At 43.5% G+C, this 72,089-nt stretch overlaps 2 protein-coding genes across 2 annotated transcripts; both read right to left on the bottom strand.

The window, feature by feature from the left end:
• Positions 1 to 13,147: 13,147 nt before the first annotated feature.
• Positions 13,148 to 32,825, bottom strand: LOC308165170 (ATP-binding cassette sub-family C member 12-like). Its single transcript, XM_080539291.1, has 31 exons — positions 32,782 to 32,825; positions 32,035 to 32,112; positions 31,738 to 31,880; positions 30,938 to 31,084; positions 30,568 to 30,715; positions 30,187 to 30,423; positions 29,876 to 30,049; positions 29,311 to 29,458; positions 28,927 to 29,075; positions 28,488 to 28,595; positions 27,701 to 27,946; positions 27,536 to 27,607; positions 27,217 to 27,341; positions 26,574 to 26,646; positions 26,170 to 26,373; positions 24,648 to 24,782; positions 24,052 to 24,142; positions 23,548 to 23,613; positions 22,552 to 22,644; positions 22,145 to 22,248; positions 21,776 to 21,964; positions 21,224 to 21,450; positions 17,259 to 17,396; positions 16,833 to 17,022; positions 16,062 to 16,148; positions 15,693 to 15,882; positions 15,286 to 15,445; positions 14,490 to 14,568; positions 14,295 to 14,408; positions 13,764 to 13,928; positions 13,148 to 13,566 (listed from the first exon to the last, which is right to left on the bottom strand). Exons 2-31 carry the CDS (start codon positions 32,098 to 32,100, stop codon positions 13,474 to 13,476), a joined length of 4,161 nt encoding a protein of 1,386 aa, XP_080395417.1. The 5' UTR covers positions 32,101 to 32,112; positions 32,782 to 32,825; the 3' UTR covers positions 13,148 to 13,473.
• Positions 32,826 to 39,040: 6,215 nt separating this feature from the next.
• Positions 39,041 to 64,463, bottom strand: LOC308165528 (ATP-binding cassette sub-family C member 12-like; the record flags this gene model as incomplete). The annotated part of the gene is made up of 28 exons (XM_080539679.1): positions 39,041 to 39,252; positions 39,505 to 39,669; positions 40,398 to 40,511; positions 41,062 to 41,140; positions 41,459 to 41,618; positions 41,866 to 42,055; positions 43,112 to 43,198; positions 44,277 to 44,466; positions 44,699 to 44,836; positions 45,094 to 45,320; positions 45,989 to 46,171; positions 46,352 to 46,455; positions 46,800 to 46,892; positions 53,514 to 53,579; positions 53,795 to 53,885; positions 55,591 to 55,725; positions 57,587 to 57,790; positions 58,006 to 58,078; positions 59,114 to 59,238; positions 59,419 to 59,490; positions 59,598 to 59,843; positions 60,537 to 60,644; positions 61,099 to 61,247; positions 61,720 to 61,867; positions 62,161 to 62,334; positions 63,036 to 63,272; positions 63,463 to 63,559; positions 64,309 to 64,463. The coding sequence occupies 28 exons, from the start codon at positions 64,461 to 64,463 to the stop codon at positions 39,160 to 39,162; spliced, it is 3,903 nt and encodes a 1,300-aa protein (XP_080395805.1). The 3' UTR covers positions 39,041 to 39,159.
• Positions 64,464 to 72,089: the final 7,626 nt, after the last annotated feature.

Below are 72,089 nucleotides of genomic sequence, written 5' to 3'. Positions count from 1 at the left end.
CTGTTGCGTGACCTACTACAGCCTAACAAGCCAGGGACCAAGACCTATCAAGACATAGTGGATGTCCTGACACAACACTATTCACCCAAACCATTACTAATCGCAGAAAGGTTCAGATTTCACCGACGTGATCAAGAGGAAGGTGAATCTGTTACGATGTTTGTTGCAGCACTGAGAAAATTGTCTGAACATTGTGAATTTGGGCAAGTGCTAATGTAACAGAGTTGGGAATGTATGTTTAGTTGTGGTGAATATAGATGAGTTTCGCCGTGCTTGAGCAGCCCTGGTTGTTGTTGGAGCCCCCCATTGGAGTTTGGGTGTACTGCAGGTCTGCGTGTTCTTTTGTCCTTCTCTTGTTGCCGTACTTACGGTGGAACTAGAACATGGCCGCCATCTCAATGGGTATGTGCGCTATGTAAAATGCTCCTCGTGTTTTGTTGTTTGTATGGAGAATCTTGTAATGTAGGGTGAAGGTGTTGGTGTAGTACTGTGCTGTTTGTTTTTACATGTATTGTGATGATGTGATGTATTGTGATGATGTGAAACAGAACATTTATTGTATGTTGTTTTGAACGTGCAGATTCACAAGCAGACCAGAGAAGAATTGTGTTCTATATGTCTTCTCTGCAGGTATGTCGCTCCACATGTTGTTTGTAATTGTTATTTGTAATGTTTGAGGGAAGTTTGTGTTCTTTCTGTGAACAAATTGTCCTGATGTGAAATGTACATAGACGGTGGAACGAGAACATGGCCGCCATCTCAATGGATTCACAAGCAGACCAGAGAAGAATTGTGTTCTATATGTCTTCTCTGCAGGTCAAATAAAAGGATTGATTGAAAGAAGTTTGGCTGTTTGACTATCGTTACACTGGTGCCGTGACACGTCGATCTCAAGATCAGCTGAACGCCGATCTCCGTGGATGCCAGGTCTTAGCGTGATAGATCAAGTGTGGTCAGAGTATTATAGTAAATGGTCATTCAGTCTGAGGTCTGTGATTATATCAGTTTAAAAAGTGCTTTGATTGTTTTGGTTTTTATGTCCTGCTGTAACTTTATATTTTTTTTTAAACATTATTATTATTATTTTTTTTTTCATTCAGTAATATTACACAACGCAAGTCTGTACCACTATGGCTCAGAGGCCAGGTTTTAATGATGAGATTTTTGCCAGTCCAGTGTTGCCTATGGGGAGGGGTGCATGGGGGGCATGTCAGAGCAGAGCAGACAGTGCTGTCATAGACATTGACATTGACAGTGCTGTCAATAGTAGGGAGGTGGGGTGTTCCCAGTTGTTTACTGACAGTGGTAGAGGCACAGGGTCAGGTCAGGACCCAGGTTGTGCTGCTGTCGGACAGTTTACAGGGGAGGCTCCTCCCACATCCACACCCAGTGTTAATGACACTGAAGCTCTTCATCACCTTTCAGACATGATGGGTCAGCTAGGTGCTCAGATTGGCGAGTCCATTGTAACCAAGTTAATTTCAGCTGGTGTAGTTCACTCAAGTAGTATGAGCAGTGCACACCTCAACTGCACATCGCCTCCAGATCCTGTAACTGATCCTAATGTTGTTAGACAGGAGGTTCCGTGCGTTACTGTGAATGTAACATCAGACAGGGAACCACCAATGTTCCGAGGTGATAGTTCTGATAAGTGTTCAATCCAGGACTGGATTGACATGTCTAAAGCTTATCTGAGAAAGCAGAAATGTCCAATGCATGAACAGGCTGAGGAGATACTGGCAAGGCTGATGGGTAAGGCAAAGGATGTTGTGAGGGTTGGTTTGCGAAGCGATCAGACACTTGATGTGAAGCAGAACCCTGATCTCATCTATGATATCCTTCTCAAGTACTTCAGTGATGTGTCATCATGCCTCCCGTTGTCAGATTTCTATGCCACCCTACCCAGACCCAATGAGAACCCTGTAGACTACTGGTTGAGGATCAACAAAGCAGCTGATGTAGCTGGTGAGGGCCTTCGCAGACAAGGTAGGAGGATGGAGAACGTGGGTGAAGAGGTAGCACGGATGTTTGTCAGGCATTGCCCGGACTCTGGACTATCCCGTATTCTGGAATGCAAGGCTATTGAGGAGTGGAGCTCACGAGACATACAGTTGAAGATTGATAATTATCAGAGAGAGCTGAGAGCCTCTGGCAGGACCGGTAGTTCTGTGCCATTGAAGAGCCATGCCACCGCCCTCCACACTGTGCAGTCTCATCCAGAGCCTTCGATTCAGTCTGTGTCTGAGCAGTGTTCCACCCAGTACCCCCCTGCTCCTGCCCATAGTCCAGTGTAGGGCTGGGTATCGCCACTGATTTCCCAAAACGATTCGATTCCGATTCACAGCTCGATTCACAGCCCGATTCGATTCGATTCACGATTCGATTCGATTCGATTCGATCTAGTTACAATATACATTTTTTGCTTGAATATGAAAGAGATTCTCTGAACTAATGCTATAAATGGTTCAAGGAACCCTATAACATGTAGCATTGTTAAACATATCAATGAATTGACTCCAAAGCAGTTACATGAATGTACTTTTTATTTACATATGACTTTGCTTTTGTCCAGCTCATCTCTATCGTCACATTTTTAAAATCCAAAATGCACCCAGACATCTGACTTTAAGCCTGGTGGTGACTTGAGTGTCCCTGCCATCGCCATGTTTTTAGATTTTAGTGTTGAGACCTCACGTTGCGTGAGATATGATAAATTATTGTAGCGCGAGATCTGGCCACGAGATCTCGTTGCGGGTTGAAGCTGCAAGCAAAAAAAAAAAAAAAAAATCGATCTCGGGATTTATGAATCGATAATCGCTCATTTTAATGAAGATCGATTCAGAATCGGGAAATCGATTTTTTGAACCCAGCCCTAGTCCAGTGTACCACACACAGTGTCTGCCTTCTACCCTCATTCCTTCCCAGGACCATGCTTTAGGCCAGCTTCCGTGCCCCTCCTCCGCGACTGCTGTGGCCCAGAACACTCAGCAATCTGAAGACAGGATTCTTGCTCGCATTATGGAGAGGCTGGAGCAGATGATGGGGAAAGTGCAGCAGCGTGACAGTGCTCCTCGTGGCGGAAGATACCAGGGTGGCGCCCGTGAGAAGGCCTGCCGAGTCTGTGATGACAGTAGACACACTACCATCTCACACTGCATGTCAGAGAGGCTGTGCTTTGTCTGTTTAGCCCCAGGTCACACAAAAGTTGAGTGTCCCACCAGGTCGTCCCGAGCACCTCAGCCTCAGGGAAACTAGGTGGCCTGTATTCAGAGGGAGAAAGTATAGGTCGCCAAGTAAACTCCCATTGTGAGGACGAATCTAGTGCTGAGACAGTGTATATAGCTCTCAAAAGCTCAAGTGATAACTCTGAAGATATTGTTTATCAGAATACGCATACAATTAGTGGTAGTGACAGCCTTTTCTACACACCTGTGACAGTTGGTAATACAGTGACTCTAAATGCTATGCTAGACAGTGGGTCTATGGCTTGTACAATGAGTAAGACGGCAGAGGGAAAGCTTAGAGAGGTTGGAGTTGCTACAGAGCATAACCAGTTCAGTTCAAATGTGGTGCTTGTTGGCTGTGGTGGTCGCCGTGTCAAGCCTGAGTCAGCTTTCAACGTGGAAATGGAGGTGTATGGCTGTAGGATTATGGTTCCCACTCTGGTAGTTGAAGGCCAGCATGATGAGTTGATACTAGGCACCAATGTTATTAAATATATCCTCCGGCAGTATAAGCAATGTGATGGCTACTGGAAGGCTGTGTCTACGCCCTGTCCTGCTGGCGATCCAGAATCTGAACAGTTTCTCTCGATGCTCGCTGGTCTGAACCGTTGGCGAGGTGACGTCATACCTGACAAGATAGGCACAGTCAGGTGCAACTCAGCCGTGTGTCTTGAGCCTGGTCGGGAGTACCTGATGTGGGGCAAGCTACCCAAGTCCACTATTGTGTCTCCTGGTAGCGCTGTGATGACAGAGCCCACATCGTGTCGCTCAGCTCCAAGAGGGGTTCTGGTGGCCAGAGTTGTTACTCCTTTGTGGGGAGACGGATGGGTTCCATTGAAGCTGATCAACTCGTCCGACAGGCCCGTCTTGGTAAGACGCAATGCTAAATTGGCCGACGTCTTCTCCTGCATTGCGCTCGAGGACATGGATGAGACCGGACCTGCTGAGGTCCCACTACTCAGTTGCTGTCAAGTAACCCCGTCCAGTGAAAATGCGGCCCGCACTGTTGATGAGGAACTGAAGTACATGGGATTGAGTGGGCTCGACATACACTCCTGTGACGTGTCTGAACAGTGTAGAAGCAAGATGGCTGACCTGGTTGTGCGCTACAAGGACATCTTCTCACGCCATCACCTGGATTGTGGAGAGGCAAAGGGCTTCATACATCGCATTCACCTCTCAGATCACAGGCCATTCCGGCTCCCATTCAGACGAGTGCCCCCCAGTCAGTATCAGAAGTTGCGCCAAGTACTGAGTGAGATGGAGGAGAAAGATATAATCAGGAAGTCAACCAGTGAATATGCATCTCCGTTGGTTCTTGTATGGAAAAAGAACGGAGATCTCCGTATCTGTACAGACTTTCGCTGGCTGAACAAGAGGACCCTGAAGGATGCTCACCCTCTCCCTCACCAGGCCGACTGCTTAGCTGCACTTGGAGGTAACTCCTTGTTTAGTACTATGGATCTAACCTCAGGGTTTTATAACATGCCACTACACGAGGATGACAGAAAGTACTCTGCCTTTACAACACCTATGGGCTTGTATGAGTATAATCGCCTCCCGCAGGGCCTCTGTAATACTCCTGGGAGCTTCATGCGTATGATGACTAGCATTTTCGGAGACCAGAACTATCTGAGCTTACTGGTTTATCTGGATGATTTATTGGTGTACGCCCCTGATGAGAGGACAGCTCTGGAACGCTTGGAGATGGTGTTCAGTAGACTGCGTGGTCATAACCTGAAATTGGCCCCCAAGAAGTGTTTTTTTCTCCGGAAATCCGTCAAATTCCTCGGCCACATAATTAATGACAACGGTGTGTTGACTGATCCCAGCAAAGTTGAGAGCATCGCAAAGATGACAAGTGCTGACCTGATGGAAGCGGACGGTGTAACCCCCTCACAGAAACGAATCAGATCTTTCTTGGGGATGATCAATTATTACCAGCACTTTGTGCCTAGCTTCTCCGCTATTGCAAAGCCTCTCTTCTCTCTGTTGACGGGCCAGAAGAGAAAAGGGAAGGTGAAACAGTCCAAACAAAGGTCACAAAGCAGGAAGTTGAAGGTTACTGACTGGACCCCCGAAACGGAGCAGGCTTTCCAGAAGCTGAAAACGACGCTGGTTGAGACGGCTGTCCTGGCTCACCCTGATTTCAGCCGTCCCTTCATGCTGTCGACGGACGCGTCCCTTGATGGCATCGGTGCTGTCCTGTCGCAGATCCAAGAGGGTGAAGACCGAGCGAGGCCAATCGCATTCGCCAGCAAGTCCCTCTCTCAGTCTCAGAGAAACTACCCAGCCCATCGGTTGGAATTCCTAGCCTTGAAGTGGAGTGTCTGTGACAAGTTTAGCCATTGGTTGAAGGGGCATGATTTCACTGTTTGGACGGACAATAATCCATTGACTCATATCATGACGAAGCCCAAGCTGGACTGCTGCGAGCAACGATGGGTGGCTAAGTTAGCGAGCTATAACTTCGACATCAAGTACGTGCCAGGCCCACAGAATGTTGTCGCTGATGCCTTGAGTCATGTGCCTTTCGTCAAGCAGAGAGTCAGTCACAGATTACTTGAAGAGCCCTACAAGAATCTCCTCTCCGAAGTCCAGGATGTGTCGAGTGCTTCTGTACAGGACGCCTTCCGGTCGTCCAATGATAGTGGTGACACTCCACGCCAGGCAGAGAGTTACGCTCAAAGTGTCCCATCACCTCTGCATGTCCACGCTCAGTCTATGGAGATGGATGAAGTGTCTGTTGTTCTACAGTCATATGACGATCTGTGGGAGGTCGGAGCAAGAACGCGTGCTGTAGCAGTCTTGCACCATTTGCCTCAGTTAGTCCCAGGTGGTCAGGACTCACTTCCTGCTTACAGTGAGAAGGAACTCCGGGATGAACAGCTCAGAGACAGAACTCTCTCTCGAGTCTTGTACTATGTGGAGAGACATCGGAGACCCTCCAGGAGAGAGAGAGATAAGGAATCAGTCACAGTCATGAGGTACCTGAAGCACTGGGAGAAACTTGTTGTGAGCAATGGGATACTCTACAGAGTCTCGAGGGATCAAGTCGTGAAGTCAAAACGCCGCCAGTATGTGGTTCCTGAGTCTAAGAAAGTTGAAGTTCTGAGAGGTGTTCATGACCATGCCGGCCATCAAGGTCAGTTCAGGAGTCTTGGCTTGGCCAGACAGAGGTTCTTCTGGCTCAACCTCGACAGAGACGTAAGAGACTACGTCCGTAACTGCCAGCGGTGTATTGTCAGTAAGACTGTTGAACCTGCTGCGAGGGCGCCTTTGCAGAGTATCACATCAACCAGGCCACTTCAGCTGGTTTGCATTGATTTCTGGTCAGCGGAGGACTCAAGGAACAAGTCAGTTGATGTGTTAGTTGTTACTGACCACTTTACAAGAATGGCCCAGGCATTCCCCTGCAAAGATCAGTCAGCCAAACAGGTGGCGAGAGTTCTATGGGACAAGTTCTTCTGCGTCTTTGGGTTCCCAGAACGTATCCACAGCGACCAGGGAGCTAGCTTCGAGAGTCAACTAGTGAGTGAGCTGCTCAGAGTCTCCGGTGTCAGAAAGTCGCACACAACCCCGTATCACCCGATGGGTAACGGTAGTGTGGAACGTTTCAATAGAACTCTCGGTAACATGATCCGAGCGCTTGAACCAGAGGCAAAAATCAACTGGCCGAGGCGTTTGCAAACTCTGACGTTCATGTACAATAGCACAGCGCATGAGTCAACTGGCTATGCACCTTTCTATCTGATGTTTGGGCGTACTCCTCGTCTCCCTGTCGATATACTCTTCCGGACAGTCCTGAATGATCCAGCTGTGGTCAGCTACGACAAGTATGTGATGTCTCTCACGAAGGATCTGAGAGAAGCTATGGTCATAGCCCAGGAACATGTCATAAAAGAACAGCACCGTCACACAGAGCTCTACAACAGACGAGTGAAAGGGCCCACCATTGACGTCGGAGACCGTGTGCTGTTGGCGAACAAGAGAGAGAGAGGAAAGAGAAAGGTGGCTGACCGTTGGGAGTCTACTGTATATACTGTGGTGGATAGGAACTCTGAGACTCACACATATAGGATACAAGACACTGTCACTGGACGAGAGAAGGTAGTCCACCGTAATCTATTGTTGTTGGTGAACTTTCTGCCGGTGTATGATACGAGTGTGATCTCTGACCCAGTTTCATCCCTGTCTGCTGTTCATACATCAAATGAGCCAAGTGACATGTCCGTGTCGGAAGTGGAACAGGATTCCTTGCCTGGGGAAGTGAGTAGAGGAACCGCGTTCGAGTCGGAGAGAGTGGATTCCTGTCCTGGGAGTGAGGGAGGGGAGGTTGAAGACATGGAGTATGGGGGTAGAGCTGTTCGGGAGAGGGATGTTCCCTTGACTGTTCCAGAGCCCAAGGATCCCAAGGGAAGAACCCTGGAGTGGGTCACCCAGTTACCATTCCCTGACCACTCACGGACAGAGGCTACTAACACTGTAGTGTCTTCAGTCTCGTTTGCCCCTCAGAGGGTCCCCGAGCAGATGGCTGAGGAGCAAATGGTAGATCAGTCCATTAACTCTGATTCTAGATTTGTGGTTAGCGCTGATGATTGTACTGATGTTTCTGGTAACACGAATCAGACAGATGATGCTAGTGACACACAGCGTACTGACACTCTAGCTTCTGTTACACAGTGTGAACATCCTAGTACAGTCACACAGGTCAAGTCCAAGTTTGGTCGCCTTATCAAACCAGTTGACAGATTGATTTATACTATGTCAGGACAAGACATTATCCAAGACACTAAGTCAAACATTCGAGCTGTTTGTAGGTCAGTGTTCCAGGCTTTCCACAGTTAGATAAGCCGAAGCTCAGTTCAGTGCATGTATACACTGTGCACACTGACATCCTATGACATATAGGTTTGTTCGTTATTCTGATTGTTTCATAAGAGGTTGTGGCCTCTTGAAGGCTAGTAATACACAGTGAAAAAAGGGTCTTGTGGGGTGTAGAACGCATCCTACCGCCAGTAGTTGGTTGGAGAGATAGTTTACCTCTCTTTCACTTCATCCTTATAGGATACTTTTCAAGTTGGCTGTCCTGTCCTTTGGCGGCCCTATGTAATAGTGTAAAAAGTAAAAAGTAGTTTTTAAATGTATAGTTGCTGCTCAAGGTTGGCGAAATTCAGGGGAGGTGGGTGTAACAGAGTTGGGAATGTATGTTTAGTTATGGTGAATGTACTGTAGATGAGTTTCGCCGTGCTTGAGCAGCCCTGGTTGTTGTTGGAGCCCCCCTTTGGAGTTTGGGTGTACTGCAGGTCTGCGCGTTCTTTTGTCCTTCTCTTGTTGCCGTACTTACGGTGGTACCAGAACATGGCCGCCATCTTAATGGGTATGTGCGTGATGTAAAATGCTCCTCGTGTTTTGTTGTTTGTGTGGAGAATCTTGTAATGAAGGGTGAAAATGTTGGTGTAGTACTGTGCTGTTTGTTTTTAGATGTATTGTGATGATGTGAAACAGAACATTTATTGTATGTTATTTTGAACGCGCAGATTCACAAGAGTTGCAGACCAGGGCCCTATTCCACGAAGCTCGATAAAGTTCTAAGCCTCGATAAAGTTCTAAGCCTCGAAAATGTTAGCTTGCGTTTGGTGCCATCAATGTGGCTCAAATAATTCGCTGCTTGGTTGATCTCCTTCTGAGTCAGATATAATTAGCCTGGTCCCGACCAGGCTAAAACACAGGCTATAGTCATCCGTGCGTCAAAAAAGGCTCACAGGCGGAAACTAAACCCCGAACGATAGTTCCTCATTGTGTCTTTTAGGAAGTATTAGTTCCCACTTCACACGAGATAGATAGATTAGATAGTTTGACTGTGTGATAGATAGATAATTTGATATTTTGAAAGTGTGATCGATCGATAGATAGTTTGATTGTGTGATAGATAACTTGATATTTTGAAAGTGTGATAGATAGATCGATAGATCAATAAAGAAAAGAGTGTAAAAAAAAAAAGTAATTGTCTCAACTTGCATTGCTGTCATCACAGCGGTCTGGCTGGTGTAGTGGTTAAGGCAGCCGACTCGAGTTCCAAAGGTTGCGAGTTCGAGACTTGACTAAGTCATTCTTTTTTCTTTTTTTTTTACATTTAACCGAAGATTTCATGCAAAGGCTTCAAACACCATAGTAATCGTGTCAATTCTTGTAAATTAGCCTGCACCATAATTTTATAGCCTACCGGTACATACTTTTTTAAATGAGATTTTAGATTAGATTCAGACAACGAAATGCAGTAAAAAGTGCGTCTGCAGCGGGATTCGAACCACGTCTAAAAATGACGAATAAATCCTGTGGCAGCGGTCGGTACCACTAGGCCATTGTGGCGATATGACAGATTGTAGCCTGCTGCTGATATTACCACAGTAGTAATATTCATTTATTAAAATATGAACATATAACAATAACTGGGGCTAGTATGACCTACGCATTTAATCGGTCAGCAATTTCTTGCCAAACCATTTCCCTCGCCTTGTTAATTGCGGCAGTATTGCACTATTTTACATCTTATTTCTCCGTCTTCATAAAAATCAATAATTCGGAATGCTGCGCAAATGTAGTACCCCTGCAGAGTGGAGTATCTTCATTTCGACAGATCGACTCTTCTGGGCTGCGTATGTCTGCGTGCACGCGCCCATATCGAAGATTTGTAAGCCTGTCTTCTGTGAACACTGATGACACAAGGCTGATCCTCATTCGAGGAATCACCTGAGGCTTGAATTCCAATCTCGAGTTCCCTGAGCGCCGCATTTATTTATAGCGCAGCTAAACTGATCCACCTTTAGTGGAATGACCCCCAGAGAAGAATTGTGTTGTATATGTCTTCTCTGCAGGTATGTTGCTCCACATGTTGTTTGTAATTGTTATTTGTAATGTTTGAGGGAAATTTGTGTTCTTTCTGTAAACAAATTATCCTGATGTGAAATGTACATACACGGTGGGACGACCAGAACATGGCCGCCATCTTAATGGATTCACAAGAGTTGCAGACCAGAGAAGAATTGTGTTGTATATGTCTTCTCTGCAGGTCAAATAAAAGAATTGATGGAAAGAAGGTTGCCTGTTTGACCATCGTTACACTGGCTCAGGACAAGGTGACAAAAAGGGAGACGACACATGGAGAACAATAATAGGAGATTTATTAAAGAATAATATGTTAAATGGAAATAATGATAAAGTAAATAGTAACAACAAACAAAAAGGCTGCTGGTCGACAAGGAAGAGACCGAGTCCATCAATTTGACCCCCTCTTAAAGTTCCTGGGACAATCAGGATGATCACCTTCACCTGTGCCCATCAGGAACCAAGAGAGAGGGTCAACAAGACAACAGATGATTGGCGACCACTGGTGGTACCAGTGTGGATCGTCACACACATTAAACTTAATATTTGGCACTTCACATAACATTTTAATAAATATACTTTACATATACATCTGAGAGGAATGAAGTCCTATAACAGACATGTCTCACCACTTGTAATCAATACTTCAGAAATCTGCATCAATACATGACAAGTTAGGTTTCATTGTGACATGACTGTAGCACAGAATTCAATAGTGTGCAAAAATTATAATATGTCAGGATGTGCACAAATCGTATATACATTTACATTACATATGGCATTTAGCAGACGCCTTATTCCAAAGCGACTTACAATCATCTATCCATCAGTCAGAGCAGGAGAAAGTAATCTAGGCTCAGGCCTGGGGCCATTGGTAGTCGTCGTGCTAGATAGAAGAATGACGCAGAAGAAACAGTACATAAGGGTAGTAGATGTCTCAGGAGGGACAGTTAAGGTGTAGCCTGAAGAGATGGGTCTTCAGTCTCCGACGGAATGGACAGAGTGATAAAATAAAATAAATTAAATGTTGTGATAATACAGTATGCTCAGGATTCACCTGGGATTATCATGATATATATATTCAGTGCTGTCAGAAGTTACATTACAGTGAATCTTCTTCATTCAATACTACTAAAGAGGAGACACACATGTAATGTGTATAGTGCCACATCATGTATCTGCAATCCATGCTACGCAGTTATCTACCTGGCTCCATTGCGTGTGTGTGTGTGTGTGTGTGTGTTTATTAGGGCTGTACAGATTAACAGATTTATTACAACAGATTAATCAACTAATGCTGAATACACACAGCACACAAAGTTAAAGTTTAGCTAGGTAGCTCAGTTCAAGTGATTAGCACCCATTTGTCTCTATCAATGGGAATGGAAATGGTTATTCACACCTTTGATTTGGATGAACTAATAGGGAAAAAAACTATTGCAACATATTTCTTTAATCGGCTGACAGCCCTGGCATAATGCTGTATAGTGAGGAGGGGTAGGGTGGTCCAGCAGTGGAAGACTGGTATCTGCAGGCTGATGGGGGCAGGATCAGACCTGGGAGTGGGGTCAGACCTGGGGGTGGGGTCAGACCTGGGGGTGGGGTTAGGCCTGGGGGTTGGGTCAGACCTGGGGTGGAGTCAGACCTGGGGGTGGGGTTAGGCCTGAGGGTGGAGTCAGACCTGGGGTGGAGTCAGACCTGGGGGTGGGGTCAGACCTGGGGGTGGGGTTAGGCCTGGGGGTTGGGTCAGACCTGGGGTGGGGTCAGACCTGGGGGTGGGGTTAGGCCTGAGGGTGGAGTCAGACCTGGGGTGGAGTCAGACCTGGGAGTGGGGTCAGACCTGGGGGTGGGGTTAGGCCTGAGGGTGGAGTCAGACCTGGGGTGGAGTCAGACCTGGGGGTGGGGTTAGACCTGGGGGTGGGGTCAGACCTGGGGGTGGGGTCAGACCTGGGGGTGGGGTCAGACCTGGGGGTGGGGTCAGACCTGGGGGTGGGGTTAGGCCTGAGGGTGGAGTCAGACCTGGGGTGGAGTCAGACCTGGGGGTGGGGTCAGACCTGGGGGTGGGGTTAGGCCTGAGGGTGGAGTCAGACCTGGGGGTGGGGTTAGGCCTGAGGGTGGAGTCAGACCTGGGGTGGAGTCAGACCTGGGGGTGGGGTCAGACCTGGGGGTGGGGTTAGGCCTGGGGGTTGGGTCAGACCTGGGGTGGGGTCAGACCTGGGGGTGGGGTTAGGCCTGAGGGTGGAGTCAGACCTGGGGTGGAGTCAGACCTGGCGGTGGGGTCAGACCTGGGGGTGGGGTTAGGCCTGGGGGTTGGGTCAGACCTGGGGTGGAGTCAGACCTGGGGGTGGGGTTAGGCCTGAGGGTGGAGTCAGACCTGGGGTGGAGTCAGACCTGGGGGTGGGGTCAGACCTGGGGGTGGGGTTAGGCCTGGGGGTTGGGTCAGACCTGGGGTGGGGTCAGACCTGGGGGTGGGGTTAGGCCTGAGGGTGGAGTCAGACCTGGGGGTGGGGTCAGACCTGGGGGTGGGGTTAGGCCTGAGGGTGGAGTCAGACCTGGGGTGGAGTCAGACCTGGGGTGGAGTCAGACCTGGGGGTGGGGTCAGACCTGGGGGTGGGGTCAGACCTGGGGGTGGGGTCAGACCTGGGGGTGGGGTTAGGCCTGAGGGTGGAGTCAGACCTGGGGTGGAGTCAGACCTGAGGGCACGGTCAGACCTGGTGGTGGGGTCAGACCTGGGGGTGGGGTCAGGCCTGGGGGTGGGGTTAGGCCTGGGGGTGGGGTCAGGCCTGGGGGTGGGGTTAGGCCTGGGGGGTGGGGTCAGGCCTGGGGGTGGGGTCAGGCCTGGGGGTGGGGTTAGGCCTGGGGGTGGGGTTAGGCCTGGGGGTGGGGTTAGGCCTGGGGGTGGGGTCAGGCCTGGGGGTGGGGTCAGAGCTGGGGGTGGGGTCAGACCTGGGGGTGGGGTCAGGCCTGGGGGTGGGGTCAGGCCTGGGGGTGGGGTTAGGCCTGGGGGTGGGGTTAGGCCTGGGGGTGGGGTCAGGCCTGGGGGTGGGGTTAGGCCTGGGGGTGGGGTCAGGCCTTGGGGTGGGGTTAGGCCTGGGGGTGGAGTCAGACCTGGGGGTGGGGTCAGACCTGGGGGTGGAGTCAGACCCGGGAGTGGAGTCAGACCTGGGGGTGGAGTCAGACCCGGGGGTGGAGTCAGACCTAGGGGGGGGGATCAGACCTGGGGGTGGGGTCAGACCTGGGGTGGAGTCAGACCTGAGGGCACGGTCAGACCTGGTGGTGGGGTCAGACCTGGGGGTGGGGTCAGACCTGGTGGTGGGGTCAGACCTGGGGGGGGGGGGATCAGACCTGGTACAGTACTTCTTCACGTGTTGACGCTATTGGCTGAAGCCAGAAGAGCTGCAAACAGAGAGTCTGGTCTCTGCATCAGAACCTCTGGATGGTCAAACTCCACCGCCTGAGGTGAAAGTAACAATCAATAAATAATTGTAATAATACATACATCCTTATTATCCTGTGTGTCAGTGCTGGGCTGGATCAAAAGCCTGCGGACCAGGGTTGGCTAAACACTACTTTATTGTGTCTGAGATCTACTTGAACTTGAATGTGTGTGTGTGTCTCTGTGTGTGTGTGTGTGTGTGTTTGTGTGTTTACCTTGCCGTTGTCCATGACAAGGATGCGGTCTGACTCGAGCACGGTGTTGATGCGGTGGGCGATGGTGAGCATGGTGCAGTCCTGGAAGGCTTCTCTGATGGTGTGCTGGATCAGAGCGTCCGTCTCGGAGTCGATGGAGGCCGTGGCTTCATCCAACAGGATGATCTGACGTGGACAGGAGTGGGTAAATGAAGACGCAGAGAGGTTATCGACACTTCCATGTCTCTATCAACTGTCATGTCTGTTTATTACTGTGTTCTGAATACTGTATTACATGTTTGTGTGGGGTAGTGGTGGTCTAGTGGAAAGTGAGCTGGACTGGTGATCAGAAGGTCATGAGTCCAAATCCCACCTAGGAACACCACCACTAGTGTGTCCTTGAGCAATGCAATTAGCATTGTGTGTCCCTGAAATCTCTAATTGTAAATCGCTTTGGATAAAAGTGTCATTGATTTTAACTTTCATAAACAGCATGACAGAGGCATTCATGTGATGTTTTATTGTGCTGTAAGACTATATTTTTGTTTTCACCTTGGAGTTCCGTAGCAGGGCTCTGGCCATACATATGAGCTGCCTTTCTCCTACAGAGAAGTTCTCTCCATTCTCCACCACCGCAGACTGAAGCTTCTCAGGAAGACTGGAGATCTGATACAAAGAGCATTTCATCATCATCATAATTATGTTAATCACTAACATTAGTTACAGAAACATGGCGGATGAACATACTGTGTCTTTCATGTAGGTCTTCTCCAGAGCTCCCCAGATCTCCTCATCAGTGTAGTTGTTGAAGGGATCCAAGTTATACCTTAAATTAGGAAAGAAAGATATGTTTATACAACACTATCTATAGCAGCGTAGGTTAGTACATGGTGCTTCCATATTGAATGTGTTCTATTGAGCTCCATGCCTGAGTGACTATAGGATATGCATGCAGTTACCTGACAGTGTCTGAGTGACTACAGGATATGCATGCAGTTACCTGACAGCGTTTGAGTGACTATAGAATATGCATGCAGTTACCTGACAGTGTCTTGAGTGACTTTAGGATATAAACATGCAGTTACCTGACAGTGTCTGAGTGACTATAGGATATGCATGCAGTTACCTGACAGTGTCTGAGTGACTATAGGATATGCATGCAGTTACCTGACAGTGTCTGAGTGACTTTAGGATATAAACATGCAGTTACCTGACAGTGTCTGAGTGACTATAGGATATACTGTATATGCAGTTACCTGACAGTGTCTGAGTGACTATAGGATATATATGCAGTTACCTGACAGTGTCTGAGTGACTATAGGATATGTATGCAGTTACCTGACAGTGTCTGAGTGACTATAGGATATGCATGCAGTTACCTGACAGTGTCTGAGTGACTATAGGATATGTATGCAGTTACCTGACAGTGTCTGAGTGACTATAGGATATGCATGCAGTTACCTGACAGTGTCTGAGTGACTATAGGATATGTATGCAGTTACCTGACAGTGTCTGAGTGACTATAGGATATGCATGCAGTTACCTGACAGTGCCGATGAAGAGGACCGGGTCCTGGGGGATAACTGACAGTTTACTGCGTAGGTCCTCCAGACCGATCAAACTGGTGTCCACACCGTCTATGAAGATGGTCCCAGCAGCAGGCTCAACCAGTCTGAACAGAGCTACTCCCAGAGACGACTTCCCTATAGAAACATACAGGTCACACTAGGCCCTACGCTAGGGACACAGCTGCCGGACAATGACAACTGTTCCATCAAGAGTTGAGTTGGGTATCCTGGATACTTTACTGAACCAGTCATTCAGGAACTGTAGCAAGCTCACAAGTTCAATACTTTATAATGACCTTCTGCTCTGATTGATGGCTTACAAATCCCTTTCTTAACTGTGTTGTCTAATGCCAGAACTGCAACTGTTAGGATAAGGTCTCACCAGAGCCTGTTCTTCCTACGATGCCCAGCTTCTCCCTGGGTTGGATGTTGAGTTGTAATCCGTTGAGCACGATGGGAGTGTTCTCTCTATACCTCATCTTGTAGTCCTTAAAGGTGATGGCGCCTCTATCAGGCCAGCCCTCTGGGATGTGGACATCTTTCACCTTCCTGGGAGCCTCAGACACACAGTCCTGGACAGACACATGGACATGGTGAAACATACAGTAGGACTAATACGTGCATTTGCTTTGCAAATGGTTTACACACCATGTGAAATCTGCATCTCCCATAGTTGCTGTCATTGCTATTGCCTCTAACTGGCAATACAAGGTAATACGGTATCACTGTGGTGTCATTGTGAGTATCTTACCGTGTACTCCTGCAGTCTCTCTACAGAGGTGAACCTTGCCTCCACCTCTGTAGACAGTCTTACCACATACTGCAGCAAGCCTGTCAACTGAAGATGAGAAACAAACAGTCAGCTTTCAACATCCCTGTCAAAACAGCATAACAGGATGACTATAGCAACACTGACCACCTCCCTGTATGTTTCACTTGTCAACACTAGAGGGCGGTATTAATTCAGTAATTGGTAGATTCCTTTGACAGTACATTGACGGAAGGAGAGGATGGAAGAACCATAGATTCTTCCATTATTATCTATGGTATTTTTTCTCCAAATGCAACACTACAAGAGTGTACTTGGTGTGGCCGCAAGATGTCATCACTTGCCTACGATTCTGTTTGTTTATTTATTTTTCTTAGCCCACCTTGGACCTGTCCTCAGAGATAAAAACACAAAAGTCTGCTACTTTTGGACATGCACCTGGTGTTGGTGCATTCAAGTGCTCTTTGGAAAAAAAACCTGAGCTTCCTACCAAGATTTTTGCTTAGGGCTACCGGGTTTCCTGGTACCGAGGACCACTTAACACCAGAAGACCCGTGAGGGGTCACGGTGACCCGTGTATGTGCGTTCTACCACCCAGTATCCTTACATTTTAAAAATCACTTCAGGATAAGCTGTTTTGCAGTTTTTCTGTGTAGGCGGCAGGCTAAAAAAAGAAGAGCCCTCTAGTGATCTCTGTGTGTAACTAACAGATTTAAGACACATGGAATTAGGAACAGACGTTTAGAGACGTACCTGTACAGTGTAGGAGAGGGCCATGCCCTTCATGGCTGGGCTAATGGTCTCAGAGGGACTGAGGACCACAAACAGAGACACCGACAGAGTCACTAACACAGTCAGGAAGTCCAGCCAGTAGGACAGCCAGCGTGACCCACAGTTATACAACAGGAAGTGATTGGCGTTGGTGTCGCTTATCCTCTTGAACCTGGAAATGACATCCAAGTTAGTCAACACCTCTGACTGATGAATGAAACGTTGACAATTTAAGTTCTTTCTCTCTTGTTATCTAGAATATGTAGAAATAGCCCTAACCCTAACCTAACCCAAATCTCTCCTGCTACTTACTGTTCAATGTACTGGTCTCTCCTGCTACTTACTGTTCAATGTACTGGTCTCTCCTGCTACCTACTCTTCAATGTACTGGTCTCTCCTGCTACCTACTGTTCAATGTACTGGTCTCTCTTGTTGAAAGCATGGATGGTGCTGAGGCCCTGGATGGTGGAGGTGGTGAGGGAGATCCAGGGGGAACGACTCACGTTCTCCATCCGCTTCATCAGTCTGATGCTCCTCTGGAACAAACTGGTAGAAAAACACAAAGGGCCTAATGAGTGATGTGAGTGTCACGACCTTCATGGTTGCACCATAATTGAAGCTGAAAACGTCTTGTTTCTAACCCAAATCAGGCTTCAGACGTTATGCAACATTTCACATGATTTCATAAACAGGAATTTTTTTTTTTTATGTGTCGCATTTGCCCCGCAGCCGGATAGTTTGATTTAAACACCCTTGCATATAGACTTAAGCTCTACCAGAGGGCTTAAGCCCGATTTAAGTCCTACCAGTGGTCCCCAGATAATACTAATCCTGTGCGAATAGGGCTCAAGAGTGAGGAGTCATCTGTACTTTCAAACTAGTGAACAACAGAGAAAGACAGCATATGGACTTTTAGCGATCAAGCAATGAGAACTACCTTGACGATCAAATCCAACATTTGAATCTAGCATGTGTTATGATCTAGAGTCTAGACTAGTGGTCACCAACCCGTCGATCGCGATCGACTGGTCGATCTTTGAGACTTTCCCTGTAGATCTTTGATTGATAAATAAAAAAATTAAAAATAAAAAAAGTTTTTTTTTTTTTTTTTTTATAAATACACAAAGAGCCTATGTTTTGCACGCGCCTCTCTCTCTCTCTCTCTCTCTCTCTCTCTCTGACTGTTGTGTCGCAAATGCTGCATGAAAGTGACCAATCAGATAAGAGAATAGTACTGCTACGTGACTCGCAAAAAAAACATTTGTCAAAATGGTTTTCCAGGATTCTACAACAAAGGAGGATTTCTTCACTCTTTTGCACTTAAAGGAGAAAACGAGGGGTGTGGATATTTACAATGAGTTCAAAAAATATGTCGGTGAAAATGACATACCCATTCATAAACTAGTGGCGATTACTACTGACGGGGCCCCAGCAATGCGCGGTGCGCGCAATGGATTTATTGGACTGTGTCGTAATGACCCTGATTTTCCCTCCTTCGTCAATTATCACTGTGTGATCCATCAGCAGGCCTTGGCTGGTAAGGTGTTGGACTTTTCCCATGTAATGACACTGGTGGTGAAACCAGTCAACTCGATTCGAGCGAAAGCGCTTCAGCACCGCTTATTCAAAGCGTTATTGGACGAGCTCGACGCTGCTTACGGAGACCTGCTTCTCCATGCTGATGTGCGGTGGTTGAGTCGCGGCAAAGTGCTGCAGCGATTTGTCGACTTGCTGCCCGAGATCAAGACGTTCCTGTCGACAAGGCAAGTGGTAGTAAATATTTTCATAGGCAAAGGACTTAAATTGGTGTGGAAAGTCAGATCTTTACCTTTTCTTTTTACTGTTTTCCCCTGCTTTTATATTCATTCTATGCATGTATATGTTTTTATATATGTTTTTATTCACTTTATGTTCTTATTCCTGTTGTAAAGCACTTTGAGCTGCATTTCTTGTATGAAAGGTGCTGTATAAATAAAGCCTTACTTACTTAGGCCTACTTACTTACAAGAAACGAGGAGCACAAGGAACTGGCAGACGATGCGTGGCTACTGGACCTGGGGTTCCTGACAGACATAACCGCAAAACTGAACGCACTCAACTACGAGCTGCAGGGAAAAGACCGACACCTTCCCCACATGATAAGCGCAGTAAATGGGTTCAAGGCCAAGCTCTGTGTTTGGACCACGCACACCTAAAGAATGGGAGGCTGACACACTTTCCCAACCTGGAGAAAATGGCACAGGCCTTGGAAGACAATGATGCTTTTCACCCTGAGCAGTACTGTGCTCCCCTGGACAAACTGGCAACAGAGTTCAATCGGCGTTTTGGTGAGTTAGATGTCATGGGAGATATTGCTGCATTTGTCTCAAACCCATTTGTGCCCATTGATATAGAGCAGGTAGCAGCCAAATTCCAGCAAGTATTTACTTTGCCAAGTGGTTGATTTACTAAATGACATAGAGCTGAAAGCCAGGTCAAGGGACAGTGACTTTTGGGGACTTGTCAGCAGAGAGAAGTTTCCTCTTCTCACTGCATGTGCACTAAGAGTGAGTGCCTACTTTGGATCCACATATCTCTGTGAAATGTCATTTTCACAGATGAAAATAATCAAATCAAAGTACAGGAGCCGCCTTACTGACAGACACCTCACAGACTGTCTCAGACTGGCAGTCAGTAGCTATGAGCCAAACTACAAAGCACTTGTAGACAGTATCCAGTCACAACCATCACACTGACTTGAGTGAGTAACATGACTGTTTCGATGTGAAAAGTAATGCTGCATAAGATGACTGCACTTAGCACTGACTGAGACACAAGTACACATTACAGTTCTACTTTATAAAATGCTATACTTGTAAATATGTTTGTCAATGTTAATAATATGAGAAAGTACACATTAGTTTTACTTTTGTTTTGATGTGAAAAGTGATGCTGCATAAGATGACTGCACTTAGCACTGACTGAGAAAGTACACATTACAGTTCTACTTTATAAAATGCTAATTGTAAATATGCTTGTCAATGTTAATAAGTAAGAATAATAATTAAGTCAGTCAAGTGTCAAAATGTCAAGAATGTCAGCTAACGTTACTATGAACAAAATTATTTTATCATACATTCCTCCATTCCATCATTCCATGCCTTTATTTTTTTGTGTTGTAATGAAATGACATAATCAAACTTTGAATTGAATTTCAGTTATGTACAATTCTTAAAGCAAGACAGCTGCCTGATATGCTTGATACAGTCTTTTTGTTGTTGTTGCATCAATTTTAATGTTGGACCAATGCATTGCATCTAATTAAAATACAGGCAAATAAACGTCATTAAGTTTAAAGTACTATCTTGGCTGTCTTTTTCTCTCAACGCTTCAATAGGTAGATCTTGCCTTCACCAAGGCCGAGGTCAGGGATCTTGGGCTTAAAAAGGTTGGTGACCACTGGTCTAGACTATCAACCCACGTGTGGAGTACGAGGTAGTAAATCATTTTTTGTGTGATTAATGCAATGTTCTACGCCACTGGATGTCTGTATTAAGAATACATTTAAGGATGTACTGGATGTACATACTTCATAGTATGAATCTCCACTGCTGGAGAGACATGTTTAGGCGGCTAGCTACACATAGCCTACCTTGTTACATGTTATTAGTGGACTTGCTTCAGCAGAAATCCAACACTGATTAATTCTTTCATTGGTTAAGTCAAACTGTTGTACTAGTACTACATGGACATTGCCCCAAGATAATCGTTGTTTTCAAGCTAAGTCAACATGTTAGGATTGCCAGGTAAATAGTACAGATCATAACTTAACTACTGCCTTTCTGCCTCAACTGACTGGATGTTTCACCCCAGGGTTAACAGTTTTTAAGCTAAATATTTAAAGTCTGCTGCCTAATAATTTCTTTATCCTATAATAACACTACCCAGCAAATCCGTAGATCGTCCAAGGACGGACTGTTATATTTTTCTAGCAAAATAAGTCTTTGCAAGCCCACAAAGCTTCTTCTGGAACTTACTTTTATGGTTACATTTCTATCCGTTTGTAGACTTGCCAGCAGTAACTAGCAAGCAAACATTAGGCTTTTGTTTCGCTTTTGCTTTTGATATCGTTAGCAACTTCTGAGGAGATATGTTACTGGCTACAAACACTGCTTGGTGATGATAACATCTACTCGAGTAGATGTGCCAAACCGCTTTGAGAAATATTCAGTAAACTGCAAAGAAATAATGACAAGACGAGCAGCCCTTTTCAATTAAATGTCCAACTCCCTATTGTGTGTCTCATAACATAACACAGGTCAAGGGGGTGTTAGTGGGGACTGTTGTGACAATAATGATGATGACCATGATGATGATGGCTGTCAGTGACTCACAAGAGGATAAGGCTGAAGATAGCGCCCAGAATGAGGACACCTAGTAGGAGCGGTGGGAACACAGCAGCTATGGTGACGAGGGAGAACGTGACGACGAAACAGTTCTGAAGGAAGTTCTCCATGGACAAAGGCAGCGCGGAGTCAACCTCATCCTGGTCCTTAGAGAATCGGTTCACCATGCGGCCCGTGGGGGTGGTGTCAAAGAAACTCATTGGGCTGCCCAGGATCTGGAACACAGACAGGGGGACATGAAGTGACTGCTGGGACGCTTGGGTACACAAAAGCAAGATCTGACTGTCTAATGCACACCACTATAGTATATTATGACAAAATAAAGTGACAGCAGCTGGTGAAACCGGGAATGAGTCGCCAACCAATCAAAATGTTCAGACTTTTATTCAGAACAATTTAAATGAATTTCAACGTTGAAAATTAATGACACACTCGCTAGTCAAGCCAATACATTGCAATGCAATGGATTCAGTGAGTAATCCCCACTACTCTACACTAACAAGGTAGTAATTGTCACCGCTCTTGGTGTCGTGTTCTTACCCTCTTGAACATGGTGTCGTGGAGCTTGGAGGAGGCGCGGAGGGTGACCTTGGTGAAGGAGAAGCCTTTGACAACGCTCAGCACTACCATGGCAACCATAACCAGACCGTACACCAACTGGTAGAAGCTCAGCTGTGGGTTCAACGAGATGTTCCCCACGTCTGTGCTGTTTGGTGGGACGATTGCATCCTGTCGGTAAACAAGGTCAGGATCAATTAGCATTTTTTTTTATTAGCAATACTGTAAGGTCAGCAAAAGCACATACTGAAAGCACATTCACCACATTATGTTACAGTCAAAACATTGACTTCCAGTTACATTGAATGGAAACTATCTTCATAGGGCCGCAGTGTACATGTCTGTACCTACCCCTGACCCCTGGTCTAGCCAGTAGGCGAGCCACCAGCTGCTGAAGGCAGTCGTCCCCATCAGCAGGAAGAACATCAGCATGACGATAGACAGCAGGATGTACCCTAGGATCGAGTAAATGCTAAGTGGGATACTTGGGACGGCAAGGATTCTACTAAGCATCTTATGTAAGGATAGGGTGAGACAGGTTTCGACATGATCTCAAACCTTTGTCACTCCAAATCAAGACCAACACTTCTGTAGCCATTGGTCCCATATACAGTATATCTCTCTCTCTCTGTCTCTCTGTCTCTGTCTCTCTCTCTCTCTCTCTCTCTCTCTCTCTCTCTCTCTCTCTCTCTCTCTCTCTCTCTATCTCTCTCTCTCTCTCTCTCTCTCTCTCGATGTGTGAGATGGTGTGTAGTTACCTCCAGCAGCTCTGCAGTAGCTGTGGTAGGTCCTCCAGGTCACAGACCCCTCCTGAGAACCTTCCTGGACCACCAGCTGGTCCTTGGACTCTGCTGTAGAAGAGACAATAACAACCTTCAACATAGAGAAATTATCCAGAAATAGGCAGGCTACAGGCTACAACCAACAATACAGCTTACCTTAAGAAATAGGTTGTAGTACTCTTCTTTGCAACATATACAGACTTATTGCGTCGGTCATGGGACAGTGACATTATTTCGGTTTTACACACCAAAAGTTTGGATTTAAAATCAAACAATTAATATGAGGTTAAAGTACAGATATTCATTCTCTGAAATTACACCACTTTTTAGGCATAGTCTTTTTCTTTCATTGGCACCTCCTTAGTACTCATATTGACAAACACCAACAGCAGAGTCCAAAGGCAAACACAAAGCTGGGGGGTTGCCCTAGAGCGACTTGCCCTAGAGCGACTTGCCCTAGAGCGAATCCCACCTGGGAACACCACCACTACTGTGCCCTTGAGTTAGGCACTTAGCCCTAAGTTACTCCAGGGAGACTGTCCCTGTCAGTAATCTCTAATTGTATGTCGCTTTGGATAAAAGCATCTGCTAAATGGTTAAAATGTAAAATGAGAGTGTAAGGTGGTTTTATTGGGGTGAAACTGTTTTTTCAGATTAGCCTAATAATGCCTTCCTTGACTTCCATTGACATCTCGTTGGTCCTCATGTTGACAGACAGCAACAGTAAACTCCAAAGGCAAATCCACACCTGACTTACCAGAAAGACCTGTCAAGCCACTTGTCCAATTACCTTTGGGTATGAAACCTCCTATTCATTGTTTGATTTAAAATCCCCCCCCCCCCGCCGCCAAAAATAATAATCCACTGTCCAGTTACTTAAGCAGGGCACTAAGTTGCTACATAACGTACATACAGCCAGGAAACATGCAGCCACCTGTCTTGGGCATTAAGTTACAAAGGAATATACGTTACGTTTGATGTCATGAGGTTCTCTTTCCATTCCTTCTGTCCCAGTCCCCTCATCTGACATGTCAAAGGCTGTGGGAGTGACAACACATTAGACAATGAACATAACTGACCTTTCAATGCAATGCCAAGTGTCTTCAGTGTCAAATATGTGACAGCTGCTGGTGAAAGGGGTAACAAGTCGGCAGCCGATTTAATGTTCAGACTTTCATTTAGAAAAATGTAAAAATGGCACACTCGCTGGTCAACTAACACAGCTTGTTTTGTGAGCCTGCTAACAATTTAAAGTACTGTTATAGTTAACTAGGTAGCAGTGGGGATTACTCACTGAATCCATTGCATTGCAATTTTGGCTTGACTTGCGAGTGTGTGTTGTGATTTTCAACAATGTTGAAATGTATTTTCGCTTTTCAAAATAAAAGTCTGAACATTTTGATTGGTTGCCGACTTGTTCCCCCTTTCACCAGCCACTGTCACAGTTCTGGTATAATATAATGTAATATGTCAAACCTGGGTTCTGTATTCCATTGGCCTTGGGATCATTCAGATCCTCGTTCAGTTCACTGGGCTCAGGTTGTGTGTTGTCCTTCTCTTTCTGCTCCTAAACACACAGTATATATACTGTATATAAGATATAACTATCATATCAGTAATACTGATACCAAGAGAGCAGGTTTATCATCAGCTCAGCAGCACCTGTGCGTTTCATTTTGGCGCCCATGGTAACGGGTTAGAGCAGCACCATACAGCGCGTGTGAGATGCGCACGCCATCTAGAAATTCGGACTCTCGCCTATTTTCTCCACATGTCACGTGAGCAAAGGCAAAAGTCAATGTTCAAAGATAGGGCTGGCAGGAGCAGCTAGAGCCGCAGCAGAAACGCTGCCAGTTTGGAAGCCGCAAGCGAGAGCCGCAGCAGTCCCGCCACACACATGCGCTGCTGAGGTACAGCTTTCCGGTGTGAACCAAGCGTTACACCTTACACAAATTCTTGCATTGATATCAGTTGTTATTTTGATTCTGATATCAGTTGCTTTAATTTCTCAGATCATAAACAATATCATATCTGTCGGCACTGAGGGAATAGCAGAAGTAGAGATGTCTTACTTGTGATTGCTCCATCTGGAAGTTATTGATAAGATGGGCGTATCTGCCTTTAGCTTTCATCAGGGCCTTGTGTGTTCCTGCCTCCTTGATCTCCCCACTCTCTAGCAGCAGAACCTCATCACAGAACTCCAGATACTGAGGGACAGACAGAAGAATACCAATAATGATGAAATGGTAATGTGGAAGATCTGAGATCTGATAGGATTTGATCGGTATAAAGCAATCGGGTGAGATTTCCACGTTTCCCTCTAATAGGCTGCACCAGATGGGATTTCTGCCATATTGCTCACACCAATCCAATCCTTCCAGAGTTACAAATTGCATTGCAAGCACCAACCAACTGAACTACACATAATTGCTCTGTAGCACAGAGGTGAGTAAGGACAGAGTCATGGCACAACAATAACCCTATACTGTATAGGCTACAGATTGACACAAGATACTGTTAACTGTCTGCTTTTAAAGCCTAAAAGGAAGGTCCTGGTCAAACAGTAACTAGCCACAGGCAGAGGCTGTGTGTGCATGAGTAAGTGAAAAAGAAGACTGTTTGCTATGATAGTGCACATTTCTGTACTGCAATGTTGGACATAGAAGCCTGAATATTTACATAGGATGATATGGGGGATTGTTCCATTAGAATTCTCAGAAAATTCCCAATGTCTAACAGAAAGGAGAAATGGTATTCTCTTTCATTACCAGATTTACATTTTAGTGCATATACAGTAAATTGTAATATTGATCATTGTTATATTAGACCACTGTTGTCTAGGCCAACATCTAACATCTAAATCCACTTACCACTATAGTGTTAGATCTTGGTGGGATTTTCTAGAAACATATATGCTTATGTCACTCACACACACACATAACCCATACACACACACACACACACACACACACACACACACACACACACACACACACTCTCTATTCTCATGTCACTCAGACACACACATAACACATAACACATACACACACACACACACACACACACACACACTCTATTCTCATGTCACTCAGACACACACATAACACATACCCACACACATACACACACACATTCTGCTTCTTCCAGGTCAGCCTGTTCTTCACGGTTAGCAATGACGCCACAAAAATACAGATTCGGGGTTGTTATCTTAAGACCTTGGGGGGTTGTAGGCGCCAGGGATGGTGAGCTCATTACCATCTGAGATAACATGAAAAGTATTTAAACCTGTCTGTATTTCATAATGTCGTCGAATGCTGGTACTCTGCTGACGAAGCTAGTTTGCTGTTGTCTTAATAAATCTAATAGTACTCATTCCACCCGTGTTGAACATTCTATTCCTTGTCAAATCGTGTAGGCTACACACCTAATCTATCCTGAGATGACACAACGCATTTAAGATCACACATCCTCAATAGATTGATCCATTCCATCATTTTACCGACAAGAACATTCTTCAAGAGTAACAACCCTTCCCATACTGCAGTATTGTTGGGTGTTGCTGAACTAAACTGCCACCAGTACTTCTCCCCCCACCTGTAGCTGATGGGTCACCAAGACAATAGTCTTCCCCTTCAGCTCCTTCTTGATGCACTCCTCAAAGATGTGCTTCCCCACATGGGCGTCCACAGCAGACAGAGGGTCATCCAGCAGGACGATGTCCCTGTGGGAGTAAACTGCCCTGGCCAGGCTGATCCTCTGCTTCTGACCACCAGACATGTTCAGGCCCCGCTCACCGATCTACAGGACCAGGGGGAAAAGCTATTCAGAATGGTCTTCTTCTTCTTCTTCAATGTTCAGTGTACTGGATACAATATTTTTAAGGGAAGACTAGAGTGGTACTACTAGTAGTTGAATAACATAAGACATTGTTCATTGTGATTTAAGTGATCTATGACTTATAAATAATATGCCAATAAAAGACAAATTAGGATCTTTACCTCAGTTCTATCACCATAGGGAAGAATGTCCAGATCTGGTTTCAGGCAACAGGAACTGATGACTCTCTCATACCTTCATGAAGGCAAAAGAGCAACAACAGCAAACAACAAAAAGGCCACATTCAATCACAAGCTCGATTATTATCTGGAATTCTCTCAGAGACAAATCTATATACTGCCTTGCTCTGTTACATCACATTACATCACATTATCATTGTGTAATGAATCAAAACAATCTTAAAGGTTTGAGATACTAAACACCTGATAGTCAGTCTCTTTAACTTTGCTGCAAGGTGTGGGCCTCATGGCCACTGTGAGGTAACATAACAGCCATGGACTTTAATTGTAGTGAGAAGAGAACCATTACTCTCTCATAATGGGACCAAGATTAGATTAGATAAATTGAAAGAGATTCAGGACCAGATTTCATTTCAGATGTCTTCCCAAGGTTTGCCTGTGGACTGTTATGCAACAAACTAAGTTTACCATTGCCATAGGTCAGGTCTGCATAGTAAAGGATTGACAGGCTGAGACATTTACAAAATAAGGGACTCATTGTTAGAATCTCATTCAATAATGTTAGCTGGTCATATTACTAAAGAAAAACATCACATTATATACAGGGTGCCCCGCCCCCTCTGACCTGGCCTTATCAAACGCTTCTCCCATCAGGATGTTGTCCCGTACAGTTCCGTGGAATATCCAGGCCTGCTGGGAAGCGTAGGCAAACGTCCCGTCTACAGTAACAGAGCCTTGCTGCAGGTGCATCTGGAATGGATGTCATTTATAATATTTTGATTTTTGAATATTTTGAACACATGTAAACATAAATCATCATCTCATACTGTCAATCTAAAATATGTTTTCACTGTTGGCAATGCATTTTAAAATTGTAAAAAAAAAATATATCACGCACATGAAACTGACACAGTTTGCAGTAAAGCAATTTCTAATTGACCGACCTGCTCTAAAATGCTCGATATCAGTGATGTCTTCCCACTTCCCACATTGCCGCAAACTCCAAGAAGGTTGCCCTAGAGAAAGAGAAAGAGCACAACAAAAATGTATATCAAACAAACGGAACCCCCGCTAACCAATTCCATCAATTAATAACCCCTACCACCCACCTTGGGCAGAGTGAAGGAGATGTTTGTCAGGGTGTGTTTGGTCTTGGCTTTGCCTGGCATGGTAGTGCCATTCTGGGCCTTGAGCTCCTCCTTCAGGCCATTGCCTATGTCTGGTGGTGGGGATAGGGTGTCTGGCTTGGCCTCAGGTTTGGCCCAGGAGAAAGAGGCTTTCTCCATCACTAAGGCTGAGCCAGAGTCCTTTCTCTGGGTAACGTACGGCTTTGGGTTCTCAATTAGGAGGAGTTTCTATATACACAGAGAATACAAACACCATGCAGCTTATCTCACTGTGTTATTACACACTTCAGCATTAGTTTCGCCATATAAAACACTGTTTAGATATGTTTACATAGGATCTGTTAGGATATGTGACAACAGCTGGTGAAACCAGGAACAAGTCGTCAGCCGACATATCATTCACACTTTTATTCTGTAAAATGTGGATGAATTTCACGTTGTTGAGGATCAGTGACACACTCGCTGGTTGAGGCAAAATATTTCAGTCCTATGGATTTGGTGAGTAATCCCAACTACTATCCAGTTAGTGTAGAGTGGTGTGAATTGCTCACCGAATCCATTGCATTCCAGTGTTTTGGCTTGACTTGCGAGTGTGTTATTGATTTTTGGCAAAGTTGACATTTATTAGCATTTTTCAGAATAAGAGTCCAACATTTCGATTGGTTGGCGACTTGTTCCCGGTTTCATCAGCTGCCGTCACATGTGAAGTAGGCTTTAAATGTCTTTGCAGTGAGTGCAACTGTTGATAACAAAAGACGGTCAGTCTCACCTTCAGTCGAGCCAAAGACACCTTTCCTTCGGCCAGGGATTTCACCGCGAACGGCATTAAACCCAGAGAAAACCTCATGGAGTTGAAGATGGCGATGATGGTAAAGGCCTGGGAAAAACACAGTAAGGAATGACTGCACAATACTGTACAATCAACATAGCTACATATGAAATCTGGCTCCACTGTGGTCATTGAAGCTATTCTTTTAAAAACGATCACTCCACAATCACTGCAGCACAGTTTTCATGGCCATTGTGCTGTAGCTCAGTGAAAATGTCATGTGTAGCTCCTTTAATACACAACCCTCAAGACATAACACAAATCAGTACAATCAGTAAAGACATGCTAATACAATGTTATTACGTAAGTAATTATAGCATTACTACACAGCTATAGGGGCAACTTAATGTACAGAAGGTTTAACAGAGGTAGAACTCACAGCAGGAGTGCTGAGGGGCAGTCCCAGTAAGGTGTGGACTATGAAGGTGAAGATGGTAGCAAATGTTGGGATGATGGTGGTGATGGAGCAATTAGCACTCTGAACATATCCTGCCTTTTCCAGCAGCAGCTTCTCATTCTTCCTGATGTCTGAGGAGGAACACAACACCATATAAGGTGTCTATCACTGACATACAAAACACTGAAAGACGAATTAACCCTTTGCACTAAAAGTAGTGTTCTAATAATTACTGTATTCAACATGTTACATTCATAGCGCTCTTTGGCTGTACATAATCAATGACAGCATTTATCAAATAGAAACACTCATTATCCTCTACAGACATAGTGGTGGTGAACAGTCTAGTGACCCGCACTCGGATACCTTTGATTTTCTTCTCGAAGGAGGTTTCCCATGCATACATTTTGATGAGTTTGATGCAGGTGAGAACCTCGTTCATGGTTCGGACGCGAGTGTCTGTTATTGATACAGCTTTCCTCCTGACCACGTTGATCAGTCTGGCTATGCTAAACTGGAAAAACCAGCACAGAACAGCGTGTTATTGGTTCTATGTGTTCAAAACCACATAATAAGAGAAACAAACATTACAAGGGCAAGCCGTATAGGAAATATGCACCAAAAGTTTAGTCAGGCACACAGATTTGGTCAGTGTCAGCCCATTGCACACCTCAGAAATGTATTTTATTTGTATGTAAATGAATACATGAAATTTACGTTATATACCATTTAGCTGACGCTTTTATCCGAAGTGACTTACATTTCAGTTTGTGAACACATTATTCAGTATTATGGTCCCAGCGGGAATCAAACCCACAACTTAAGCATTGTTATCGCCATGCTCTACCAACTGAGCCACAGAGGACCACTTCAATATAAAGTTAAAAGTAACACTTCTGTAACACCTATGGGGAAAGGTCTGGAGACGGACCTGTATGGGGATGAAGATGAGGTAAATGAACACCCCTATGAGTGCTGTGTAGCCCAGGATATGGCAGGAATAGCCTATACAAATGGCCAGCAGCACAGGGATACACAGCATGAAGGTACCGAACACCACCGCCTCAAACATCCTGTATCCATCAGCCGTCAGCACATTGACCATCTGTACAGGGAGACACAGGGAGAAGAGACTGATGATGTCCTGGGGTTTGTTTCTGGACACAGAGCGAAGACCGGAGATGGCATTCGGACGGCGACCAGATGGACAAAAAAATGATTCTGCTGCAGTAGCTACTGTACCTCTCCAACGGAGATGCTGGTGACCACCCTGAGGGAGATGATCTTCTGATAGGCCAGCATGGAGAAGGCACTCCTCACCCTGATGCCTGTCCTCAGGTTTACTGCCCACATGAGAGAGATGAAGAATGACTTACTGAACTCAGTACTGAATAGGGCAAAGCAGAGACCCACGCCATGTCTCAGAGTAGATGACTCAGGACTTTCAGTATAAATCAGGAGCTCATTCAGCAGAACTGCCTGGAAAACACAGTAGAGCACACATCAATGACATAACAGTTTCAAGTAAAAAAATGTATCATTATAAATAATGAATATACAGTATGTATACTGTGTTAATTGAAATATACTTCATAAGAGGGATACATTAACAAAGGAACTTACAGGCCCAATAAATACAAAAAATGTGAATATGACAGAAATGGTGAAAGCGACCAGCAACCGTGTTCTTTGAAAACGCATGAAGACTCGTCCTAAAGAGGCCTTCTCAATCCCCACCCTGGCCACCTCCTCCTCCCAGAGTCTCTGGAGTCTACAGAGTAAGAAAAGGTCACAGATTACTCTGATATTTCTGTAATATCTCACAGATATCTCACTGTCTGTTTTCAGCTATTTCAACATGTGATGAGATCTTGCCTACTTTCAGAGTTAATTCCTAGGCTTTAACTCAGAGAGCTAACATTGGTCTTGCAGTTGTACAGAAGACCTAGTAGGTTCAATGCCTGTTTGGTTACACGTTCATAACAAATCACACCTTTTCACATTGACATCAGCTCCGTCATGAGGAGAGAGTATGAGAGAGCTGGGGTCCAGTCTGTTCCTGAACAGGCCCCACATCATCGGGGTCAACCAGGAAAAGGTCGAGAAGGAGAAGAAGCCAGCATCATCCCATGAGTTGGACCTGGATGTGTACAGGCAGTGAACATCAGAGGCTCTACAACACTGCTAGACATTGGGTGCGTTCGTAAATACGCTCTGGAAATCTGATCAGCACGGAAGCATGGAATGCCTCTTGTCCAATCAACTTACTTGGTCGCTCTATGACGCTGAACCCAGTGTGTGCTCTGGTGCTCTCACAGCGAATTTACGAACGCACCCACTATTCATATGAATATAAATTAGATTTCTACAACTTAATCGAGCAGTGTTATGTGGTATTCTTCCTACAGTATGGTGGAAATAAAATGCAAAATGTTACTTTGAAAGCATCTCAACTAGCCAATAGAGGTATGTATTAGGAAATATATATAATCTTCCTTCTTCTAGCACAACGCCTGCATTGGCACCAGGTCTGAGCACAGATAATTTTTTCTTGCTATGACTGGTGGATAAATTATTCACATACTTAGTCAAATGTATTTGTTGTAAGTCACTTTGGATAAAGGCGTCTGCTAAATGCCAAAATGTATAAGTAAACAATTACATTTGGGTGCCCAACCTCTAATAAAGTCAGTGTAACAACATAATCACTGCAATAACAAAAAATGATGATGCAGTATAACATTTACATTGGATGAACATCAACCTGTAACTAATGTGACTGAACTGACTCACTCTGAGGAGAAGCGGAATGGGATCATGCTCTGGAAGCTGGCGTGGTACTTGCTGTGCTTGGGCGGAGGGTCCTCTTCTCTGTGGTCCAGAGAGGGAAGACCCATGGATTCACTGTTCATGGAGAGGCTCTCCCTTCTCTGTTGCTGTTTGAGAATGTTTGTTTTAACAAACCTTTATCTTGCTATAGATATTGCACATTTTCAATATGAGAAGAACCAAAAACACACAGCAAGAAAAGGATGATTTGAAGACAGGGGGATTATAGTGTTGTAGTGGAGGGGGCTGTATTAGACTTACAAAAGACACCACTTTGACATTCTTCTTATTCTCTTTCTCTCCTGAAGTTGCATAATTGTCCTTCATTTTGTCATGTGTCTATGGGAAAGTAAAGCAATTGTAAAACATACAATGTCTGCAATGCATACTGAGTGAGTAGAAATAAAAACCAGTATTATAGTTACAGAAACTAATCCTGTTGTTTACACAGCGACACAGTCTCCATCATGTTATCATAGACACACACATGCACATGCGTGTGTAACATCTCATTCACACCAAAAACATACTCAATTTACTAAACTGCTAATTAGCCTAATGATACTGTAGTGAGGAGACACTGCAATTACCTTAATTGTCTAAGTTTAGCATGTTCCATGAGGCACTCATTTCTCTTAAATAGCCAGTCTGTTTAACTCATTCAGTGCAGAAGGTGAATAAAGTCGCCCAAATTGTCTAGGTTGATGCTTCTTTTTGTAACCAATCAAAGTATTGTTGCTAGGTAGCTACCACATAAAACAGTTGGCACTCTAAGTGGTGAGTGTTCTAGAATGATTTGGCAGTTAGTGAGTCAAACAAAAGCAATAGGTTACTACAATTTCAAAGAGAAGACAAATATCTTTCTTTCTTTCTTTTTATTTTATTTTAAATCAACTAGCCTCCCACCAGCATACTGTAAAACATAAACACCTGTGCATTTTGCTCAGATTGGCACAATCTGAAATCCTGCCGTTTGGTTTGAGAAAGAAAAGACAGAAGAAACAATACCTTTGCTTGAAAAGAGAGATGGAAGAGCTGCCTGTTGTCTTGTGACTAAATCCAAATGCTTGTATTTGGCAGCTAACCCCGTGCAGAGAGGGTTACTTACATCATGGAACTTAATAGAGCTCAAAGGTTAGCTTGTGCAGAGGTCTTTGCCATAGTTTTTTACTGTCTCACCTGGGCAGTCACTCATCTGCTGGTTATATCTGTTTGTGTATCTCTTGTAATGAGCTTATCAAGGTAATTCCTCTTAGTCGTAAACACAGATATACTAGAACTAGGTTCGCGTTGGTGGAAAGGGGGTAAGTGACAAGGCTTTTAGACCCTGACAATTATCAAATATTTTCACAAGACATATTGTAGACAAGACCTTACGTGTTAATGGAGTTAGGAAGTTATTACTGGTTAACAAAACATTTCTTACATTATATCAATATCATAGATAGTACATTTAGAATGACAGTAACACATGAGCACATTTAGACAGTAACAAGCTCCATCAGGCTACCTTCTGTGTTAAAGGAGTAACTCACTGAAACCATTACACAGGGAGTCAAACATTGACGGAGTAATAATCGATCCCAAAGAGGAAATATACAGTTGGGAAATACCAGTAGGTGAGGGGCCATCTGTGATTAGAGATTACAGGGACAGTCCCGCTTGGTGGTGTTCCCAGGTGGGATTTGAACTTGTCACCATCTGATCACCGGTGCAACTCACTGTCCCCTAGGCCAGCTACTGTAACTGTGTCCTAGGCCACCACTACCCCCATTGCTTCATAAGCTACTGTAACTGTGTACTAGGCCAACGCTACACCCATTGCTTCATAAGCTACTGTAACTGTGTCCTCTCTTGACCTCGGCATTCTTCTCCTGAGTCCTGATAGTTTTACACAGTGCAGTAAGCAGCATTAAAGTAGGCAGCATTAAAGGCCCTTTCTGTGATGTTATTGCTCATATATTTTAATCCTGTTCTTTTACCAACTGCTAAGACAACAATATAGTACGCTAGTTAGTTTAGCTAGTGTCGTGGGCAATTCCTTCAATATCTTATTTATCTTTACTCAATTACTGACTAGTAAATTATCATATCACAAATCTACCTTACTAGCTAAAGATATTGGTCCCCAAATAATTTTACAACTTATTTATATCGTGTTAATAGCAAAGCATATCTAATATTGATAATCTGACTCCATTGTAATTATCACAATGTACAAATAGAATGAATCAAATGAGGCTTTAATGTATGTATACTGTATACTCAGAGTCATACAATTATTACAAGGCAATACTTCATAGGAAAACATTACATTCTCCCCTCAATGATAAATGACAAGTAGAGAGAGAGATATAGACAGAGAGATAGAGAGATGACCACAGGTCATTCAAGACAATGCTACTTACAACTCATGACGAGGACCATGCGACAGGACAAAGAGAAGAGACCACCTGGACATCCAGCTCCCTGGAGCTCAACACCAGCAAAACTAAGGAGCTGTGCTTTGGGAACAGGGAGAAGGCAGACTGTCACCACCTCTTCCAACCCCTCAGCATCAGCTGGTTGAACAGGTACAGTCCTTCAAGTACCTGGGGACAGAGATTTACATCTCTCTGTCCTTCTCCCAGCATACTGACTCAATCTACAAAAAGGCCCAGCAGCGCCTCCACCTGCTGAGGAAGCTCAGGGCTTTTAACGTCAGCAAGGACATTTTAACCCTGGTTTACAAATCACTCATTGAATCCATTCTCACCTTCAATAACACATCCTGGTACAACTCCCTCACTGTCAAATACAAAACCAAACTCTCCCGTATAGTCAATCAGGCAAGTAAAATCATCGGCTCACCTCAAACTCCCCTGTCTGAAATCTACAACCGGTCACTAATCAGGAAAGCCACACAAATCACACAGGACCCCTCTCACCCCCTCCACCAATCATTTCAGCCACTTCCATCAGGCCGCCGTTATAGAACTCCACTGGCTCGGAAAAACACATATAAAAAATCATTCATTCCCACTGCAACCACCGCCCTGAACATTTTAAAATAGGAAGCACACTGTTTTTCTTTTAAACCACAACATTTTAGCATTTTAGCTTTTTAAATCATAATACTGTTTTTCTTACTATTATTTTTAAATGACTAGACTTTTTAAATAGGCACTACATTTTATAAACACTGTTATATCTGTCTGTTTTTATTGTATGTATGTGACCTATGTGTGTTTTTAATGTAGATACCGTATTCATGAACTGCACAAAGCCTGTCAAAGGAGAATTTCTGTCACTCTGTGACAGACAATAAAGCAATCTTGAATCTTGAATCTTGTACAACTGGCTTTAGCTCCTCCTGAAGAATACACTTATTACTATTTAAATGAGCAGGGGGTGTTCACCGCGCCAAATTCTGTTCCAAACAACATGGACATCCAACATCCTCCCTAATAATAATATAACCCCCTGAAATAGACTTGTAGTGTCAGACATTAGCTGTTATGTTCTGCATGCGTGCATGATTTTAAAAAGGCAGCCAGCGGAGACAGAAAGGTGACCAAGGTGAGTCTGTTTGAACCGATGCCGTCCAAAAGGTGTGGCCTCTTCTGGAGCCTCAAGGCCTAAACTCAGAGGCAACAGCTACTTCCCCCAGATGATCAGGCTCGTGAGCAAGCCTATTGTTGACAATTGACATCCACAAACACACCCCATTCAGCTCACAGTCACTTTACTACATTATCATTAAGTCCTGTACTATTGACACTTTTTATTGCCTTATTATTGTCTACAAACTGCAAGATACTGCTAATTGTAAATAGTCTTATTTGATTATGTCCTGTACTATTGTCACATTTTTATTATCTTGAATTATGCCTATTGCTTTATTGTCTTGTGCTGCAATGTCAGGAATCGGAGCCTAAGAATTTTACTCTCTTACACTTGTGTCATGTGACGTAACAATAAACTTGAAACCATCGGTGAGTCCACTTCTAGAACACCCCAGGGCAGAACAACTTCATAGAAACAGTGTCAAGGCCGATTTAAGCTTCTGCGTTGAATTTACGCGCGTCTACGCCGTAGCCTATGTAAGGGGTCTTGCACTTTACACTTCTACGTAGGTCGCTCTGCAATTACACCGTCACATCGCTAGGTGGCAGTGTGTTTTCTATGCCCCTGTGCTGTGCCTCTTCCGGTTAGCTATCATTCTGACAATGCCGACGGTCGGTGGACTCATAACGGCATAATAGCGATCAAAAAACTTACTTTTTGTTATGCTTGTTGTAAATAAAATGTCTATAATGCATTGAAATGACAGTAAACTAAGATAATAAGATGGTTATCATACATTTTCAAATCTTTATTAATAAGTAATTACAGAAAAAGTAAATGACATTTCTGTCATGACTTCCGCATTTACGAGAGAGTCGGAATGTGACGCTACCAAGCAGACCAATCACAGTTCTTATAGATAACTTAACATTAAATACTGTATGTCTATCATAAATATAATTTAAACCCAACGAACAGCCATGGGGCTCCCTGTAACTAATCATTTATTTCTAAATAAACAGGATTGTACATCTCGTAAATGTGAATCGCGCTCCTTATAGGGAGGCTGTGCCTGACGCTTCCATAGGGCGCTCTGTTGGAACTCAACGGTGTACTCAAAGCGGCATAATAGCGATCTTTTTGTTGTTATGCTTGTTGTAAATAAAAGTTCTATGATGCATTGAAATGACATTAAACTAAGATAATACGATGGTTATCATAATTTTTCTAATCTTTATTAATAAGTAATTACAGAAAAAGTAAATGACATTTCTGTCATGGCTTCCGCATTTTGGCCGACGAGAGAGTCGGAATCTTGTCGGAATCATGTGCTACCAAGCGGACCAATCACAGAGCTTACGGTTGCGTAGAAACTGACGCGTAGTTACATTTTTGGAGAGGTGCGCGTTAATCGACGGCGTAGGCTACGGCGTAGCTTGCGTAGGCCCGCGTAGCCTTCCGTAGCCTACGGCGTAGATTTTACGCAGAAGCATAAACTGGGCTTCAGTCAGGTAGGGCACTCGTATCTACATTATACTATCTAGAGTCCAAACCAGCTTTTAACTTGATCAACTTTAAAATAAGACCACAATGTTTCTTCAGGAAATGTATTTTCTAGTTTTAATTCAAGACCCTTGCAGAGCATAAAAATAATATAATAATTAAAAATAATAAATTATAACTTCTCTAAGGTCAGAATCATGTGACTTCAGTCCTCAGCAAGTAAACCACTATAAGAAGAAAAAAGTACCAAAGTACAAAACAGAAGAAGAAGAATATTCTGTGTAATTTGTTCAACATTGTTTCTTATATAGACATTAATATTCCTAAAACATTGAGAGAGTGTACACAATACAAAACATAATATTTTACAAATGCAAACAACTAATAAATAAAGTTATCTTCGGTGAGTCCACTTCTAGAACACTTCTAGAACAACTTCATAGAAACAGTGTCAGTCGGGTAGGACACTCGTATCTACATTATACTATCTAGAGTCCAAACCAGCTTTTAACTTTTTAACATAATATTTTACAAATGCAAACAACTAAATAAAGTTATCTAAATGTATAAAGGAATTTCAACACATTACCACAAAGTTGCTGAAGCAGACCTTTTTCTGTCGGAGTGCTTCTGTGAAAGCAACCTCACATCAAATGTCCTTCAGATACTGTTGTTTAATTGCTACACTTGTATTGATTCAGCGACTATAAATGAGTTGTGGGCACTTTCCTCTGCTAATGTTGCATAGTATTGCTACTACACCAAGGTTAATATATTACATTTAAATTTAGCAGACGCCTTCATCCAAAGCGACTTACAACAAATACATTTGAATAAATAAGTGAATCATCTATCTACCAGCAGGAAAAAGTAATCTATGCTTGGGCCAGGGGCCATTGGCAGTCATAGTGTTAGAAGATGGAAGATAGATTTATAATAATATCAGTTTCCACACAAGGGTGTGTAAAAAAGGTTTGGTAGAGACTTTTGGCTATATTTTGTTGATAGCAAAGCATATCTAATATTGATAATCTGACTCCAATGTAATTATCACTATGTGCAAAGAATTGTTGAGTCTGTGGTTATTTAGTGAACGAAAGGTCAATTAGAATGAATCAAAATACATCGTATTGCTAAATCTATCTAGACATTCCACAGAGCTCACAGCCATTGTATTCCATGGGGGGTGGCAAACTTAAGAAGATTGGGTCAGAATTGAAATTGTCCCACTTCAATGACATCACAGCTTTGACACCTCAAGACATTCCACAGAGCTCGCAGCCATGTTTTCCAGGGGAACTGAATAAATAACCAATAAAGGCCTAGTTTACTCCATTTCCACTAGTACTCTATGTAGATTTAAAGCTGTTTCTCATGTTAGTTTTTGTGGATGAAATGCATTTTTGTCTGCCTGAAGTAGAGCTTATAATATGCAAGATTTGAGTTGGTCTTTGAAGGAATTTTAGGACATTTGAAGGAATTTTACCACAGAGTTGTTGAATCAGACTTTTTCATACAACAAAAATGGAAAAGGCTTGGCAGCAAAGCCTAACATCATCATAGTGTGGAACATTTAAAAAAAAACAACAACAATATTTTCATTGGTCATTTTATTTAATGTTTTACAATTGGATGGGGAACAAAAGCATGCACAAATCACCATAGTTACACCAAGTTAGGGTGAGAGAGAGGGCACAACAAGTATGTGTGTAGGGGCACCGCCAGCAGTGCCAGGTTAGCAAACCAGTGCAGGAGAGCGAAGAGCGCGAACGTTTGAGGGTGGGCGGCAGCCCCAGGTCCAAGAACTGAACATCTGCTGCAGGCGACTCGCACCACTTGCCACCCCAGGTCCTAGCGGCACCAATTTGTCGCCCTGCGACTTGTGTGTGTTCGTGTTTGTGTGTGTGTGTGTGTGTGTGTGTGTGTAGACTGTAGAGTATGAAGGAGTAGGGTGGTCCACCTTGTGATGTTCACCAGAAGCTGAGGCTGTGAGCATTGCTGACTTTTATTTATTTTATTATTATTTTGGTCATTTGTTGATGATTTCTTTTCTCGTTTTGTGATGTTATGTATGCTGATGTTATTCTTCTTTGCTATGTGTTTTTTGTGATGATTTCTTATATGTTTGTGAACCCCAGGAAGAGTAGCTGATGCTCTGCATAAGCTAATGGGGATCCTAATAAAATAAAATAAAATCAGCTGCGGGGTCAGAGCTGGGGGTGGGGTCAGAGCTGGGGGTGGAGTCAGACCCGGGGGTGGAGTCAGACCTGGGGGTGGGGTCAGACCTGGTGGTGGGGTCAGACCTGGGGGTGGGGTCAGACCTGGTACAGTACTTCTTCACGTGTTGACGGTATTGGCTGAAGCCAGAAGAGCTGCGAACAGAGAGTCTGGTCTCTGCATCAGAACCTCTGGACGGTCCAACTCCACCGCCTGAGGGACAGAGAACACACACAGATACATACATTCTATCAATCAATAATTTAATTAGTTAATCAATGAATGCATATTTATTATCTACTGTGTCTGTGCTTGGATTGATCAAACACTGTAGCTCTCCAGAACCAGGATAACCATCACTTCTAACTAAGCTGTGTTTAAGTTCTACTTAAACTTGAACTTGAAAGCAGTGTGTGTGTGTGTGTGTGTGTGTGTGTGTGTGTGTGTGTGTGTGTGTGTGTTCACCTTGCCGTTGTCCATGACAAGGACGCGGTCTGACTCGAGCACGGTGTTGATGCGGTGGGCGATGGTGAGCATGGTGCAGTCCTGGAAGGCTTCTCTGATGGTGTGCTGGATCAGAGCGTCCGTCTCGGAGTCGATGGAGGTAGTGGCTTCATCCAACAGGATGATCTGATGTGGTGGACAACAGGGGGCTACATTAAACTTTATGAATATGCTTTTATAAATGTACTACTGTATTATACTATAATACAACACATGTATTGCTACTGTCCCATGCTGGGCCATTAGTATGAACTAATAATGGTCTGACACCAGAGGAGGCTGATGGAGGCAGAAATCAGAGGACAGGGAAATTTTCACAGACAAAATGTGACACAGTCTGGTGAAGAAGTCAACTAAATGTGTACTTTTATTTAGAAAAAAGTAAATACATTTCAGCGTTCTTGAAAATCAATGGCACGCTCGCTGGTCAACTAACACAGCTTGTTTCGTGAGCCTGCTAACAATGTAGAGTAGTGTTATAGTTAACTAGGTAGCAGTGGGGATTACTCATCGAATCCATTGCATTGCAGTATTTTGGCTTGACTAGTCAGTGTGGGTTGTGATTTTCAACAACGTTGAAATGTATTTCCGTGTTTCAAAGTAAAAGTCCTTTTAATCAACTTTTTGATTGGTTGCCGACTTGTGACTCCTTTCACCAGACCGTGTCACAAATGTGTAACACGTGTTTGATACCATTTCTCTTTCCATTTCATGCATTACAAAGAGCCTGTTCCCCGAATTCTACCTTCACCAGCCCCCCACTGTCTGACACCCAAAGTGCAAGTACAGACAGTAATATGTATTTTCATGGGATTTGAGATTTTATTCTGCTATAAAATCCATTCTGTTTTCACCTTGGAGTTCCGTAGCAGGGCTCTGGCCATACATATGAGCTGCCTTTCTCCTACAGAGAAGTGCTCTCCATTCTCCCCCACCGCAGACTGAAGCTTCTCAGGAAGACTGGAGATCTGATACAAAGGTGCACATTTCATTATCATCATCATCATCATCATCATCATCATCATCATAATTATATGTTCATCTCTAAAACACATTTAGTACAGAAACATGCAACAACACACACACCAAGAACAATTAGCCAACGAACTACGATGGAGAAAGTGGAGATGGATTGGATGAACTTGTGCCCTTGAGTAAGGCACTTAGCCCTAAATGACTCCTCCCTATAATCTAACATTTTAAGTCGCTTTGGATAAAAGCGTCTGCTAAATGGCTAAAATGTAAAAATGATCCACTAGCTTTAAGGAATACATGACAGCAGCTGGTGAACAGCTGGTGAACAAGTCGCCAAACAGCAGACCGTTCTGACTTTTATTCAGAAAAATACATTTCAGCGTTGTTGAAAATCAATGACATACTCACTAGTCAAGCCAAAAGATTGCAATGCAATAAATTCCAAACATTTTGATTGGTTGCCGACTTGTTCCCCCTTTCACCAGCTGCTGTCACGTATAAGTTAAGTAAGTCAAGTCACAGTAACATGGCGGATGAACATACTGTGTCTTTCATGTAGGTCTTCTCCAGAGCTCCCCAGATCTCCTCATCAGTGTAGTTGTTGAAGGGATCCAAGTTATACCTTAAATGAGGAAAGAAAGATATGTTTATACAACACTAGCTAGAGCAGCGTGGGTTAGTACATGGTGCTTCAGTATTGAATGTGTGCTATTGAGCCCATGTAACCAATTTTTAAAAAGCATTTACAATTTTTACATTTAGCAGACAACTTTATCCAAAGCGACTTACAACAAGCACATTGTCTAAGTAAGTTAATCATCCGCGCCATCGAATTTCTAGCTTTTCAGTTAAGTAGCTGGAGCGAGAGCCGCATGTCTATAGGATATGCATGCAGTTACCTGACAGTGTCTGAGTGACTATAGGATATGCATGCAGTTACCTGACAGTGCCGATGAAGAGGACCGGGTCCTGGGGGATAACTGACAGTCTACTGCGTAGGTCCTCCAGACCGATCAAACTGGTGTCCACACCGTCTATGAAGATGGTCCCAGCAGCAGGCTCAACCAGTCTGAACAGAGCTACTCCCAGAGACGACTTCCCTATAGAAACATACAGGTCACACTAGGCCCTACGCTAGGGACACAGCTGCCTGACAACGACAACTGTTCCATCAAGAGTTGAGTTGGGTATCCTGGATACTTTACTGAACCAGTCATTCAGGAACTGTAGCAAGCTCACAAGTTTAATATTTTATAATGACCTTCTGCTCTGATTGATGGCTTACAAATCCCTTTCTTAACTGTGTTGTCTAATGCCAGAACTGCAACTGTTAGGATAAGGTCTCACCAGAGCCTGTTCTTCCCACGATGCCCAGCTTCTCCCTGGGTTGGATGTTGAGTTGTAGTCCGTTGAGCACGATGGGAGTGTTCTTTCTGTACCTCATCTTGTAGTCCTTAAAGGTGATGGCCCCTCTATCAGGCCAGCCCTCTGGGATGTGGACATCTTTCACCTTCCTGGGAGCCTCAGACACACAGTCCTGGACAGACACATGGACATGGTGAAACATAATATATTCACCACTATGGGTTTGAATAATGTAAATGTAAAATTATTATTAAAAAAAAGAATAATTAAAAGAATGCATTTGCATTGCAAGTAATGTACATATTTCAAATCTGCATCTCCCATAGTAGTTGTCATTGCTATTGTTCTACCTGAATGTAATAAGGTATCACTGGGGTGTCACTGTGAGTAGTGTACTTCATGGTACTTCCTAATTAAGACTTGAATCCCTTCTTACCTGTAATAGTAAATATATATAGAATATATTTCCCATATGAATTCCTAGAAGAATCTTGTAATACGATTTCAGACACCCCTAAAGTGGACCATACCATTTTGTAACCTTGACATTAGTTGAACGTCTCCTCTGTCTGCCTCACTCTGCTGCAACTGCACACTGGACTGTAAAACATATTCATTCATGCAATATAAGGTTGGCGGCATACATAAATGTTGACTCTAAGGCAGTGTAATAATGTGTGGTATTCTCTGTCTGATATTGGCTAGTTCATATTTAACTAGTTTTGTGTCTAACTTCTTATTACTTTATAATGTGTTGGTGAGCTAGCTATAACCAATAGCTTTATAGTATTTTGTGTGGCTGTGGTGGTTTAGTTAATCTTTTTGCCTTTTTAATATTAGCTTTTATTAGCTTTTTGTGTCTTGACAATATAAGAATATCAACATCTTTCGGAAGGCCAAAGGAGCTGGAGATCATCCACCACCAAATGATCCACCATCGCATGATTCACATGATGATATGTGGTACGTGCCCCATGAGTTGGTGTAATGGATTTGACTTATCATCATCTACAGACTGCAGACATTACTTTAAACAAGCAAGATACTCTAAAGATTGTAAGACTTTAGTTCACTGAAGCACGCGCCTGCTCTGTACTGTGTTCCCTTTACGCCCTGGAGAAAAAGTTGACCCCCCCCCCCCCCCCCGATTGTCACTGTATAATTCACACTCTGGTGTACTTATACAGATATCTGGCTTTATTTCTTATTAGCTGGTAGTATATCTTACCGTGTACTCCTGCAGTCTCTCTACAGAGGTGAACCTTGCCTCCAGTTCTGTAGACAGTATTACCACGTACTGCAGCATGCCTGTCAACTGAAGATGAGAAACACAGTCAGCCGTACACATCCCCGTCAAAACAGCACAACAGGATGACAACTACTATAGCAACACTGACCACCTCCTGTATGTTTCACTTGTCAACACTAGAGGAGAGCATTCAATAAATTGGTAGATTCCTTGGGAAAAACACTGAGAGAAAAAAAAACGGAGGCAATGATAGGGCTTTCACACCGCCAAGGAACCATGCCCGTTCCTGTTCCCGTTCCCGTTCTGGAACCTCCGAACCTTGGTGCTGTCTGGCGAACCAGCCCGCGTTCATACCAGTGTAACCGGAACCATCAGCGTCATCAATTTTGGGTGACAAAGAGTCGGGATAAACAAAAATGTCACAACAAGATGGCAGCTACTTCATTAGAAATGAGGATAATATCTTCCACTACAGTATCCGAAATAAACACTATTTTCTATGAACAAAAACAAAAGACACTTTCTAAACACGTTCTCTAACTAGCCAGCTGTTCCGTTACTGGAAGAGAAATGCGAAATTACAAAGTTCACGTTCGCGTGTGTGTGTTTGCTGAGCATGTGAGGAAGATAGAGAGAATGACGAAACTTTTGATCATTCTTTTAATCATTAATGATTACATTTAGATTAGATTACATTTTGTCTCCTTCCTTCTTGCTAGTCTTCACAGCCTAGAATATGACACACCCACTGACGACGTCACGGTTCTAGTTTTTGGTTCGCGCTGAGAACCGCTATTTTCTGGTTCCAGCTGCAAACCAACTTTTCTCTAAACTAGGTTCGGGAACGTGAACTGGCATGGTTCCATGGCGGTGTGAAAGCCCTATGAGAGGAAGAAGTATTACTGGCTAATAATTACAGTAGCTGCAGTGTCAGGTTTTAATCTCTAGCACTTGCTAAGGTAGCCAGCTAAAGTTGGATAATTCTGACTGTTTGGAAAAACGTATAGTCTTGTAGAGTAGCAGGAACCCCCTAGCAAAACGTGTCCCTCCTACTTAGACAAATTTATTTGTTGTAAGACGATTTGGATAAAGGTGTCTGCTAAATGCCAAACATGTCAAATGTAAATGTACTTTAGTCCAGTACCTGTACAGAGGTAGAGAAGGCTAGGTCCTTCATGGCTGGGCTGATAGCCCCATCGGGAGTGAGGACCGTAAACAGAGCCACTGTCACTGTTATCCACAAGGACAGGAAGTCCAGCCAGAAGGACAGCCAGCGCCCCCCAGAGATCAACAACAGGATGTAGTTGGAGTTGTTGTCGCTTATCCTCTTGAACCTGGAAAATGACGGAACGAACACGGAATGAAGGAATCAACACTTCATCTTCTAAATAAATACAGTATCTGATGGATACCTCTGGGAGCCACTGACAAGTGTAGCTTTCTATCTCACTTGTTGTAGCCATGGACTCTTTCATGATTATTTGTGGTTTTATGTCTCACAATTCGCACTGTACTGGTCTCTCCTGCTACCTACTGTTCAATGTACTGTTCTCTACTGCTACTTACTGTTCAATGTACTGGTCTCTCTTGTCGTAAGCATGGATGGTGCTGAGGCCCTGGATGGTGGAGGTGGCGAGGGAAATCAAGGGGGAACGACTCATGTTCTCCATCCTCTTCATCTGACTGATGCCGCTCCCGAACATACTGTGGTAGAACAAAGAGCCTGATGAGGATGTAATGCTGTAGTAGAGTTTCGATCAGGCCTGAAAATTCAAGCATGACCTGACCCGGACCCGTTGAGATGCTGCTCAAGCCCAGCCGAGCCTGACAACACAGACATGTTATGAGCCAGACTTCTAGAAAATGCACAACAGCAAAATTGCAGCTCTGCGGAGTGAGGAGAGGAAAAAGCCACTCAATAATGATGATGATTGTGATGATGATGACGGTCAGTGACTCACATGACAATAAGGGTGAAGGCGCCCCCCAGGACAAGGAAAACGATGAGGAGCGGAGGGAACACAGCAGCTATGGTGCCGAGGGTGAAGGTGACGATGAGACCAAACTGGACGAAGTTCTCCATGATGAAAGGCAGCGAGGTGTCAACCTCATTCTGGTCCTCAGAGAATCGGTTCACCATGTGGCCAGTGGGGGTGGTGTCAAAGAAACTCATTGGACTGCCTAGGATCTGGAACACAGACAGGGGGACATGAAGTGACTGCTGGGACGCTTGGGTACACAAAAGCTAAATATCCTACCCACTACTTGGATAGTAACACATAATGGGCCAGTCTCACAGACAAGGCGTAAGCCTAGTCATGGACTAAATCACACAATGTAAAATCACAATTGAAGATCAAAGTCAAAGTCAGCTTTATTGTCAATCCAATATATGTAGAGACATACAGAGGGCTGAAATTGCGTTTCCCTCTCATCCATGGTGCATAGCAACCAAAAACAATAAATAACAATATAATATGACAAGATTAAAAATAACTATATATACCCAAAAAATTATAAAATATTTGAAATGTGTGGAACAATGTACAGGGGTGGAATACAATATGAACAATGACAGTGCAATAGTGGTAATTGGCTCAGTATAATAGAGTAAAGTGGCTAAAGTACGTAAATGTATGTATATACAGGTATGCATGAAGTGAGATTGTTCTTAGTCCGGAGTCAGTGGGGGCAGAGTGGGGCCGGGGGGGCGGGGGGAGAGAGTTATTTTAAGTCTAGGATTAGGTTTAATTAAGTTTAATAGGTTTATAGCATAATATGCTCTTTAACAGCCTTAATAATGTGAGAAATTAGATTTTATCCGATTTGTATTATCACATGGTGTCGTGTTCTTACCCTCTTGAACATGGTGTTGTGAATCTTGGAGGAGGCGTGGAGGGTGATCTTAGTGAAGGAGTAGCATTTGACGGTGCTCAGCATCACTATGGCAACAAGAATCAGACCATACACCTTCTGGTAAGAGCACTGCTCTGGGATCAGCCACATCTTCCCCACGTATGAGACGGAGACGTTAGCCGACTGTCATGGAACAACAAGGTCCGAATTATTGACCATTTTTTATTAGTTATGTCACAATCAAAACATAATTTTGACTTACATTCACACTGAACAGGAAACTACCTAAACATAATGGATGGAAAACCTTAACCATAGCTTCATAAGGCCGCAGTGTACATGTCTGTACATGTCTGTACCTACCCCTGACGCCTGCTCTAGCCAGAAGGTGAGCCACCAGCTGCTGAAGGCAGTCATCCCCATCAGCAGGAAGAAGAACAGCATGACGATAGACACCAGGATGTAACCTATAACACAAGGTAAAGGCTAAGTGGGATACTTGGGACGGCCCGACAAAGATCCCACTAACTAGGATAGGGAGAGACACAGGGTTCAACATGATCTCAGACCTACGCCAGTCCCTCTCTGTGATGTAGGGGTAGTGGTGTCGCCAGGGGATAGTGAGTTGGACTGGTGATAGGAAGGTCATGAAACATTACTACTAGTGTGCCCTTGAGTAAGGCACTTAGCTCTAAATGACTCTAATTGTAAATCGCTTCGGATTAAAAGTGTCTGGTAAATGATTTAATTAAATGATGTATGGCTGTAAGAAACAAACGTTCCCTTGACGTGTGAGATGGTGTGTAGTTACCTCCAGCAGCTCTGCAGTAGCTGTGGTAGGTCCTCCAGGTCACAGACCCCTCCTGAGAACCTTCCTGGACCACCAGCTGGTCCTTGGACTCTGCTGTAGAAGAGACAATAACAACCTTCAACACACTATAGATCTAATCATTTAGATAAATAATTTATTAACTCAGAAACACGCATACTGCCATTACACCATAAAGGGATAGTTCATTATTTTATAGTCAGATGGTTCCTTAGCTTAAAGGTAGTCTATGTAGGTCTATGAGGCCAGTAGAAACTGTAATCCATGGTTCAGAGGAGGGGAGGAGCAAGGCTGGCGGTGGCTATGGGCAGCGCTAAATAGATAGACATAGTATATAGACCTACAGTAAATACAAATATGAGATTAAACACGGCCCCGAAATGGGTGGGCAAGACACGTTTGAGTGGTCTCAGCCCACCCCTGCCCATAGCCACCGCTGACCTTGATGGGACAGACAAGGCTTAATCTTCGAGCAATGTAACTGCCAATGGCCCCTGGTCATAGCATAGATTACTTTTTCTTACGATGACTGATGGACAGATGATTCACTTCCTTAGACAAATGTATCTTTTGTAAGTCGCTTTGCATAAAGCCGTCTGCTAAATGCCAAAAATGTAATGCAAATGTAAGCCTCCGCAATGGAGATTTTCCATTGCAAGTGTGGTTTAACCCTGGACTAGGCTTGAGCCCTGCCTGTGAAACCGGCCTATTGAGTATGTTTTCTCCCTCGATAGTAATTTACATTTATTGCCACACAACCTACTTGTTTTTAGTATAGTAGGATGGGGAACATTAATTGACATACGCTACAATGAATAGAAGACAGACATTGCAGACGATCTGCACTGTAAATTGCACTTTGTCTGTAGGAGCTATTATTAGTTTGTGTCTATCGTTTATTATTTTATTTTTTTTTAATTGGGGGGGGGGGGGGGGGGGTTGTGTTTTTGTTGTTTTTGTGAACACTAGGGGCACTCTACCAGACATGGGTAGATTTGGGCTAGATTGACAGGTGTGTCAGTGTCAGGTTTACACCATGGGGGGGAACATCAGAGCAATGGAGAAGCTGTGGAAAATGTAACTGTAAGATAACCTTGCTACAACGGACGGATTAAATCTGGATTAAAGACCTGAATCTTGCCTGGTACTGGACTTCTTCATTGACTGAGTACAATTCAGCTTGAACCAGAAACTGAAACCTAAATTGTGATTTATGTTGAACAAATTGGAACTCTAAAAATGGCCACTACACTGTCCATGTAATACATCCTACTCTCCTTGTTCACTGGTAATGTTTTGGGTAGTCACATGCCTTTGTGACAGTATAAGGTAGAAGCTTAAGTGTTCCTGTCAGTAAACATTGTGTGTAGCAGGCACGTGCCGTGAGCTTTTAGATTGGGTAAGCATAAGATATAGAAAAATACACATAATTACACATACACGCTATCAGTGAACGCAGTTTCAAGGAAATGCAATTTTGATGCCCTAGAACCCGCTAATAAACTGTAGTGTCACTTTGTGATCAGATTACCAAAAACAAAAAAAACAGTTGCCAGTTTCGACTATATCAGGGGTGCTCATTGTTCAATCTTTTTTGAACCAAGATATTTTCAAGTAGCCAGCCTGCTGAAATCTACAAGTCCAGTTTCAACATCGCAAACACACACATGCACAACACAGACACACACCGTTTCCATCCTCCATAGTAAACTCACAACACACTTTCTTTTCACACTTTGTCACACAGGCACTTAGCTCTCGGCAATCCTCTACAACCTCTACACCCACGACTTCACCCCCGTCCACCCCAGCAACTACATCGTAAAGTTTGCAGACGACACCACCGTGGTGGGATGTATCTCGGGGGGGGACGAGGCGGCGTACAGGGATGAGGTAGAGCAACTGAGCAAGCTGTGCAAGGTTAACAACCTGCTGCTAAACAAGTCAAAGACCCAGGAATTCATCGTAGACTTCAGGAGGAAAAAGTCCGAGATCCAGCCCCTGCTCATCGACGGAGAGAGCGTGGAGAGAGTCTCAACCCTCCGATTCCTGGGACACAACATGCGGGATGACCTGGCCTGGAAGGGCAACACAAAAGGCACCATCAAGAGGGCACAACAGCGGCTATACACCCTGAGATGCCTCAGGAAAGAACACAACAAGCAGGAGATACTGGTGGCCTTCTACCACGGCGCAGTGGAGAGCATCCTCACCTACGGCATCTCCAACTGGTTCCACAGCTGCACAACAGCGGAGAGAAACGCGCTACAGAGAGTCGTGAGAACAGCACAGAAGATCACCGGCGCCCCCCTCCCCTCTCTGGAGGAGCTGTACAACACACGCTGTCTCAGGAGGGCCTCCAAGATCTCCAGGGACCCGACCCACCCTGGGCACGTACACTTTGTCAAGCTGCCCTCGAACAGGAGGTACAGGACCACGGCCGCTAAGACAAACAGACTGAAGGACTGCTTCTACCACAGGGCCGTCAAGGCCCTGAACACAGAAAAGGCCTAAGTTCTGGGCCCAGGACAGTCCGGACGGATTGTATGGCAGCTAGTGCTGAGGCACAAACATGTACATTTTCAAGCCTGCAAACTGTGACACTTTAAAATAATGTGAAAAAAATACTTTTGTGCAATATGACAACCCTAGTTGACTATCTGTGCAGTATAGTACAGTGGATTGTGTACATAGCCTTTATTGATGTAAACCAGCTCCTTACCTTCTTGTGATTTTATGCTTTTATGCTTTTTTCTAAAAAAAAAAAAAAATCCCTTTCCTAACACCAGGGGAGCCACCCCTCCTAAATTTCGTTGTTTGGTACCTGTACTGTAGCAATGACAAATAAAGTCCATTCCATTCCATTCCATTCCATTTAGCCAGTAGTTGTGTTTTTCCAGTCCAGTCCAGTCTACGAAATCCCTTTAGGTCGCTGACAGTAATGTCCATATTCACAAAATCAAGCAAGTTATCCTTATTGATTATTATTATTTAGATCGTTTGAGCTAGCTAGCATAAGCTATTCTGCCGGGCGAGAGGTGAAATGTTAAGTGAACTTGAAAGTGATGAGAGCCAATCAGTAGCTCTTATCGGAATTAAAGAACTACTGATTGGCTGTAAGCATGCTTACCCTGGCCACATTAAACAGCGGGCTGAGGCATCGGAAAAAAATAAAAAATAAATGTTCACACATTCGAATGTACGCGAGGGAAAGCAGAGAGAGAAGTGCTTATAATGTAACGCAATGCAAGCAGAGTAGGAAGTGCTTACTTCTGCAGGTGGCGCTAAAAATGCAACGTCAAAATGAATGACTCCTGCTGCCCTGGGACCTAAAATACGACTCTTTTAATGAAAACAAACAAACGGTTACATGCACTTTTATTTTAATATTTTCACAGTCCTTTTTTATTTTTTCGTTGGGTAAGCACTGCTTACTCTGCTTATATGGACGGCACGTCCCTGCTATGTGTACTGTGTGATATCAAGCTCACTATCACAAAGATTGCAGTCATTTCCCTTAGATGGTGTAAAGGTTCCCATAACCTGCTGTATCAATCACTGTGTAACAAAGAAGAAACATGGTCTGCAAATATTTCCTTAAAATACCCAAGAACTTTTTCAGATCATTGGACAGAAGATCACTTCTGTGTCAAGTAGGCTATTAATGTCTGTGTTGCCATGGTGTTTATGTGCATCTGTTTCACAATGTTACAGTTACAACATGGATAGACTTCTGGATATAGTTCTATTATGAATGAATGAATGAATGGTCTTTATTGTCATTGCTATAGTACAGGTACCAAACAACGACATTTGGGAGGGGTGGCTCCCCTGGTGCTAGGAAAGAAAAAAAAGAAAAAAAAGAAGGGAAAGGAGCTGGTTTACATAAATAAAGGCTATGTACACTATCCACTATACTATACTGTACAGATAAGACGACTAGGGTTGTCATATTGCACATAGTGTTATTGCACATTCATTTAAAGTGTTGCAGTTTGCAGGCTTGAAATGTACACATTTGTGCCTCAGCACTACACCTGATTTTTTCAATCCAGCAGCTGCCATCAATCCGTCCAGACTGTCCAGGGCCCAGAACCTAGGTCTTTGCTGTGTTCAGGGCCTGGATGGCCCTGGGGTAGAAGCTGAGCTTCAGTCTGTTTGTCCTTGCGGCCATGGTCCTGTACCGCCTTTTCGAGGGCAGCCGGGCAAATTGTTCGTACCCAGGGTGGGTTGGGTCTCTGGAGATCTTGGAGGCCTTCCTGAGACAGCGTGTGTTGTACAGCTCTTCCAGAGAGGGGAGGGGGGCGCCGGTGATCTTCTGGGCTGTTCTCACGACTCTCTGTAGCGCATTTCTCTCCGCGGTTGTGCAGCTGGAGAACCAGTTGCAGATGCCGTAGGTGAGGATGCTTTCCACTACGCCGCGGTAGAAGGCCACCAGTATCTCCTGCTTGTTGTGTTCCTTCCTGAGGACTCTCAGGAAGTAGAGCCGCTGTTGTGCCTTCTTGATGGTGGCTGCTGTGTTGTTCTTCCAGGACAGGTCATCCTGTATGTGCACCCCCAGGAATCGGAGGGTTGAGACTCTCTCCACGCTCTCTCCGTCGATGAGCAGGGGCTGGATCTCAGATTTTTTCCTCCTGAAGTCCACAATGATTTCCTGGGTCTTTGACTTGTTCAGCAGCAGGTTGTTAACCTTACACAGCTTGCTCAGCTGCTCTACCTCATCCCTGTATGCCGCCTCGTCCCCCCCCCCGAGATGCAGCCCACCACGGTGGTGTCGTCTGCAAACTTTACGATGGAGTTGCTGGGGTGGACGGGGGTGAAGTCGTAGGTGTAGAGGTTGTAGAGGATGGGGCTTAGCACGCAGCCCTGGGGGGACCCAGTGCTGAGTCTGAGGGCTGTGGAGGTGTGGGAGCCCACCCGCACCCTCTGGGGGCGGTCGGACAGGAAGTCCTTGATCCATGCACATATAGGTCCCTATTATGCACTTCTTAACTTGCCGTCTTAAGTCTTAATTAAGACGCACCGCCAGGTTAAGACCTACCGCCACCCTTATTATGCGCTTCATACGCGCTACTGCTATTATGCAGGTGTCGATAGGCGCCCACACATAAGACGTAAAACTCCCGTGCATATATTGCTCATTGTGGGAGTGTTCATATGTTAATGAAGTGCACTAGGCGCCCCTGCTATTATGCGATCTGACTTTGCTCCTAGCGCTAAGAAGTGGTTTGAAAAGTTCTTAAGTTTAGACTTCATGCACGTTTTGAAACACGAGCGCGCCTCCGCGGTTTGCGCATGCATGTGGGCACACATGAACACGCACGTGGCTCCACGGCAAGACGTCAATTACGGTCACAGTATAAATGCCACCACTGGCAAATGTTAAGCCAGAGAGAGAGAGAACAATGGAATATATCCTAGGAAGGAATTATGATAGACGAAGACGGCGCGCCGAGCGCATATACCGGCAACGACTGTGTTACCTCGGGCTGACATAGGCCAAATCTCAAATCAATCCTGGATTCGTGATCTAAGCATTTTAGCGCTTTCAATTGGTGATCCAACTGTTAATAATGCTATAATATATTGCAATTACAATTATATTATAGCCTATTATTAAAACATGTATAATATAGCCTATATATATATTATTTTATTCTGTTTACAGAGCAGCAATGCTTGTATGAGCTGCGCTTCACCCGTCAGGCAGTAACTGACATCATGCACGAGCTTGTTACTTTCTTCTGCACAGAAGCGCGCTGACCTCCTTCTTAGGACTTCCATAATAGCATAGCGCTAAAGACTCAACGCAGCCGGTTCTTAAAGGGAATGGCACCTGGCACGCTGATTGGGTTGATTGAGAAGACGCCCAAAACACACCCATGACTAATTTCTTTGCTTAGCGCCGGGTTTTAGGCGCCCACTACCGCACGCATAATAGCAAAGTGGCCTTGACCACGCCTCCACGTCTTAAGTTTAGATCTACCGCCTCGTCTTATTGATGAAGTGCATAATAGGGCCCAGAGTGTGATAGTCCCAGGTCTAGTAGTTTGGTCACTAGCCTGTCTGGAAGGATGGTGTTGAAGGCAGAGCTGAAGTCCACAAAGAGCAGTCTCGCGTGTATTACCGGTATATACGAATAAAAAAACAAGATGGCGCTGTCCATTTCTAGTTCAACAGGTTTCGGAATAGCTTCTACCCTCAGGCCACTAGGCAGGTTAGTTTGTTCTCTCAAACAGCCTAATTCAACAGCCTGAGAAGCTTTGCATTTTAAGCAAACTGCCCAGTGGTGAGCACTTGTTTGAAGTACAGTAGACCAACATACAGCACTATAGCAGGAATCGAAGCTGTGTGCTTAGTTGAAGGTATGGGTGGTGGTGCTCATTTTGAATTTCCTGTCTTTTGCGGCTTTTGACAAGCTGTCACTTCTCATTTAAAACAAGTTTTTGGTCATTCATTTCCATGTTATTTCACTGGAAGGTGATCTACTGTTAAATTAGAATAAAGGGATCCATAGAATGTAATGGTTTCTGACAATATACTGTTGGGGCTGTTTTTTGGTGGATTGGGTGATTTTTAGACTGTGGTTGGGCTGGAAATTGTTGATCCAATCTGGCAACACAGGAAACATGTAGTCACCTGTCTTGGGCATTAGGTTACAAAGGGCAATTTACAATAGGTTACAATCGGCGTTACCTTTGATGTCATGAGGTTCTCTTTCCATCCCGTCTGTCCCAGTCGCCTCATCTGACATGTCAAAGGCTGTGGGCAATAATAACTAACGTTTCAATGCAATCCTAATATAGGGATTTGCCAGATCTGTTATGTGTATGGAGGCTAGACATATCAGAGCTTAAGATCAAACAATTCATACAGTCAAAACATAACACAAACACAAACATATACGTATGAGCGAAATAACTTTTTCTTCATTGTCAAATATAAGTTCTGGTATAATATAATGTAATATGACAAACCTGGGTTCTGTATTCCATTGGCCTTGGGATCATCCAGATCCTCGTTCAGTTCACTGGGCTCAGGTTGTGTGTTGTCCTTCTCTTTCTGCTCCTAAGCCCACAGGAGTACAAGAGTATATCCATCATACAGTATACATCATAGTCTATATAAGAGTATATCCATCATGTACATACATCATAGTCTATATAAGAGTATATCCATCATACAGTATATACATCTTAGTCTATATAAGAGTATATCCATCATACAGTATATACATCTTAGTCTATATAAGAGTATATCCATCATACAGTACATACATCATAGTCTATATAAGAGTATATCCATCATACAGTATATCCATCCATCATACTCTATATAAGAGTATATCCATCATATTTACATCATACTCTATATAAGAGTATATCCATCATATATCCATCATACTCTATATAAGAGTATATCCATCATATATCCATCATACTCTATATAAGAGTATATCCATCCATCATACTCTATATAAGAGTATATCCATCATATATCCATCATACTCTATATAAGAGTATATCCATCCATCATACTCTATATAAGAGTATATCCATCATATTTACATCATACTCTATATAAGAGTATATCCATCATATATACATCATACTCTATATAAGAGTATATCCATCATATATCCATCATACTCTATATAAGAGTATATCCATCATATATCCATCATACTCTATATAAGAGTATATCCATCCATCATACTCTATATAAGAGTATATCCATCATATATCCATCATACTCTATATAAGAGTATATCCATCCATCATACTCTATATAAGAGTATATCCATCATATATCCATCATACTCTATATAAGAGTATATCCATCCATCATACTCTATATAAGAGTATATCCATCATACAGTATATCCATCATAGTCTATATAAGAGTATATCCATCATACAATATATCCATCATACTCTATATAAGAGTATATCCATCATACAGTATATCCATCATACTCTATATAAGAGTATCCATCATATTAGTGATACTGACTTGATAGAATAGAAGTGTAGGCTTACACTTGGACAAATACTTGCATTGGTATCAGTTGTTAGTTTGATTCTGATATCAGCTGCTTTCATTTCTCTCAGTAAAATCGGATCACAATAATACCTTTTGTCAAGATTATATATATACACCATTTAGCTGATGCTTTTATCCAAAACGACTTACATTGCAGTGAGTCCATAAATGTTTCAGTATGGTCCCAGCAGGAATGAACCCACAACCCATGTGTTGTTAGCACCATGCTCTACCTACCAACTGAGCCACAGAGGACCACAATGGGCCCTATTATGCACTTCTTAACTTGCCGTCTTAAGTCTTAATTAAGACGCACCGCCAGGTTAAGACCTACCGCCACCCTACCGTGTTTATTCAGAAAATAATCATGCACGAGCTTGTTACTTTCTTCTGCAGAGAAGCGCGCTGACCTCCTTCTTAGGACTTCCATAATAGCATAGCGCTAATGACTCAACGCAGCCGGTTCTTAAAGGGAATGGCACCTGGCACGCTGATTGGGTTGATTGAGAAGACGCCCAAAACACACCCATGACTAATTTCTTTGCTTAGCGCCGGGTTTTAGGCGCCCACTACCGCACGCATAATAGCAAAGTGGCCTTGACCACGCCTCCACGTCTTAAGTTTAGATCTACCGCCTCGTCTTATTGCTTAAGACTTATGAAGTGCATAATAGGGCCCATATGTCATATCTGTTGGCACTGAGGGAATAACAGATGTAGAGATATCTTACTTGTGATTGCTCCATCTGGAAGTTATTGATAAGATGGGCGTATCTGCCTTTAGCTTTCATCAGGGCCTTGTGTGTTCCTGCCTGCTCGATCTCCCCACTCTCTAGCAGCAGAACCTCATCACAGAACTCCAGATACTGAGGGACAGACAGACGAATACCAATAATGATGAAATGGTAATGTAGACGATTCTTATATCTGAAGACATTCACAGTGTGTTCAGTTCATTTGACCTGTGTGAAAGTCAAATCCACAACTCTGCACCCAATTCCAAACTGAACTATTGTATAGTCTATGGTCTTGTGTACTGTATATCTAGTAGGATTTCAGCGGTATAAAGCAATATGGCAATAGTTCCACATTGCCCTCTGATAGGCTACAATAGATGGGATTTCTGCCATATTGCTCACACCAATCCAATCCTTCCAGAGTTACAACTGAACTACACAGGCTGCACTTAAACTTACCTCCACAATGATAAATGTAACCAAATGGCTTACTGATTCCTGCCTTCACCTGAATGTCAAAAAGACAGTTTGTATGTTTTTCACAAAGAGAGCTAGCAAATCACCTGCGTCAGATGTATATGTCGCTGGTGAGAGGCTTCAGGTAGTCTCTGTATTTAAATATTTAGGAATTTTCCTTGATTCTAATCTCTAAAAAAAATGTGACAAAGATCATAAAATATAATCTGATGAATTTTAGGTATATAAGAGATAGTCTAACTATAGAGGCTGCAAAGCTGTACTTTAATGCAATGATCGTCCCTTATCTGACATACTGTTAAACTAGTTGTGAAACTAGTTGGGCACAAGCCAGCAGCATAACATTAAAATCTGTTCAAATTTGACATAAACAGCCTTTAAAAGTGCTGGATAAAAAACCCAAGAGCTACCATCACTGCAGTATACTCACCAAACGTTTGAGTTGGGACAACTGTATAACTTTTTCTGATGCATGTCTTGTTTTCAAAGTTTTTCATGGACTGGCCCCACCTTCACTTAGCAACTTTATCAAACAAAATACTCAAAGTAGCAGGCACACTAGATCTGTCTCGAGGGGTGATTGTGTTATTCCATATAGGACAAGCTCCTTTAGCCAGTCCGCATTTTCAGTGAAAGCGGCACACTTCTGGAATGCTTTGCCATTACATATACGCAATAGTAAAACGTACAACACGTTCAAGCACAATCTTAAAGACTGGCTTATTGCTAATCAGTTGTGTGAGCACTAATTACAATGTTATTCTCAATGTTCCATGTAAATCCTGGTACTGTTTAATACTTCCTGGTACTGTTCCTTTTACTCTGCACTTGTTATTTATATGCCCTGTATTTGTTATATATATGCACTGTATCTCTTAGATTTAGATGTAGTTCATTGTTGTAATGTATGTCTTACATGCTTTTACATGCTTTTTCTGAAAATTATATTGTATATAATGTCTAGTAGGCCTAGTTAGTTAATGAGAGCCTATTGCTATACTGCTCTGATAAATTTGCTTGTATACAATGTTTATTTTTTATTTTTTTAGAGAACGGCTTATGACATCTGGCCACAGGGACAACAGTTGAAAAGTAGCCATTTGGCTAACACTGACTCATTTACCAACTGGTTTATTAATGTGTACTGTCCCTGGTCAACAAATAAATAAATAAACATAATTTCTCTGTAGCACAGAGGTGAGTAATGGAAAGAACATAGTCAAGGCACAACAATAACCCTATACTGTATAGGTTACAGATTGACACAAGATACTGTTAACTGTTTGCTTTTAAAGCCTAAAAGGGAGGTCCTGGTCAAACAGTAACTAGCCACAGGCACAGGCTGTGTGTGCATGAGTAAGTGAAAAAGAAGACTGTTTGCTATGACAGTGCACTTTCTGTACTGCTATTTCCTGTCCACCCATCAAGAAACATTGGTTTGAATGGGATGGCTGTTCTACTTATTCTATGTTTACAGCTAAACCATTGCATAAGCACATGCCTCTCCCCCCACCTGTAGCTGATGGGTCACGAAGACGATAGTCTTCCCCTTCAGCTCCTTCTTGATGCACTCCTCAAAGATGTGCTTCCCCACATGGGCGTCCACAGCAGACAGAGGGTCATCCAGCAGGACGATGTCCCTGTGGGAGTAAACTGCCCTGGCCAGGCTGATCCTCTGCTTCTGACCACCAGACAGGTTCAGGCCCCGCTCACCGATCTACAGGACCAGGGGGAAAAGCTATTCAGAATGGTCTTCTTCTTCAATGTTGAGTGTATACTGCAGTGGTGTGCTTGTGTATGTTCGTTCGGTGTACTGAGCAAAATATTTTTAAGAGAAGACTAGTAGTAGATGATTAACATAAGACATTGTTCATTGTGATTTAAGCGATCTATGACTATGTTAGCAAATGAAACACAAATTAGCATCTTTACCTCAGTTCTATCACCATAGGGAAGAAATGCCAGGTCTGGTTTCAGGCAACAGGAACTGATGACTTTCTCATACCTTCAAGAAGGCAAAAGAGCAACAACAACAAAAGACCATGGGAGGTTATCAGGAATCTCTTCATGAAATCAAAATAATGTCTTGCTCTCTTACATCAAATTCTCATTCTCATTGCCATAAGTCAACCCAATCTCAACGGTGAGGAATACTTAACATCTGATAGTCAGGCCCTTTAATTTGCTGGAAGGTGTGGGCCTCATGGCCATTATGGGGTAGGTGAGGTCAGAGCTAATCTACACTTCCCATTTGGCCTGCTGAATAGTGCTCTGACGATCAGTCAGAGCAGTCGGTTACATGGACATTTATTGTCCAATACATTTATTTATTGTCGCCATGGACATTTATTGTAGTGAGAAGAGAAGAAGATACTCTCATAAACTGATGGGACCAACTCTTCCAGAGAGAGACCTCTTTGGGGAATCTTGATAAAGAGTTAGACCAAGAGATTTAGGATCTTTTCATGGAGAATAATGGACTGTCTCGCAACAATATAAATGTAGTTTGCCTGCGGACTGTTTTGGCACAAGTTTAACAACGTTTTCCCAGCAAAATATCATTTAGTTATCAGTCATTTACTTGTATTTACCATTAAATTAAAAAATGCTCCAACTCTCTGCTAGCAATCGCGATGCCAATGCGTAAAGAAAATGACCAGTGTCTACAGTTATGACTCACAATTAGTACCTCATTCAATAATGCTACAGTATCATATGTGACAGCAGCTGGTGAAAGCCAGAACAAGTCGGTAGCCACTCAAATGTTCAGACTTTTATTCAGAAAAATGTAAATAAATGTCAACGTTGTTGAAAACCAATGACACACTCACTAGTCAAGCCAAAATATTGCAATGCAATGGATTCGGTGAGTAATCCCCACTACTACCTAGTTAGTGAGTAGTGGGGATTACTCACCGAATCCATTGCATTGCAATGTTTTGGCTTGACTATCGGTTGCCAACTTGTTCCCACTTTCACCAGCTGCTGTCACATATATCATCGCATATCTTTATATACAGGGTGCCCCGCCCCCTCTGACCTGGCCTTATCAAACGCTTCTCCCATCAGGATGTTGTCTCGTACAGTTCCTTGGAATATCCAGGCCTGCTGGGAAGCGTAGGCAAATGTCCCGTCTGCAGTGACAGAGCCTTGCTGCAGGTGCATCTGGAATGGATGTCATTTATAATATTTTGATGTACACATGTAACATAAATCACCATCTAATACTGTCAATGGAAAATACTTGTATGTCTTTGGTGATATTTTCAGTGTTGGCAATACATAAAATAAAAATAAAAGAATCTCACTTGCATAAAACAGTAAAGCAATTTATAATGGACCGACCTGCTCTAAAATGCTCGATATCAGTGATGTCTTCCCACTTCCCACATTTCCGCAAATTCCAAGAAGATTTCCCTAGAGAAAGAGAAAGAGCACAACAGATAATGATATCTATCATCTCTTGACACACCTTTCTTTCACCTTCCAACCTCGCTAAGCATTCATTAACCCCTACCACCCACCTTGGGCAGAGTGAAGGAAATGTTTGTCAGGGTGTGTTTGGTCTCGGCTTTGCCTGTCATTGTAGTGTCGTTCTGGGCTTGGGGCTCCACCTTCAGGCCATTGCCTATGTCTGGTGGTGGGGATAGGGTGTCTGGCTTGGCCTCAGGTTTGGCCCAGGAGAAAGAGGCTTTCTCCATCACTAAGGCTGAGCCAGAGTCCTTTCTCTGGGTAATGTACGGCTTCGGGTTCTCAATTAGGAGGAGTTTCTATATACACAGAGAATACAAACACCATGCAGCTTATCTCACTGTGTTATTACACACTTCAGCCCTGCTCTATTAATTGGCTTATATATGCATAAGCTTCATCAAACAAAGCACTGTTTGCATTTGTTTATATATATATATATATATACAGTATATACATGTATATATGTGTGTGTGTGTGTGTGTGTGTGTGTGTGTGTGTGTGTGTGTGTGTGTGTGTGTGTGTGTGAAGGTAGCTGGTGAAAGGGGGAACAAGTCAGCAATCGACCAAACGGTCTGACTTTTATTCTGAAAAATGTAACTCACCGAATCCATTGTTGGCTTGACTAGCGAGTGTGTCAACAACGTTTCAGTAAAACAATGTGTGTTTGTGGGTGGTGACTTAATTTAGTTTTTAAATTTAATTTAAAACACATTGATTTGATTCAAAACACATTGTTTTACTGAAACGTTGTTGACAATCAATGACACACTCGCTAGTCAAGCCAACATATTGCAATGCAATGGATTCGGTGAGCTACATGTTTCTGAATTCAGAACATTTGGATTGGTTCACGACTTTTTCCCCTTTTCACCAGCTGCCGTCACATAAAGTATGTTGGAATTTTTCTTTGTTTATTTGCCATGTATGATGGCTGTAATGGCTTTGAGTGCATGCAATTGTCAATAACTATTACGGTATGCCAGTCTCACCTTTAACCGAGCCAGAGACACTATTCCTTCTGGCAGGCCTTTCACTGCGAAAGGCAACATACTCAGAAACGTCCTCATGGAGTTGAAGATGACGATGATGGTAAAAGCCTGGGAAAAACACAGTAATGAATGACTGCACTGTACTGTAAAGTTAATACAGTATTGTGGTCCTCTGTGGCTCAGTTGGTAGAGAATGCCTCTGACAACGCTTAGGTTGTGGGTTCAATTCCCGCTAGGACCATATATACTGAATAATGTATGCAGTCACTGCAATGTAAGTCGTTTTCGATAAATAGCATATATTATTATATAGTAATACACATCAATCAAGACAAAACACCAGCATTGAAGTCTGTGAAGTGGTACAGTACAGTATGACAGATTTACTAATGTAAAGACTGAATAAATAAAGATGGGCTGCTTCTTAAACCACGAGTGTGATATAACCCAAACCGCTCAACTTCTGCAATTACCATGTTATTACAATGATATTACTTAGGTAATTACAGTGTTACTACACAGGTATAGGGGCAAATTTATGTTTAACAGAGGCACAACTCACAGTAGAGGCGTTGAGGGGCAGGCCCAGTAAAGTGTGGGCCATGAAGGTGAGGACGGTAGCCAGAGTGTGGGTAAAGGTGGTGATGGAGGAATTAGCACTCTGAACATATCCTGCCTTTTCCAACAACAGCTTCTCATTCTTCCTGATGTCTGGGGAGGAACACAAAACCATAAGGTATCTATTGCTGAACAACACCATATATGGTATCTATTGCTGAACACAACACCATATACGTATATGTTATCTATCACTGACATACAAAAGAGTGTCAGACGAATTAACCTGTGCACTAAAATAGGCCTAAATGACTTTGACATCCCTGCTCTACAGGCACATGCACTGGTAAAGTTGAAGCATGTAGTCTTGCACTTTGCTGCCCTATCTGGCCACACTGAACATTTGACGATGTCCTTGTAAACAAAACAAAATATCAAAAAGGTAGGCAAAGGCACACACTTTGAAAACACGCTTTGAATGGATCAAAACAGCACTCTTCAAACAGAACGTTCTCCGTGTGGTCTCATTCCTTGATCGAATACCGATTCAGAATTGTCATTTAGCTATTAATGCTCAAATTGACATACTAGACCTCCAACATTGTAGTGACCGACACTCAAATACCTTGGATTTTGTTCTCGAAGGAGGTTTCCCATGCGTACATTTTGATGAGTTTGATGTACGTGAAAACCTCGTTCATGGTTCGGATGCGACTGTCTGTTAATGTCGAAGCTTTCCTCCTGAACACATTGATCAGTCTGGTCATGGCAACCTGGAAAAAGCAGCACAGAACTTATTAGGCCTACTATAAGTGTCTAAACCCACTGAATAATAATACACGTCAAAAGTGCTTTAAGAGGGCAAATCGTAGAGGAAATATGCACAGGTAGTGTAATTAGGCACACATGTGTAGTTAGAGTCAAGTGTCAGCCCATAGTTCGCTAATATCAGACATTTATTTTATTGGTAGCCTGTATGTACTGTAATGAAAACAACAGCATTATAAACATAAAGTTAACCCTTTAAATGTTCCTGTGTGAGGAAAAGGGAGTTTTGGAGACAGACCTGTATGGCAAGGAAGATGAGGTAGGTGAACACCCCTATGAGTGCAGTGTAGCCCAAGAGGCGGCAGGCACAGGTAATACAGATAATCATCTGCACTGGGACAAACAGTATGAAGATACCAAACACCATCGCCTCAAACATCCTGTACCCGTCAGCCGTCAGCACATTGACCATCTGTACAGGGAGACACAGGGAGAAGAGACTGATGATGTCCTGGGGTTTGTTTCTGGACACAGAGCAAAGTACACACTTTGGTTGTACGGAACAAAGGGAAAAGAAAGAAAGAAATGCTCTTTTGTTTGTATTTGCACACAGGGGGAGAAGAAAGTGTTTGCCTCAAGACATCGACTACCTCCCTGTACTGTTTCTTGTGTGTCTTAAAAAAAAAAATCTTCCTTCTTCTAGCACGACGACTGCCAATGGCCCCAGGTCCGAGCATATATTCATTTTTCCTGCTATGACTGGTGGATAGTTGACTCACTTACAAATACAATTGACTCACTTACATAAGTAAGTCTGCTAAATGCCAAAAATGTAAATGTAAATGCCCCCGTGAAATATCTGTCTGTAAATGTAAATGTAAATGTATGCTCCAGGGACAGTAAAGTCGCGGGTTGGGAATTGTGGTGCAAAACCAGATGGTAAAAAGAGAGCAACTTAAGAAGACATATTATGAGATATATAGCAGTCCATACTACATTCAGAAGGTGCAATGTTAACCAGAAATGACAGATGTGAAATGACACTGTATAGCTAATGTGCAGACCTTCCTTGCTAATATAAGGTAAGAAGAAATCTGTTTATAGACTACACTGTTGCACACACAGTACTGTTGACATCTGACAGTATTTTAGCTGCTGTATTAGCTACTGTACCTCTCCGACGGAGATGCTGTTGACCACCCTGAGGGAGATGATCTTCTGAAAAGTCAGCATGGAGAAGGCACCCTTCACCCTGATGGCTGTCCTCAGGTTCACTGCCCACATGAAAGTCATGCAGAATGCCTTACTGAACTCAGAAATGAACACGGCAAAGCAGGGGCCCACTCCATGGGTCACAAGAAATGAGTCACGACTTTCGGCATACTTCAAGACATCATTTACCAGAGCTGCCTGGAAAACACGATAGGACACACATCAACAACATACAGCATATATGGTACACCAAAATTATTAATCATAAATAATCCATGTATGTATGTGTTAATTGAGATATACTGTAGAAAAGGGGCAAATTTACAAAGGGACTTACTGGTGCAAATAATACGAAACAATTGTGTATCATGGAAAGGAAGAAAGCGACCAGCAACCGTGTTCTTTGAAAACGCATGAAGACTCGTCCTAAAGAGGCCTTCTCAATCCCCACCCTGGCCACCTCCTCCTCCCAGAGTCTCTGGAGTCTACAGAGTAAGAAAAGGTCACAGATTACTCTGATATATCTGTAATATCTCACAGCGAGGGACAGTCTATTACCAACTATTTTAGCAGGATGTGATGAAAAATCACCACTGATGTTGACCCTAGCTCAACAGAGTTTAGAGGGGTGAGTGTTATGGAGTTGAGATGGTAAACTCATTCCTCAAGTTGGAATACCCCAACCCATGTCATAAAATTGTTTGGCAGAGCTGGCAAACATTGAGTATTTTGGTGAAGGTCACTTCACCGGTGGACGGCGGTAGCCTAGTGGTTAGAGAGGACGGCTAGCAATCGGAAGGTCGTTGGTTGGATCTCTGCCTCGGGAGGGAGCTTGCATGTGCCCTTGAGCAAGGCACTTAACCCCTAATTGCTCCAGGGGCACCGACTATGGCTGACCCTGTGCCTAGAGCAAAAAATACCAAATTCCAACAATTGATTGACAAGTTGGTTGCATGGCAAATAAAACATTATTATTGTTGTTGTTGTTGTTGTTGTTATTATTATTATTATTATTATTATTGTGTTGGCCAAATAAACAGAACACGCAGGTTTTTGTGTAAGCATGAAGTGCGAGGAAGCAATACTGTTTAGCAGCGTGACGCTTGTTACACCTACTGTACTTCCAGAGTTAAGACCTCGGCTTTAGCCCAGAGAGCTAACATGGTCTTGCTGTCATGCGGAAAACCTAGTAGGTTCAATGCCTGTTTGGTTACACATTCATAACAAATCACACCTTTTCACATTGATATCAGCTCCGTCATGAGGAGGCAGTGTGAGAGAGCTGGGGTCCAGTCTGTTCCTGAACATGGCCCACATCACGGGGGTCAACCAGGCAAAGGTGGCGAAGGAGAAGAAACCAGCATCACCCATAGGGTTGGACCTGGACATGTACAGTGTACAGTGAACATCAAAGGCTCTACTACATTGTGCTCAGTGGTAAACACAGTGATAGACACTAATTTATATAGATATTCTCAGATTTCCACTAAATCAATATGTGTTATACAACAATGTGTTATACAACAATGTGGTGTACTCACTATAGTACAAATGTGAAACTTTACAAGGGGGCACATTTGATTTAACATCTAAATTGTATGTATTGATAAACCTTGATTTGAAACATTCCCAAAACGGGGAACAAGAACAGATCAAACTTTTTGTTTGTGCGTAAGTATCCATTGGTTAGGAAGTTCTCATTACATTAATGTAAGACTATGTATTTTTTGGTCATATAAATATAGAATTTTCAACTGTAAATGCTGACCATCAACTGCCAATGTTAAGACAACATTCATTTTCAACCCATATGCAGTCATGTAGCAATGTTAGATAATGAGCATCAAATGATAAACTTAAGTCAACGTTGCAAAATAACCATCAAATAACATCTATTTCTATTAATCTATCTAATCTATTACTTGTGGTGTGTGGGCGGAGGGTCCTCTTCTTTATGTTCCAGGGAGGGAAGATCCACTGGACATGACTCTTTGGTGGCATTAGATTCACTGTTTCCGAGGACGCTCTCCCTTCTCTTGCGTGTGTGTATGTGTGTGTGTGTGTGTGTAGAGAGAGAGAGATCTTTTTTTAAACTACCATTGATAATACAAAAACACATTACATGAAATTACTAAATACAACAAAGACAGCAAAGAGGAGGATGCTGTATTAGACTCACTCCAGAGATCTTTCTGATGGTCTCTCCAAAAGTTTTATAAATGCCCTTCATTTTGTCTTGTGTCTATGGACAGAAAGGAAGCAAATAAACACACATACAGTAGGCAAAACATACAATACCTGCATACTAAGTGATTATTTCTTTATTATTACTGGTATGAATTAAACAATGTATCAACTGTTTAGTGCCAGACACGTTGTAGCTTAAGTAGTAATTCTCCCAAAATCTTCTCAAAAAAGTGAGTAACAATTGTAAAATCAATGTTTGCTTGGTCTGACTGGGCCTGGCCTAACCCTAACCCTAAATAACCTAAATCTCTAAGATCAGAATCATATTATACCAAATACAAATGATAACCTAATGCATTAATTGTATTTCAATCCTCAGCATAGCAATACCAGAGTGATAAAAAAAGGTATGCAAGGTATGTATTATAGTTCTTACAACATTGAGATATTGTTCACAATATTGACATTTACCAAAACGCAAATAAACTTGAAGAAATAAAGCAAATAAGCAAGCAAATAAAGGAATTTTCAGACATTACCACAGAGTTGATGAAGCAGAAGCTGAACTGTGTAGTCCTTCTGAACAGATCCTCTCATACCGCGTCCTTTAGCTCCTGTCACATTCCTGCACTTGTTGCGTTGTTTTAATGACCGACCAATCCCTAACCAGTTGTGGGATAAAGACTTCCTTCCTTTGATGACAAAGCTTCCTGAACACTGTTGACAACATATAGCCTTAGGCTTATTTTAATGAAGAGTCAATATATATTTAGCTGGTAATATCAACCTTGGGGCAAAACTGTCCTCAGTGAACCTACCTTAAGCTTGGGGCAAAACAATCCACATCCTATTCCATCAAGCCCTAGGGATAGGTTTCGGCCCAATGTATGTAAATACATACTTCCTGGATCCTGGACTTCCTGTCGGACCGAAGCCAGGTAGTGAGAATGGTCTCAAAGACCTCTAACCATCAACACAAGAGCCCACCAAGGCTGTGTCCTGAGTCCTCTGCTCTAGTCCCTGTACACCCACGGCTGCCTGGCCACACACAGCTCCAACTCAGTGATTCAATTCACTGACGACTCAACAGTGATTGGCTTGATCACCCGCGGCGATGGAACGGCCTACAGGAGAACAACCAGGAGAACAACCTCTCTCTCAACACTGACATGGTCACAGTCCCTTAAGCTCACTGTCACTTTACTACTGTCACTTATGTCCTGTATTATTGACACTTTTTTCATTGAATTATGCCTATTAGTCCGGGAGCCATGGTGTTGAACCTTGTTTTGTCAGGTAAAGCTTTTTTCTCTGCTGTTTCTTGTTGCTTGGGGGTACCTCTTCAAAATACAGGAGGGTGCCCGGTGATATCTCTTGAAAATGTTCAGATATTAACCCCTTCATCTCCCTTTCTTAACTCATCATTGTACAATGTATGAAAGTCTCAACTGGCCCTCTCCCACCTAAAGAAGACAGAGTCATTGGCTGCAGTTAATTTTCAAATGTATACATCACCAGTACCCTCTCTATTTAAAGCAGTTGATGGTTCCCTTCTCTTCTCCTTATCAATTGAGACATTCTGTTCATCTCTTTTTTTTGTTCCTGCTGTTTCTAAATCTATGGCTAAGAACGCCTTTATGTTTAAAGCTCCATCTGTTTGGAATAATCTGCCTGCAAATATCCGATCTTTATCATCTTTCCACCTGTTTAAAAAAGCATTGTCCGCCTATTATAAGCTCAACTGTACATGTCCATTATCACCTCTATTATAAAGATACACTCATTATATATCTTATAGAATCACTGTCACCATTACTATTCTTCTATTGCTAATCATTGAAAGATCCTTCTGTAGGCTCCTAATGTTTTGTTCTAATTTAGATTTTTTTGGTTTTGTTTTGTCTGTTTTATTATTTTGTCTGTCATAGAAATTGCTTTATTAGGAATAGCCCCTTGAGATATGCTATCTCGTTTTCGAGGGGATCCTATACAACAACAATAAAATAAACAAGAGAAGACAAAATGTAATAAAAAGGAAATAAAATAAACAAAAACTACAGTAACAACAGGACCGATGAACCACACAAGACATGACAGACAAAATAACAAAACAGACAAAACTAAACCAAAAAATCTAAATTAGAACAAAACATAAGGAGCATACAGATGGAGAGAAGGTTGGGAAATAGAGAAATAGAGAGAAGGTTTGGTGATAGAGAGATAGAGAAGGTTTGGTAATAGAGAGATAGAGAGAAGGTTGGGTGATAGAGAGAAGGTTGGATGATAGAGAGAAGGTTGGGTGATAGAGAGAAGGTTGGATGATAGAGAGGAGGTTGGGTGATAGAGAGAAGGTTGGGTGATAGAGAGATAGAGAGAAGGTTGGGTGATAGAGAGAAGGTTGGGTGATAGAGAGATAGAGAGAAGGTTGGGTGATAGAGAGAAGGTTGAGACTGTGGGATGGATGACTATGAGGCTGTATAGAAAGATGCATGTCTGTCTGTCTGTCTGTCTGCATGCCTTCTTGTCTGTCTGTCTGTCTGTCTGTCTGTGTGCCTGTCTGTCTCTGTCTGTCTGTCCGTCTGCATGCCTTCCTGTATGTCTGTTTGTCTGTCTGTGTGCCTGTCTGTCTGTCTCTCTGTCTCAATTATTATTATTATTATTATTATTATTATTATTATTGTTATTATTATTAATAATAATAATAATAATAATAATAAGAGAGAGAGAGAGAGAGAGACAGAGAGCAAGACAAAGGTCACCCAGAAAGAGAGAGAGCTTACCCAGAGAAAGAGAGAGAGAGAGAGAGAGAGAGAGAGAGAGAGAGAGAGAGAGAGAGAGAGAGAGAGAGAGAGAGAGAGAGAGAGAGAGAGAGAGAGAGAGAGACAGGTTAGCCGGACAAAAAAGAGAAAGAGACAGAGAGAGGTTACCCAGAGAAAAAGAGAGGGACAGAAAGAGTTTACTCAAATAAAGATAAATAGAGAGAGAGTTCAGAGATGGGCCGTGAGAGGCTGTCTGAGTGTCCCTCCTGGTCCCAGGTGGGTATGGAGATGCCCCCCCAGGCGTGGGAGGGTCTGGAGTGAGGCCTCCTCCTGGCTGGTCCAGGATTGGTCCTGTCTGCTCTGGGTCCTGGTTGGGTACTGCCTGGTCGGGTTCTGCCTGGTCTGCTGCCTGGTCCGCTTCAGAACCAACAGGAGCCGGAGAGGGGATGAACACAACCAGGTAACTGATGGAGGAGAGGAGAGGAGGAGGGAGAGAGAGACAGAGGAGGGAGGGAGGGAGGAGGGAGAGAGAGAAGGAGGAGGGAGGGAGGGAGGGAGAGAGAGAGAGAGAGAGGAGGGATAGGGAGAGGAAGGAGGGAGAGAGAGAGAGAGAGAGAGAGGGGGGGGGGAGAGAGAGAGATAGGGAGAGAGAGAGATGAGGGTGGGAGAGAGAGAGAGAGGAGGGAGGGGTAGGGAGAGAGAGAGGAGGGAGGGATGGAGAGAGAGAGGGAGAGAGAGAGAGTAGTGAGGGAGGGAGGGATGGAGAGAGAGAGAGGAGGAAGAGAGAGAGAGAGGTCAGACCCAGCAGTAACAATTCAGTGACGACATTCAGAACGAAAACCCCCAGACGTCCAATTGACTTCTGACCTCTGACCCCCCCCTCCCCCTCCCCCAACGTCGCCCCTCCCCCCCGACCATGCACTCCATGGTCCGCCAGGGTCTGGAGGTGCAGGCAGGGATCCTCAGCAGGCTCGTCTCCATGGAGACCAGGCTGGTGGCCGTAGAGGACTTCCTGGTCGGCCCGGCGAGGCACAGTCGCTACGGCAATGACCGATTACGACGACAACGACAAGAGGCGGAGGGAGAGGAGCTACTCTGACGAGTCTCTGTGACATCACCGGTGACATCATCAACAGACAGTAGTGTGTGTGTTTACACTGGTATATTTTGAACACCGCCAGTTTATATGAAATAAAACTATTTACTTTGCTCATAATCGTCACCTGTGGGTTGGTCTTCTGCTGTGTTCTGTTGGTGCTCTGGGTTGCTAGGCACCGGTAGACAGGATGTCAGAGGTTCTCATGTGGTAAAAAAGTTCCGGAAGAAACTTGGGCTGGAAACTTGGGCTGGAGTGTTGGTAGTGTTGAACATTTACAGACAGACACACATACACACACACACACACACACACACACACACACACACACACACATAAACACTTACACACACACACACACACACACACACACACACACACACATACACGTTCCTACTCTTCCTGTAAATTGTTGTGGATTATTAATGAGACTCAAGATAGGAACTTGCTTTAAATCTAGGTATAATATTTATTAAAGAACATGATCTTTTCACAACTCGAGTTGGGACAGTCAAATTACTTCACAATGGGAAGCTTTCAAAAAGACAACTCTCACATTGTACATTTGATATTATTGTCAACACTGGCTGTCACAACATTGATAACGAGTCTGCATTCCATCACTGTCCATGAACACAATCAGGGCTCTGTGTTCATAAACAGGACAGCCAGACTCTCAACAATCCCACAGGAATACTCCACTGTTACACTATGTGTGAAAAGGGATAAACCATGCATACATACAATACATACATGTTAAAAATCCTTTACAAGATGCAGTATAGAGCATTATGAAATGTCATACATGTGAAAAATCCATGACATATCCCCCCTTATGATCATATGATTCAATAACATCCCTAGGGATACAAATTGAATGAATGAATGAATGGTCTTTATTGTCATTGATATAGTACAGGTACCAAACAACGAAATTTGGGAGGGGGGGGCTCCCCTGGTGCTAGGAAAAAAAAAACTAAAAAACAAGAAAGGAAAGGAGCTGGTTCACATAAATAAAGGCTATGTACACTATCCACTATACTATACTATACAAATAAAACACTTGGTGTACTCTATGCTATGCCTATTCTAACATTTCCTATTTTCTGAACCTTATGTACCCTAGGGTTGTCATATTGCACATAGTGTTATTGCACATTCATTTAAAGTGTCGCAGTTTGCAGGCTTGAAATGTACACATTTGTGCCTCAGCACTACACCTGATTTCAATCCAGCAGCTGCCATCAATCCGTCCAGACTGTCCAGGGCCCAGAACCTAGGTCTTTGCTGTGTTCAGGGCCTGAATGGCCCTGGGGTAGAAGCTGAGCTTCAGTCTGTTTGTCCTTGCGAACATGGTCCTGAACCGCCTGTTCGAGGGCAGCCGAGCAAAGTGTTCGTACACAGGGTGGGATGGGTCTCTGGAGATCTTGGAGGCCTTCCTGAGGCAGCGTGTGTTGTACAACTCTTCCAGAGAGGGGAGGGGGGCACCGGTGATCTTCTGGGCCAATCTCACGACTCTCTGTAGCGCATTCCTCTCTGCGGCTGTGCAGCTGGAGAACCAGTTGCAGATGCAGTAGGTGAGGATGCTCTCCACTGCGCAGCGGTAGAAGGCCATCAGCATCTCCTGTCCGATGTGGTCTTTCCTGAGGACTCTCAGGAAGAAGATAAGATATTGATATTATGTTATTGATACCAATTTCATTATTGATTCTGCTTATCAATTCGATTCTTTATCGATTCCCTTAATGATTCCTGTGTGGGAAAAAAGCAGGCATACACAGGTTTTCTGTGTCAATACAACTGTTTTATTATTTCCAGTCTCTGAACACAGTCTGAACATAGCATTTGAACATAAATAAAAATACATTTTAAATATGGAAAATAAATTAACTGGTCCTTTTCTTAAAGGGATATAACTATTGTGTTAACTTAAACAGTAAGTTAATATAACTTTAAAATGAAACTCAACTTCTGCAGAAAAATAAGCATGTCTGTTTTCTCTGGGAGGATCCTAGATCTCTCTGGTGTCTCCAGCTGTGGAGAACACCCTCTCAGATGGGGTTGAGGATGCCTGAACACACACATATGTTTGGGCAAGATCTGACAACAGGAGCAGTGTGTCTCTCCTCTGCCACCACCAGAGAGCAGGGTCAGCTGATACAGGCCTCTCTAGATCTAGACTTCCTGTTCAATTCTGTCGTGATGGACGGGGGGTGGTCTGTTGTTTGTGTGTTGCAGCTTGCAGTCCTCCACTGCAAACAGTTCCTCCAAGACTGTCTTGTATTGCTTTATGGGTGGGGTCTGAAATTAAATGGACCATACACTTACTTATTATTATAACCAAATGGTTTAGTTGAATGGTTTGATGAAAGTTTCATATTTTAATCCGTGCCATATGATCATAATGAACTGCACCATCTCTGTGTCTCTTGCTCTGTTAGCTTGATCAAGAAACTGACCATGTAAGTGCCATGAATGGAACCAGAGGAAAGATATCACAATAGAAATGTGCCACAATCAAAAGGATTGTCAGTCAAATCGAACACTTTATCCGGCTGCCTCGAAAAGGCGGTTCAGGACCATGGCCGCAAGGACAAACAGACTGAAGAACAGCTTCTACCACAGGGCCGTCCAGGCCCTGAACACAGCAAAGACTTAGGTTCTGGGCCCTGGACAGTCTGGACGGATTGATGGCAGCTGCTGGACTGAAAAAATCAGGTGTAGTGCTGAGGCACAAATATGTAAATTTCAAGCCTGCAAACTGCGACACTTTAAATAAATGTGCAATAACACTATTGTGCAATATGACAACCCTAGTCGTCTATCTGTACAGTATAGTATAGTGGATAGTGTACATAGCCTTTATTTATGTAAACCAGCTCCTTCCCTTCTTGTGTTTTTTTTAAGTGTTTTTTAAGTGTTTTTTTTTCCCCTAACACCAGGGGAGCCACCCCTCCTAAATTTCGTTGTTTG

Source organism: Nansenia antarctica (assembly GCF_963989245.1).
Source record: "Nansenia antarctica genome assembly, chromosome: 9".
NCBI classification, from domain to species: domain Eukaryota; kingdom Metazoa; phylum Chordata; class Actinopteri; order Argentiniformes; family Microstomatidae; genus Nansenia; species Nansenia antarctica.
Note: the sequence above shows the minus strand (reverse complement) of the source record. Positions and strands in the feature narration are given on the sequence as shown.

Coding starts and splice junctions, on each gene's coding strand:
- LOC308165170 (XM_080539291.1), bottom strand. CDS start 32,100: ATGAAGGACAATTATGCAACTTCAGGAGAGAAAGAGAATAAGAAGAAT. Junction 30,050..30,186: donor CCAGCATCTCCGTTGGAGAG/GTACAGTAGCTA, acceptor CTCCCTGTACAG/ATGGTCAATGTGCTGACGGC. Junction 15,883..16,061: donor AGAGACTGCAGGAGTACACG/GTAAGATACTCA, acceptor GTGTCTGTCCAG/GACTGTGTGTCTGAGGCTCC.